At 35.5% G+C, this 52,996-nt stretch overlaps 3 protein-coding genes and 1 long non-coding RNA gene across 4 annotated transcripts; 1 reads left to right on the top strand and 3 right to left on the bottom strand.

Moving 5' to 3' along the window:
- Positions 1 to 979: 979 nt before the first annotated feature.
- LOC112416255 (uncharacterized) lies at positions 980 to 1,877 on the bottom strand. Its single transcript, XR_003006566.2, has 3 exons — positions 1,578 to 1,877; positions 1,397 to 1,493; positions 980 to 1,295 (listed from the first exon to the last, which is right to left on the bottom strand). It is a non-coding gene; the product is annotated as an uncharacterized lncRNA (long non-coding RNA).
- A 6,759-nt stretch (positions 1,878 to 8,636) lies between these two features.
- Positions 8,637 to 15,091, top strand: LOC112416443 (5'-3' exoribonuclease 3). The gene is made up of 23 exons (XM_024770254.2): positions 8,637 to 8,933; positions 9,025 to 9,127; positions 9,852 to 9,928; positions 10,017 to 10,208; positions 10,318 to 10,437; positions 10,522 to 10,584; positions 10,679 to 10,825; positions 10,916 to 11,080; positions 11,232 to 11,309; positions 11,411 to 11,497; positions 12,042 to 12,299; positions 12,411 to 12,506; positions 12,753 to 12,848; positions 12,925 to 12,995; positions 13,100 to 13,228; positions 13,318 to 13,394; positions 13,504 to 13,544; positions 13,627 to 13,701; positions 13,822 to 13,979; positions 14,147 to 14,251; positions 14,344 to 14,419; positions 14,515 to 14,594; positions 14,716 to 15,091. The coding sequence occupies exons 1-23, from the start codon at positions 8,730 to 8,732 to the stop codon at positions 14,852 to 14,854; spliced, it is 2,637 nt and encodes an 878-aa protein (XP_024626022.1). The 5' UTR covers positions 8,637 to 8,729; the 3' UTR covers positions 14,855 to 15,091.
- Positions 15,092 to 20,520: 5,429 nt separating this feature from the next.
- Positions 20,521 to 21,673, bottom strand: LOC25479776 (acidic endochitinase). The gene has a single exon (XM_013587804.3). It carries the CDS (start codon positions 21,548 to 21,550, stop codon positions 20,654 to 20,656), a length of 897 nt encoding a protein of 298 aa, XP_013443258.1. The 5' UTR covers positions 21,551 to 21,673; the 3' UTR covers positions 20,521 to 20,653.
- Positions 21,674 to 22,244: 571 nt separating this feature from the next.
- Positions 22,245 to 24,581, bottom strand: LOC25479775 (50S ribosomal protein L20). Its single transcript, XM_013587803.3, has 2 exons — positions 24,059 to 24,581; positions 22,245 to 22,718 (listed from the first exon to the last, which is right to left on the bottom strand). The coding sequence occupies exons 1-2, from the start codon at positions 24,242 to 24,244 to the stop codon at positions 22,539 to 22,541; spliced, it is 366 nt and encodes a 121-aa protein (XP_013443257.1). The 5' UTR covers positions 24,245 to 24,581; the 3' UTR covers positions 22,245 to 22,538.
- Positions 24,582 to 52,996: the final 28,415 nt, after the last annotated feature.

Genomic DNA, 52,996 nt, shown 5'->3' with positions numbered 1-52,996 from the left:
TCCAAACCTCTACCCATCATTTATGAACCTTGCATTTCTCCATCAACCTTGCATTTCTTCCATCAACCTTGCATCTCTGCCCCTATCCTTTGGCTTCTCCATCAACCTTGCATTTCTTCCACCCATCATTTATGAACACCAAATCTTCAACAATGACCACTGATTTTTGAATTTCGAATTGAATAAAAAATATTAGGGTTTTAAGTTTTTTGAATTGGGGAAGAACATTGACATCAATTCATGGAAGAAATTTGGGGGATTTTGAACTCTAGTTGACAAATTATAACATTAGGGTTCCAAATTTATATATTTGGGGGAAGAAAGAGTCGTTAATAAGGAAGAGGAGAAAGAGTCGTTAATGAGAAAGAGGAGAAAGAGCCGTTGACAATTTTCTGAAAATTCATCAATTTGGTCCTTGAAATTTTCTATAAATCAATCAATTTGGTCCCTGCTTGCGTGACATCTGACGTGGTAAACCTTGTAAGAGGAGCCTTGTAAGAGGTTAACGTTACACGTCACCTTCCTTAACGGACTAACTTAATGGAGGGACTGATTTGATTGACATTTTGTAAATTCATGGACTAAATAGCTATTTTGCAAAATTCAGAGACGAATTTGACCGATTTTTTAAAATTCAAGGACGAATTTGAGGTATTAGTCCGGATGTATAGTCAATGAGAGTGGACTTTATTAGAGTGGTTTCATCAAACATGGGATCGAAATTATCGTTTTCATCTATAACCGTTCGATATCAGATGAACGGTCAGGATAAAAAAAGCGTAAATCTGAGTATAGTTATTACAACAACAATTCCAACATTATCCTGCTTCCAAAGATCAAAGCTTTTCATGAAACACTTCCTGGGTCGCTTATTATTCTGTAAATGGTGTTGGATTGTTTTGTTGCTGCTGATGTTGCTCTTTGTGCTGTTTTCAAGTTTGTGTTAGTTCAGTTCACAGGAGCTTGATTTGGTTTTGATTTAAGGTACATTTAATTTTAAGCTTTTGAATTCGTAATCATTAATAGTGAATTTAAGAATGCTGTTAGAAATATTGGGTTTATTCTGGAATTGTCTAATTAGAATGGTTGTGTGATTGGGAATGACGGTGTAGGAGTGTTGAGAAGATTGAGTCAAAATCAGTTCTACTAAAAAAAACAACAGTGAAACATGTCAAAAATCAACTATACAGTGTTTCTAAAAAACAATAGTACGAAGAGAGATCCAAGATGACTGTATCATATAGAATCTGGATGAGAATCATCCGAGAAATCGTAGTCGTCAGCTCCAAGAATCCCTATATGAGTGAAGAGAAAAAGAGAGAGAAAGCAATGAAAATATGTATTAAAATTTTAAAAGAATTGAAAATAGATGAGTGGAGAGAGAAATTGAGCATACTCTCAATCTCAGTGTCTGAAGATTGAGCTGCTGGTGGTGGTGGTGGTGGTGGTGACGTGCCGTAACGCCATCTGTAAGAGTGAGGAAACACCTCATGCTGAACAAAAAAACATGCAATGCTTTAATTCTCTTAAATATAGAAAATAACTAAATTAAAAAGCAAGAGATAAGGTGTGTGTACCCTATAGAAACAACGGTGTCTGTGAGGACACAGGCCGTCTCCACGTGCAAAGTATCTGCAATGGATCAATCTGTAATGACATTAAATAAATATATAAGCTCAAATGAATGAGATATTTAGCAAAGTTAAAAAGATAGAAAGTAGTAATGATGGTTCATTGCAAGTAAAGGGATTTAAGAAAAAAGAAGGCAAAAAGGGTACAAAACGGTGGAAAAAGAAGGCAAAAAGGGAAAAACAGTGGAAAGGTTGCGTAGAGGTCAATCTGCTAACAAACAGAAAGAAACATGGTGGCTCTAGTGCTTCACAAATTCAAGAACATATGGTATTAACTTATTGATTTTTATTTTTAGCTTTAGTCAGCTACATTAATTCACCTTTTACATTATTTTCATTAAAGGTAAACTGGGTTCCAAATGTATAAAGGTACCGAATACAAGTGTTTCACAAAAACAAAAAAAAAAACTTGTGGTGTCTAATACAAGTGCAAAGACACAGCTTAGTAAAGGTACCGAATACAAGTGTTTCCTAACTTTTACTTTTATGGAGAAATAGCCTCTGTTTTGAGTTGTAATGTGAAGAAGAAGAAAGGGAGAAGTGTAACAATAGAAAATAGGAAAAGAGATGGAGGGGCGAATGAACTGGAATTGGTTCTCACTTTAAATCCAAAATAAAATTCAACAAAACTTTTATATATTGTTGAATTGAATCTTTAACTATACGTTTTTAATAATCAAATTGTTGAGATGTGAAGGAAAAATCAGAATTTGGAATGGGGAGAAGAAAGAGAAAGAATAATTGCATATACTGAGAAAGGAGATACCATTTAAAAATTTGAACCGTTAAAATTGATCCAAAGGTTATGGTTTAATCCTCTCATCTCTCACAATAAAACACCTCTTATTTGAGATAGGATCCGTCGGATTCGTTGACACTAAATCTCAACCGTCTATCTATTTAATCAAAAGGCACAGATTGTTGGTGTATTGAACTAGCTTGAGTTTTTCCTCTACCTAACGTTCTGCCGTTGAGTGTGTTATGACTTATGAGAAACAAGGGAAACAAAGTAGCCATAGCATGCGTTGTCCTTTGTAAATTCAGTTTTAGATCTATGCCAAAAAAAAAGTGCATCGTGTATCAGGATTATAGCTATGTAAATTCATCACGGGATGAATGAGGTTGCAATGAAGCCATGTTGTGAATCTAGGAAAGCTTCTGTTTTACTGTCATCCTCTTCCATGGTTTTTCAATTTTATGATTCTCCATATTCAGAAGAACACTGACGAATTTCAAAATCACGTTTCCATAAAATTGCTCATAGAGATTTTCCATATCGATCGGAGAACAAGAGGTTATTGATAAAATTGATATCCAATCTATAAATTAATGATTTTAAAAGGATAAAATTGATACCCATAAAATTAATATCCAATCGATTGGAGAAAGAATGAGAACAAGGAGGTTATTGCTCATAGAAATTTCCAATCTGTAAAATAATGGTTACGGTGAGAGAAAGGATGAGAAAAAAAAAATACAAGAGGCACTAAGGTGTATAAAATAAATTTAATTTTAATGGTTGAGATTTGGTGTCAACGAATCCGTTGACATATATGAGTCAGGATCCGTTGGCACCTGACACCAAATTTTATCCGTTGATTTTATTTGATCCAAAAGCTAATATTTGTTGACTTAAGACTATCATATACCATATCCTCTTGTGATTTTCATTTCCTAATTTGTTCTACAGGTTTCTCTCTCTAGTTACTCGTGATTTCAATTCCATTAAATAATTTTGTTTTGAATGTGCAGCAAACATTTTTCAAAACAAAATTACTTATTTTCCCTTTTGTTCTACTGCCGATGTCATTGCTAACCTTTCTATTCGTTTTTCATAACAAGGATCTAAAACTAACAACTCATTTTGGTCAACAAAAAAAAAAGACTAACAACTCATTTTTTATTTAAAATATGCACTTCTTCTTCTTCTTCTTCTTCTTCTTCTTCAAATGTGTTCCAGAATTGCAAAACCATATTAATAAGAAGAATATGAGGTTGAACGTACCAACAAACTCTACTGGCTGGCTCTGTTATATGAATAATTTTCTTGTGATCAAAACCCATATTGATTCACACAGTTTATTTGAGAATTCAGAATGCATATGTTGCAATTTTTATTAATTACTTTAGCTAGAAAAGTTAAATTGATACGGGGCTTCTCAAAAATACACAAATTAAAAAAAGATAGAACCAAAAACAATTTAAAAATTAATATGACACAGATCATGCCAGTTGCAACTTCAAATATTCAGGAAAATGGCAACGAAGTATCCCCTGATTTTGAGAAGAGAGAGAAACAATTAGGAAATGAAGATCACAATAGGATATGAGACATGATAGTCTTAAGTGAACAAATATTAACCTTTAGATCAAATAAAATCAACTGATAAAATTTGGTGTCAACGAATCTGTTAACACCTGGTGTCAACGGATCCTGACTATATATGAGATAGGATCCATTGACACCAGGTGTCAACGAATTCGTTGACACCAAATCTTAAACGTTCATTTCTTTTAATCTAAAGGTCAATAATTATTTAGCAAAATCTTAATGTGGGCATTCAATATTTTATATCTCACTTTTAAGACTATTTATTATATTATCTCTCATCAATCTCATTCACATTCTTCCCTAAAATCTCATGTTTCCAACCTTTTATTGTTTTTTTTTTTCTTTTCGTTTCTTCCATTTATCATCCATGATGTTTCCATCATTTGCCATTGTTGGAGGTAAAAAATTCATGATTCTTGAAATTTTAGTTTGTAGAACTAGAAAATATTATCATTGAAATAGTTAGGTTCCCAAATTGTGGCATACGATTTGTCAAACTTAGATTTAAGGTTTATGTTGAAAAAATTTAAATGCTAACTAATGCTTGATTCATGTGGATAAACATAAAACAATTAAACAACCATGAATCGATTCTTTAGTTAGGTTACTAAATTGTGGCATACGATGTGTCAAACGCAGATTCAAGGTTTATGTTTAAAAAATTTAAATGCCAACTAATGCTTGATTCATGTCACAGATAAACATAAAACAATTAAATAACCATGAACCAATTCTTTTGTAAGATAATATGATGTTGTACAAAATGTATCATTGAGAAGAAGACAAGTCCCATTTAGGAAACAAGAGGATTTTTAGTAAAGGAAACATGAAATACTTAATATCCACATTAAGATTTTGATGAATAATTATTGACCTTTAGATTAAATGAAATGAACGTTTAGGATTTGGAGTCATCGAATCCGTTGACATGGATCCTATCTCATATATCCCCCGTAAAACATACATTATTATAAAAATTAAATTTAATAGATATATATTGTTAATTTCATTATATCTATACTTCTATACTTTTTTTTTTTTTTTTTTTAAGAAATCTATACTTCTATACTATGTATAAAGAAAATAATCTCTTTTGCTTTTTTAGGGTTGTCTTTCTTTACAAAATTACCCTAAATTTTTTATTGTAGGTTGGATAATTCAACAGATTTGAACTAGGGTGTAAGAAAATAATTTAACTGGATTGAACTAAGGGATAAAAAGTTAGAAATTTATAATCAAACACGACAAATGTGTAAATATTTGTGTAACAACTAATCTCTTTGCCGAATACCAGGCAACCCAAGAAATTTCCTATGATCTCAAAATGGTTACTTATAATAATGGTTTCTTAAATAGTTAAAATTCTACGAACAACAAAGGTTTTCCTGAGAGAGGAAGAGTAACTGGAAATTGTTTGTTATTGACGAAAATAACACATCAAAATTGTTGAAAACAAAGATTGTGTGGAAAAAAAAATTCATTGGATTAAAATGAGGGAATAATATAAAGTAAAAACTCAAAAATTGTTGTTTATTAATGTGAGTGTGTTATTCTAAAATGATACTTTAAAAAAAACCATTTATAATTTAAGTTTGTATAATAATTTTAGACCCTGTAATCTCCAATTTGGGGGTATTCGCGGATTGGAATGGTTCGATTTTTGGAGGAAAAATCAACTGATCCTATTTCTTCGATTTTATTATTTGTTCATCTAATTGGTTTAGTTTTAAAATCAATGCCAATCTGATACAAATTTTTTCGGTTTGGATTGCGTGAAGGGGACCCTCTTTCTCCTTTCCTTTTCTTGTTAGCAACTGAGGGATTATGCGTTATGAAGAAGTCATTGTCTGAAAATAAGTTGTTAGGCTTCGGGGTTGGAATTTCCAATCAAGTGGTGGTGTCCCATCTTCAGTTTGCGGATGATACATTGTTATCAGGTGAACAGAGTTGGGCAAATGTACGGGCTTTGCGTGCAATTTTGTCTTTGTTTGCGGGTATGTCTGGTTTGAAAGTAAACTTCCATAAAAGCCTTCTGGTTGGTATTAATATTGCGGAATCTTGGTTGAATAAGGCGGCTTCTATTTTGAATTTTAAGGTGGGTAAGGTTCCGTTTGTGTATCTGGGCCATCCGATTGGAGGAGATCCTCAGATGTTATTGTTCTGGGATCCGGTTTTGAATACTATCAAGTCTAGATTGTCGAGATGGCAAAGCTGGTTTCTATCTTTTGGGGGCCGATTGATTCTTCTCAAGTCTGTCCTGACCTCTCTGCCGGATCGCTTGGAGCACAGTTTGTTCTTGAAATGAGTTTGGAGGGTTGGGGGTCAGACAGTTGAGGGAGTTTAATATAGCTTTGTTAGGAAAATGGTGTTGGAGGATGCTGGTAGACAGAGGTGAGTTCTGGTATAGGGTTTTGGCGGCGAGGTACGGTGAGGAGGCAGGAGGTTGGAGGTTGGGGGGCGGAGTGTTTCTTCTTGGTGGAGGGAGATAGCGAAGATTAGGGATGGGGTAGGAGAAGTAGATGGGGGATGGTTTACAGATAGGGTGTCGAGAAGGGTAGGGGATGGATCAAATACTTTATTTTGGCATGACAGGTGGTTAGGAGAGGTTCCTTTGTGCAAACGCTTTACTCGTTTATTTGATTTGGCGTCAAATAAATTGAGTACGGTGGCTGAGATGCACACCCTTGGTTGGGAGGAAGGGGGAGTGGCGTGGAGGTGGAGGAGAAGACTGTGGGTGTGGGAGGAAGAGATGTTAGCGGAGTGTAGGAATTTTATTAATGGTTTTATTGTGCAGCCTGATATTTATGACATGAAGCAGTGGGATCCTGACATTGTCGATGGTTACACTGTGCGTGGTGTTTATCAGATTCTGACTATGTAGACACATCCCGTTGGTAATGGCATGTTGGATCTATTATGGCACAAACAGGTACCTCTAAAGATCTCAATCTTCGTGTGGAGACTGTTGCAAGATAGGTTGCCGACAAAGACCAATCTTTTTTGGCGCGAGATTATTCACCATGAGGCTGCGAGATGTGTGGTAGGGTGCGACGCCGACGAATCAGCGGTTCATTTGTTCCTTCATTTTGATGTTTTCGGGTCCTTGTATTGGCATCACAGGAGTCGACCCCAATAATATTAGTGATCACTTTTTTCAGTTTATTCATTGTACAGGTCACTCGAAGAAGCGTCGATCGTTTCTACGGCTTTTATGGCTTTTGTGTGTTTGGCAAGTTTGGAATGAGCGTAATAACATGATTTTTAATAACATCCAAACCCCCATTATGCAACTTTTAGATAGAGTTAAATACCACTCATTTTGATGGCTGAAGATTAATAATGTCACTTTCATGTACGGTTCTTATAGATGGTAGTCGGACCCTTTGATTTGTTTAGGTATCGGCTGACCGTGTTTTTGTAATTATTATACTTGACTGATTGTTTCTTGGGATGGCTTCCTTGGTATACCTTGTGCTAGGGAGGTATCATCGCCTTAGTTAATATATTCCGTTTTTTATTCTTCATAAAAAAAAAAAAAACTTACTCTTGGAGCCAAAATATATATATATATATATATATATATATATATATATATATATATGTATGTATATATGTATGTATTTTACCATTCTTGTTCCCTTTTCGCACGAAAAATCATATATATATATTTAACTTCACACCTTCTAGTGTGCAGACTACAAGTTCAATTTTTTTTTTTTTTTTTTTTTATGAAGCGAGTTTGATTTCATTGTAATTGTCTCTTTTCATTTGTATATATTTTCTTTATCTATAATCTTTAATAGATTTTAACCCATGATCCTCATCATTACATTATCACATATAGCACTATATTATATGCAAAAGGAAGTCAATGTTGACTTCATTTTGATTCCATCTCATTCCATTGAGATCTTTCATTCATGACATAATTGATGACATGTCATCTTACATTATTCTTAACATGTTTTTCAGTCAATTTTAGTATGTTTTACCAGCAAAACAGAGGAGTATTATATCAATTGCCTATGATTTCAGGACATTTGTAATATTTTTTATATTTTAGTCTGTAATTCTATTCTTTCCGAAACATAACAGTTTTAGGGTATTCTTGAAGTAATTTAGAAAGAAATCAAACAAATAAGGCAAAGAAAGACATCCGAAGATTTATGTAGACTTCAAGAGGCCTCAAAAGACTTTATAAAGGGAGGAATTCTGTTCCCAAGTTCCAAAATATCTTACATTGAAGAAAACACCTCAACAACATAGAAAACAAGGCAAAACAACACAGAAAACGCATTGAAGCGCCGAGGCGGACCACATGGGACGCGAGGCACCCGAAAGAAGATGGGCACTCACGTCTCCGTTTTTCCGCTCTTTTTATTGTGATAATGTTTGAAAATTATGAACGGCGTTTTTTGTATGACATTTTGATTTTGATTAAAACTAAAAATATAAATGTTTGTTGCTTTCAAGTTATAACAAACCAAAATAATCATGGTTATCTATTTCAATGACACCAGCAATATAACAAAAAATATATATAATCTAAATTCTTTTGTTTTTTAATGACATCAACAAAAATCTTTATTATGGAAAAATATTATTGTTTAACAAAAAATATATATAATCTAAATTCTTATGTTTTTTGTTAACCCTACTTCAAACTCATATATATACTTGATGATTCATAACAAAGCACTAAAATACTCCCGCTAATATCCGCAAAAAGTCTCGTGTTCGTTTTTTGAATAGCGTGCGATTGGAAGATGGGAATCCCAGCCTTCTACAGATTTCTGGCTGAGAAATATCCGAGGGTGGTTGTGGACGCCGTGGAGGAAGAACCTGTGGTTATCGATGGCATTCAAATCCCTGTCAACACAAGTATGAAAAACCCTAACAACAATGAATACGACAACCTTTACCTTGACATGAACGGCGTCATTCACCCTTGCTTCCACCCCGAGAATAGGGTAAAATCTTTTTCTTTCGATTATTATCATTACTATTGCTATTATTGGACACGTAAAAACTTACTTGAACCATTTATTTGATTGCTTGCAGCCATCTCCTACCTCTTTCGATCAAGTGTTTGAGTCCATATTTGCTTACATTGATAGGCTGTTTGTCATAGTGAGGCCTAGGAAGCTGCTCTTTATGGCTATTGGTTTGTGTTTTTTCTTTCTTTCTTTCTTTGCTTTTTAATTGCAAATTTTGGTCACTATTTTCACAATTTTGTGGATTTGGTTTTTCGTCCCTTTATCGTATTTTTGAGGATTTGACCAACATGTTATGGCTAAATAAGTTAATTATTTATAACATGTTGGTATTTAAGTAATACTTAGGTTAGGTCTTCAAGTAATTTAATTTCAACTTTAAGGCCTCAAATAACTTATATTTTTTAGATTCCTAATTGGTACAGAAAAACTTATTAGAGGACCAATTTGTTATCTTTAGTTAACTAAAAGGACTTTAGTAGTAAAGGATCTCTAGTAGAAAAACTACTCTTAAGATCTATTTATGAGAAGCTACTCTTAACATCTATTTTTTAAGAAGCTATTCTTAACAGCTTCTCATTTGAAGTTGTTTTTAGATTGTGATTTTTTAAAAAAGATTTATATCAAACAGATGCAATACTCTTAAAAGTGATTATTTATTTTAAAAAACTGATTTTTTACTTAAAAAGTTGTGACAGGCGGGCACTTAAAACACCTATATAACCATATTTTAGACAAAATATTTGACAGAGGGTGTAAATTTTAAAATAGGCGGACCAATTGCGTAAAATTGTGAAAATACTAGGGCAAAAACTGTAATCAAACCTATGGATTGTTTTTTGGTGATTGATTTTTTTTTTTCCTTTCTTTCTGAATGGTTTTTAAATTGCATAGATGGTGTTGCTCCAAGGGCTAAGATGAACCAACAACGATCTAGGCGGTTTAGGGCGGCTAAAGACGGATCTGATGCAGTATGTATTTCGTGATGCCAATCAGTGTTTTCATACTTTGGATTTGGTTTATTACAGACTTTAATTTTTAATGTTACCTAATGTGTAGGCTGCTGAAGAATCAAGGTTAAGGGATGAATTTGAGAGGGAGGGCAGAAAGCTTCCTCCTAAACAAGAGTCACAGATTTTCGATTCAAATGTAATCACACCTGGAACTGAATTCATGGCTGTTCTGTCAGTTGCACTTCAATACTATATTCATCTTAGGTTGAACAATGATCCTGGTTGGAAAAATATCAAGGTAACAACAAGTTCATGCAACTGTATCTAAATTTTATTGTATGGCTGCAGCACGTGTGTCTCAGTGGAGCTCAGGTTTTTAATACTGTGATTTATGTATATTTCTGAAGGTTATTCTTTCTGATGCAAATGTTCCCGGCGAAGGGGAGCATAAGATTATGTCCTACGTTCGCCTTCAAAGAAATCTTGAAGGATATGATCCCAATACACGGCATTGCATGTATGGTTTGGTATGTATCTTCCTATATTTTCTATGCATTATTCAATCATCGACTTGATCAACTTGTTCATATCATTTTGGTGTCTTATGGCAGGATGCTGATTTGATCATGTTGGGTCTGGCTACCCATGAAATCCATTTTTCAATTCTTAGAGAGGTTTGTGCGTACTGAAATTTTCTTTTGGTCTCTGAATATATGCATATTAATTACATAATGTTCATTATAAAAGAATGATCGTTTGTTATTGCAGGTTGTGTTTACTCCTGGACAACAAGACAAATGCTTCCTGTGTGGTCAGATGGGTCATATGGCTGCGGAGTGTGAAGGAAAGGCAAAAAGGAAGATGGGGAAATTTGATGAAAAAGGAGATGCTATTGTTGCTAAATTGCCCTTCCAGGTCAGGGTTTGAGACAGATTTTGAACTTCACAATGAAACCGTGTTTGCGATTCAGGATTTAATTCTCACTTCTACGTATTTCTTTTGTAGTTTCTGAACATTTGGACTCTGAGGGAATATCTGGAGTATGAGATGAGAATACCTAATTCTCCTTTTGAGATTGATTTTGAATGCATATTGGATGATTTTATCTTCATATGCTTTTTTGTTGGGAATGATTTCCTACCACATATGCCTACCCTAGAGATTCGTGAGGTACGGCATTCTAGATCTCTTGTTCTTTATAGTCTTTGTCTTTTTCTATTTTGCATCTAATTTCCAATTCATGTTTTGTGACTGGTGTTGTATTTTACAAGCATTAATTTGCGGATTTTGACTGAAATTTCTTTAATTTTTATTTTTATAGGGTGCAATTAACTCGCTGATGACAATATACAAGAACGAATTTACGAAATTGGGTGGTTATTTGACAAATGGTAGTAAGGTACTTACTTGATAGTAACAAGGGTGATGATTGACATATGTGCCGTTTTTCATCTAAATTATGCTTGTTCATAATATCTCTTTTTCCATTGCTTTTCTCAGCCAAACCTGAGCAGGGTGGAGCATTTTATTCAGGCTGTTGGATCACATGAAGATGAAATATTCCAAAAAAGAGCTCGATTGCATCAGGTCTGTTGAACTGGAAACACTATATCTTATTCATTTTATATCTTATTCATTTACCACATGCCATGTCCGATTAGAGGAAAACTCCCTAAGTATTTGGTATGCCGACATATAATTGCTAAGTTGATATGATTTATGATTATGAAAGTTTAAATTATTCAGATATTTTTCATCCAATTTTTTGTAATGTAACACTAATCATGATTCACATTGGATTCGTTATTCATTATTTCCTCTTACCATTATGTCTAGTTGCGTCTTACCCCTAATAAAAACAAGGTAGAGAGAGATCATCGGTATATGCTCAATGTCTGTGCTGTATTTATGTGTCATGCCTTTGTCCAGGAAAATGGGTGTTGCTTGTTTTATTTTTCTCAATTTCTATCCATGTATTTTAGTATGTGAACTGAAGGGAGCATTTTTGAAACAGGGTTGTCAACTACTAGTTCATATAACTGTATATAAATTCTCATGTTCATAGTAGTAATAGATGTTTGACTGCTTGCTCTGAAGTTTTTATTGCTTTCTGTTTTTACTGTTATTTTAGCGACAAGTTGAAACAATAAAGCGTCGGAAGAGACAAGCAAGAGGAGATGATGTTGGGCCTCAAGTTCAACCGAAATCTCTAGCTGCAATTTCTCAATTCCACGGTTCTCGTCTTGCTTCAGCTCCAATGCCTTCTCCATTTCAACAATCTGGGCATAATAAAGAGGTCCTTGAGAAACCGAGTAAAGTTTCTAGGTTATCTTCAGGAGCAGCTGTTTCTGTGGCTATTGTTGAAGCTGAGAATAGTCTTGAAATAGATGTAAGTTTTCCTGCTTCATGTTAAATAATTGTTTTTCTAGACAGTTCTATATTTTGAGCTGGTGATTCCTTGTACTATTGTCTTGAAGTTTCTTATTCTCGTGCTTTTCAGGTTCAAGATAACGAGGACGAGTTGAAAGCAAAACTGAAGAAGATACTTCTTGAAAAATCTGATGTATTCAACTCAAAAGGTGGTAATGAAGACAAGGTAAATTTTAATCTTTTGGTAACTTATATGGTAGTTTGCAGAATGCAATTATTCTTTTGGTTACATTAAGAAAGTTACATGAAGTTATCTATCATTCTTAAAGCATGTGAAATTAATTATTATATTTGAGTTACATTACCTTTTAATGCATTTTTTGATCATGACGATAGCTTGTGATTATGGGAAGCATCATGTGTTAAACTGTATCAATAGCTATTCTACATTATTTTTTATTTTATTTAACAGATAAAGTTAGGAGAACCAGGCTGGAAAGAGAGGTATTATGAGGAAAAATTTTCTGCTAAAACTCCTGAAGAACTTGATGCTATACGGAAAGATGTTGTAAGTTAAGAAATTGAAGTTTGATTGATTTTGACTCATAAGGATCTGTGTTTTCTTACTGTGATTTATTGTTTAGGTCTTGAGATACGTTGAAGGTTTATGTTGGGTGATGCATTATTATTATGAAGGTGTTTGTTCTTGGCAATGGTGAGTACTTTTCTAAGTTTTCTCCGGAGTGCTATATGAATCTTTAGTTTTGTTAACTTTTCTCTTTAGTTTTTCTTATTTTCTTATTCCTTTTCATATAACAGGTTTTATCCTTATCATTATGCCCCTTTTGCGTCTGATCTCAAGGGCCTTAGCGAGCTTAATATTAATTTTGAGTTGGGTGCTCCGTTCAAACCATTTGACCAGCTTATTGGAGTTTTTCCTGCTGCAAGGTATACCTGCTATCCCATTTTTTTCTCATTAAAGTTGTAACTTGCTAAGCTTGAATTGCTGTAACATGGAAATTATGATATATCTGCAGCTCCCATGCTCTTCCTGAGCCGTACAGGAAACTTATGACCGATCCAAGCTCGCCAATTATTGATTTTTATCCAACTGGTATGTCTATAATACAAGCATACACCCAATATTTATAAGTTTCACTGCTTTATCTTTATTGCACTATTGCTCCCCTATTTAACATTTTTATCCTATTTGATGTTGTTAGATTTTGAAGTGGACATGAATGGAAAACGCTTTGCTTGGCAGGTTTGCCTCATTAAATTTGGTTTTTTCTTAACAGGACAACACCATATATACTGTGTTTGTAATACAATCCTTCTTTTTGCAGGGTATTGCAAAGTTGCCTTTTATTGATGAAACGCGACTTCTTGAAGCAGTTCAGAAAATAGAAAACTTTTTAACAGTATAGCTCTCTCCTTTATTAATCTTCATTTTCAGTTCGTTCTCTACCCATTCCCACGCTTCTTATCATATACTGATGTTAATTATGTTTTGTTGGTATCCTGTCTATTAAAAAAAACAGCCAGAGGAAAAGCGACGAAATGCAATAATGTTCGACATGCTTTTTGTGAACTCATGCCATCCTCTCTCTGCGTGCATTAGTACACTCGACAACAAATGTAGAAACACGTCTAACTGTGAGCGTGCCAATGTCAAGGAAAAAATCAATCCCATAGAAAGGTAGGTTCCTAACGCTTTGAATTTTTTGAACTACTTTTGGAAGAGGAAGATTGGTGCATAATGCATTATTTATGATAATGAGCTGGATACATCATATATCCTATTTATAATGACAAAATTAAGATCTTGCTCGACTATTTTCTGATGATATTTATGGATACATGCAGTGGTGGAATGAATGGTTACATATCCTTCTGTGATGGAGAACCTTGCCGTCCTTTCTTCAGGTCACCTGTTGCAGGCATGGAAGACATCATCGATAATCATGTGATGTAAGTTTTTCAATGCGGAGTATAATATAATAAGAACTTAAAATCAAGTGATGTAATTTTTAATTTTTTTTATGTACTATACTTGACCTCAGATGTGCAATATATAGACTTCCTGATGCGCATGAACATATTAACCGACCACTACATGGAGTTAAATTTCCAAAAAAGGTATTAAACTCTCTACCGACCTCTTATTTATAGTGCTCTAACTCTCCCATGTTTCTCTTTTCGGGTTTAAAACCATTTGTGCACCATTTATGCAGACTGTGGCGATAGAGGATTTAAAACCCGAACCTGTTCTGTGGCATGAAGATTCTGGTAGGAGATATGTAGAAAGTCAAAGGTAAGGCTTTGGTTTAAAAGTCTTATAAGTTCGATTGGTTACTTACTGTTGAATAGCATGCAATATCTTGTCATCTAGCTGACTAAATTTGTTTACTGAAACTCTGTTCTTTTTATTTTAGGAAAAACCATTCGGGAACTTATTCTTGTCGGCAGCTTAAGGAGGCAGCACACAGACTTGTTGTCAATTCCTTGCATGTCAAGATGGATGCAAATATATACCATCATCCCATGAATGGATCAAGAATTTACTCCGATTAGTCTTTTTAGATGGTAAAATTAATTATCGTAAATACAACATTTATAGATCTAGGACACACGAAAATGTTATATGTATGATCCTTTGAACTCTATGTAAGAGGTCAACAACCTCTGGTGCTAGGAAGCAAAAAAAAATCAAAAGTAAATGATGTAAAGGAATGTCGTTTGTCAGAACATGTTTTATCATGTTTAGCTACTTTATTTGACGTGGCTACAAGTGTTGAAACCTTAAACAAATTCACACATGCATGTTTTCCTCTTATCCACTCGTACACCATAATATTTGTTGGCCTATGTGTCAATCTTTGTTTGCCTCCCATAAAATTAATATCCAATCGATTGGAGAAAGAATGAGAACAAGGAGGTTATTGCTCATAGAAATTTCCAATATGTAAAATAATGGTTACGGTGAGAGAAAGGATGAGAAAAAAAAAATACAAGAGGCACTAAGGTGTATAAAATAAATTTAATTTTAATGGTTGAGATTTGGTGTCAACGAATCCGTTGACATATATGAGTCAAGATCCGTTGGCACCTGGTGTCAACGAATTCGTTGACACCAAATTTTATCTGTTGATTTTATTTGATCCAAAAGCTAATATTTGTTGACTTAAGACTATCATATACCATATCCTTTTGTGATTTTCATTTCCTAATTTGTTCTAAAGGTTTCTCTCTCTAGTTACTCGTGATTTCAATTCCATTAAATAATTTTGTTTTGAATGTGCAGCAAACATTTTTCAAAACAAAATTACTTATTTTCCCTTTTGTTCTACTGCCGATGTCATTGCCAACCTTTCTATTCGTTTTTCATAACAAGGATCTAAAACTAACAACTCATTTTGGTCAACAAAAAATAAAAGACTAACAACTCATTTTTTATTTAAAATATGCACTTCTTCTTCTTCTTCTTCTTCTTCTTCTTCTTCTTCTTCTTCTTCAAATGTGTTCCAGAATTGCAAAACCATATTAATAAGAAGAATATGAGGTTGAACGTACCAACAAACTCTACTGGCTGGCTCTGTTATATGAATAATTTTCTTGTGATCAAAACCCATATTGATTCACACAGTTTATTTGAGAATTCAGAATGCATATGTTGCAATTTTTATTAATTACTTTGGCTAGAAAAGTTAAATTGATACGGGGCTTCTCAAAAATACACAAATTAAAAAAAGATAGAACCAAAAACAATTTAAAAATTAATATGACACAGATCATGCCAGTTGCAACTTCAAATATTCAGGAAAATGGCAACGAAGTATCCCCTGATTTTGAGAAGAGAGAGAAACAATTAGGAAATGAAGATCACAATAGGATATGAGACATGATAGTCTTAAGTGAACAAATATTAACCTTTAGATCAAATAAAATCAACGGATAAAATTTGGTGTCAACGAATCTGTTAACCCCTGGTGTCAACGGATCTTGACTATATATGAGATAGGATCCATTGACACCAGGTGTCAACGAATTCGTTGACACTAAATCTTAAATGTTCATTTCTTTTAATCTAAAGGTCAATAATTATTTAGCAAAATCTTAATGTGGACATTCAATATTTTATATCTCACTTTTAAGACTATTTATTATATTATCTCTCATCAATCTCATTCACATTCTTCTCTAAAATCTCATGTTTCCAATCTTTTATTGTTTTTTTTTTCTTTTCGTTTCTTCCATTTATCATCCATGATGTTTCCATCATTTGCCATTGTTGGAGGTAAAAAATTCATGATTCTTGAAATTTTAGTTTGTAGAACTAGAAAATATTATCATTGAAATAGTTAGGTTCCCAAATTGTGGCATACGATTTGTCAAACTTAGATTTAAGGTTTATGTTGAAAAAATTTAAATGCTAACTAATGCTTGATTCATGTGGATAAACATAAAACAATTAAACAACCATGAATCGATTCTTTAGTTAGGTTACTAAATTGTGGCATACGATGTGTCAAACGCAGATTCAAGGTTTATGTTTAAAAAATTTAGATGCCAACTAATGCTTGATTCATGTCACAGATAAACATAAAACAATTAAACAACCATGAACCAATTCTTTTGTAAGATAATTTGATGCTGTACAAGATGTATCATTGAGAAGAAGACAAGTCCCATTTAGGAAACAAGAGGATTTTTAGTAAAGGAGATATGAAATATTTAATATCCACATTAAGATTTTGATGAATAATTATTGACCTTTAGATTAAATGAAATGAACGTTTAGGATTTGGAGTCAACGAATCCGTTGACATGGATCCTATCTCATATATCCCCCGTAAAACATACATTATTATAAAAATTAAATTTAATAGATATATGTTGTTAATTTCATTATATCTATACTTCTATACTTTTTTTTTTTTTTAAGAAATCTATACCTATATACTATATATAAAGAAAATAATCTCTTTTGCTTTTTTAGGGTTGTCTTTCTTTATAAAATTACCCTAAAATTTTTATTGTAGGTTGGATAATTCAACAGATTTGAACTAAGGTTGGATAATTCAACCTTAAACAAATGATTTAACTGGATTGAACTAAGGGATAAAAAGTTAGAAATTTATAATCAAACACGACAAATGTGTAAATATTTGTATAACAACTAGTCTCTTTGCCGAATACCAGGCAACCCAAGAAATTTCCTATGATCTCAAAATGGTTACTTATAATAATGGTTTCTTAAATAGTTAAAATTCTACGAACAACAAATATTTTCCTGAGAGAGGAAGAGTAACTGGAAATTGTTTGTTATTGACGAAAATAACACATCAAAATTGTTGAAAACAAAGATTGTGTGGAAAAAAATTCATTGGATTAAAATGAGGGAATAATATAAAGTAAAAACTCAAAAATTGTTGTCTATTAATGTGAGTGTGTTATTCTAAAATGATACTTTAAAAAAACCATTTATAATTTAAGTTTGTATAATAATTTTAGACCCTGTAATCTCCAATTTGGGGGTATTCGCGGATTGGAATGGTTCGATTTTTGGAAGAAAAATCAACTGATCCTATTTCTTCGATTTTATTATTTGTTCATCTAATTGGTTTAGTTTTAAAATCAATGCCAATCTGATACAAATTTTTTCGGTTTGGATTGCGTGAAGGGGATCCTCTTTCTCCTTTCCTTTTCTTGTTAGCAACTGAGGGATTATGCGTTATGAAGAAGTCATTGTCTGAAAATAAGTTATTAGGCTTCGGGGTTGGAATTTCCAATCAAGTGGTGGTTTCCCATCTTCAGTTTGCGGATGATACATTGTTATTAGGTGAACAGAGTTGGGCAAATGTACGGGCTTTGCGTGCAATTTTGTCTTTGTTTGCGGGTATGTTTGGTTTGAAAGTAAACTTCCATAAAAGCCTTCTGGTTGGTTTTAATATTGCGGAATCTTGGTTGAATAAGGCGGCTTCTATTTTGAATTGTAAGGTGGGTAAGGTTCCGTTTGTGTATCTGGGCCATCCGATTGGAGGAGATCCTCGGATGTTATCGTTCTGGGATCCGGTTTTGAATACTATCAAGTCTAGATTGTCGAGATGGCAAAGCCGGTTTCTATCTTTTGGGGGCTGATTGATTCTTCTCAAGTCTGTCCTGACCTCTCTGCCGGATCGCTTGGAGCACGGTTTGTTCTTGAAAGGAGTTTGGAGGGTTGGGGGTCAGACAGTTGAGGGAGTTTAATATAGCTTTGTTAGGAAAATGGTGTTGGAGGATGCTGGTAGACAGAGGTGAGTTCTGGTATAGGGTTTTGGCGGTGAGGTACGGTGAGGAGGCAGGAGGTTGGAGGTTGGGGGCCGGAGTGTTTCTTCTTGGTGGAGGGAGATAGCGAAGATTAGGGATGGGATAGGAGAAGTAGATGGGGGATGGTTTACAGATAGGGTGTCGAGAAGGGTAGGGGATGGATCAAATACTTTATTTTGGCATGACAGGTGGTTAGGAGAGGTTCCTTTGTGCAAACGCTTTACTCGTTTATTTGATTTGGCGTCAAATAAATTGAGTACGGTGGCTGAGATGCACACCCTTGGTTGGGAGGAAGGGGGAGTGGCGTGGAGGTGGAGGAGAAGACTGTGGGTGTGGGAGGAAGAGATGTTAGCGGAGTGTAGGAATTTTATTAATGGTTTTATTGTGCAGCCTGATATTTATGACATGAAGCAGTGGGATCCTGACATTGTCGATGGTTACACTGTGCGTGGTGTTTATCAGATTCTGACTATGTAGACACATCCCGTTGGTGATGGCATGTTGGATCTTGTATGGCACAAACAGGTACCTCTAAAGATCTCAATCTTCGTGTGGAGACTGTTGCAAGATAGGTTGCCGACAAAGACCAATCTTTTGAGGCGCGAGATTATTCACCATGAGGCTGCGAGATGTGTGGTAGGGTGCGACGCCGACGAATCAGCGGTTCATTTGTTCCTTCATTCTGATGTTTTCGGGTCCTTGGATTGGCATCACAGGAGTCGACCCCAATAATATTAGTGATCACTTTTTTCAATTTATTCATTGTACAGGTCACTCGAAGAAGCGTTGATCGTTTCTACCGCTTTTATGGCTTTTGTGTGTTTGGCAGGTTTTGAATGAGCGTAATAACAGGATTTTTAATAACATCCAAACCCCCATTATGCAACTTTTAGATAGAGTTAAATACCACTCATTTTGGTGGCTGAAGATTAATAAGTGGTGATTCACCCAAAAAAATAATAATAAGTGGTGCTTTTAATATCACAAATAGTAGTGGACTGAAATTATTTGAGGTATACATACAAACAATAATACACAGGTTAGCTCAGAAGGGTAGCTTTTGCAACAAAGGAAAAGGATAAGCTGGATAGCAGGATGGATTCTCTCATGTTGGAGCTTCATGCAATATTGTCATGCTTAACTTCTGTTGTATAATTTTTTCTATATATATGAAGCATCTTTGGCCAATATTTTATAGATATTATGTGAGGTATTATTGTTCACAAGGTGTAAATTAAGTGATAAGAGTTTTGCTATTATTATTCATTAATACAATTGTTAAAGTGAGGTCCATCTCTTCTGAATGGTCTGATGTCATATATGTTTTATTATAGGCAATATATGTTCAAAGGAAATGCGTAAAAAAATGTTCAAAAAGAAACAGCTCAGTGTGAATTTGGTTTAAACTATTAATTCTTGTGTGGTGCAATTGAATTCATTTAGTTTCAACAATCCAGTTTAGTTGATTGAAGTTTTTTGGCCATGCTTTCCGTTTCCAAAGGAGTTTTGATATATAGTTATGCAGGAGAAACTGAGCTTCTTGGATAATAATAACTATTTGATTAGATAAATAATGAATTTAGATTTCTTAAAGTTGAAATCTCTTGAGTAACCCTCATTTGTAAGAGAAGACATAGTTCAAGAAGAAAAACACAGAGAGCCAACTTAATGTGTAGACAAAAGAAAAGGCTAACTCTAGTGAATCATGACTCATAGATAACATGTTTGCCTATGCAATGAATGTCTCGAGAAACTCTAGAAAAAATATGTCACTATCAATCCTTCAAAATAACTGTTGTTGAAATGTTGATGAATGTTTATCGTCTGTTTATTAGTCTAAGTAGCAAAGAATTTGTTTTTTTTCAAAGTCTTAGAGTTCAGGTCTTGTTAATGAAAAAAAATGTCTGAAGGTTAATACAGTGTCATCAACATTCAATCCACAATAACAACATATGAATGATTATAGGACTTACGATATTTGAACAACGATATTTGAACATACAACAATCAGTACAAAAATAAATATCACATTACGTATACAATACTACTAGATGAATTTTGATATCACACATGGCTCTTGATGGAGGAGCTATAACCACTCTGAACATCATCATACCTAGACCACAGCATAACACCGCCATATTTAGCAGAACCTTTAATAGCTGGAAGCACAGTGGAAGTAAGATCAGTAGCAGGAATGAAGCCACTGCCTGCAGCCTCTGGAGAAGCAGGTAACCCCAAGAATATCTTGTTTGCAGGGATACCTGATGTCCACTGCTTCCATGCATCTTCAAGGTTGCTAATTTCACCAGGATTGTATTGACAAGGAGGGTTATTGTAGAACTGTACCCAAACATAATCAAAGAGGCCTGTTGTAAGTGCATTTCCTATCCAAGCATCAGGAAATGGACACTGAGGAGCTGCAGTTATGTAAACTTTCTTCCCGTTATACCCTTTAAGGTACTTGGCAAGATCACCCCAATGTTGGTTTGACCCTCCTTCAATATCGAAGTCGATGCCGTCAAGAACAGCAGGACCAAGAGGGCGAGACGAAGATTGTCCACCCAAGAAGTTATTCCAAAGGTAAGTTGCTACACTTTTTGCATCTTGTGTGGATGCAATTGAGTAGCTTCCAGCACCTCCTCCTAATGACAACAATACTTTGATGCCTTTGGCTTGACATGATTTGATGTCTGAGCTTAAGCCAGTGCACTCGTTGCTGTATGGATCGCAATGACCAGCTAGATTGATCATTGGAGTTTGGCCATCACCGAAGGTTGGTAAGAAGGCTATGATCACATATTCGTAGTTCCCTGTGGCACAAGCCTCGGCTAACGTGCCCTCGTTTCCATTCTGGCCCCAATAAATTGAAATTTTGCCAGCATTAGAATCATTTGCCAGTGCTAAAATGACTAAGGAGAAGAAAGTGAATGAGATAGTTGATTTCAACGCCATTTTCATGTGTTGGTGTTGCCTATATTTACTCTCCACAAAATATATGTCTTGATCGGTGTATGTTGCAAACCATACTGGTAGGGGTGGTTTTTATAAGGGTGACATTACTAGTAATGTTCCAAAAATGTAGTCCTTTCCTTCATAAGAGCGTTGCTTGGCAGTTACTTTGATTGAAATTCCATGTTTTAAACAAAGTCACTAATGCTTACCCCATTTGACATCCCTCTTGTCTGTTTCTTTTTGTTGCTACTCTTTTGTTGTACTATGCTTTTGTTAAAAATAAAAAATCAGCTACTTATAGTCAAAATTGAAATAATAGTCGCAGCTACTTTAAAATAACTTATTACATTTATTTGGTTGTTTAACTAAAGTCTGGAGTTACATGAGTGTTCAGTCTTATCTTACCAATTTTATTTAACATGTAAATATTTGAACTCTCCATAACTATGACATTTAGCTCTGCAGTGGATACCCCAAGAGTATATCCACCAGATTAAGTATTTCGGACTCACAATGAGACTAACCTAGTTGTTTGAATCGGGTCATCCAAATATTCGATTACAGAAATAAAACTTGGATTTCCCCCCCTATGTACAGAAATAAAACTTAGATTTCCCCCCCTAAGGAAAGTCATAATATAAACTCTCCTAACGCTATCAACATGTAATTTTTGGTTTAGAAGGGACTAAAGAGTAGAAAATTTGTAAATGAAGAATTTTCTATTTTAAGATGGAGCCTGATGGCAGCAAATATTCTACATAGCCGATCACAACTAAGCTTCATTTTTATAATTGTACAACATTACAGACATCGAAGCAAATGAAAGGAAAACTAGAGGAGGGGAATTATGTGGTTAAGAAGAACCACCGAAGAGTATGAATCATAGGCATACAAAACTGACATCTTTTGTAGTGTACTAAACCCGAAATCCTGAAACATACATAACCATTCTGACATAAACTACATCTAAATGTTTGCTGAAGTGCCAAATGCTCTAAAAGGACACCTTTCTTGGAGGGACAACCACATTCTTGTTTCCAGGAAATGCATTTCGTGATATGTCTACCAATGACTTGAAACTATAGGGTTCATGCATAGATATCTCTGACAAAACCTTTCTGTTAAGTTGAATATTCTCCTTCAACAGCCCATGCATGAAGTTCCCATAATTGACCTGCAAATAAAAGCAAAAACAATTTGACAAAAGGAAATTTCAGAAGATTGCACACATCCAAACTGCATGCAGTTTAAAAGTTATGCAGAAGAATAGGTCCATGCTTAAAACATAAAAGGAGCCATGCTTACACATTCCAGACGCAGCATCACTTAATTAGTATGTTTGAGTCGAGGATAGAAAGTATCATTCACACACATGGTGTTAGATTTGTGAACTCAACTATGGAGATTCATAGATCTCTTAAAACAACCTTTACATGTACCAAGTGAATCCAAAAAAAAAATATTTCCCTGTCGAAATTTCGTTTGAAGACAATTAATTGTTGAGGACAAGGGCAAAGTTAGAATGATGAAAAAATACGCCCACTCTCCCAATTTCTTCACATAAATGGCGAGACGCACATGAATTTAATCGCTCTCTTCAATATCTAGGCTAAACCAAACGGTAGAAGTTCCGTGTTTCTCTACTAATTCTCTGGTTCCCCTCTCTTCTTTCAATTTCACCTCTAACAAACACACTGTAAGTGAAAAGGTATTGACAAGAGAGCAATAGACAGACAAATTTCAAAGACATTCAACTTTTGAAGATCCTGGATATTTTAAGACTAAGGAAAGGAATCACTAATTAAAGTTATTTCACAAATCAAATATGACTAACAGGAGAAAGATATGCATAAACATGAAGGGTAGGAAATCAGTCCAAAGTTTCCAGACAATGCTAAAGCAAAGAATCTCGGGTAACAAACATCATGACAAATCAGAAATTTTCTTTCGAATGGTACTACAATATGACTATATATATATATATTCTGCAAGTAGCTTATTTAAATAAGTAGTAATTTAAACAAATAGAGTGTAGTTTTTACTGCTAGACATCTGAAGTGGATATAGTACTTTAATTGGACATGTAGATATCAGAATGAGAACAAGGTCCATTATCGTAATATTTCCATCACTAAGATGTTAGATCAATAATTTAGGTTTGATGAAAACAGCAGCAGAAATATAAAGGCTTGTTTAACATGACAACAATCTCGGCTTATATTTCCTATTTTCACTAATAATTACATATATACACTCTGAAGCACCAACTCTTCAAATTGAACGTGTGTCTGGTGTCTAACACCAACACATATGGATACATTGAATTAATTTATTTTCTCAAACTATTACCGGTGTTGACATGTCAGTGTCGTGTCCAGCCATGTGCTTCATATGACACATTGTTTTCACTGTCTTTTTGTGCTTTCAAATATTTGTGCAGGAAATAGTATTTTCATCAAAGTAATGCAAAAGATTATGAATTAGTAAACAGAGAAATGGAGAAAGAAGACATACACCATGAATGCGGGTGCCAGCATTAATCCTTTGAATCCAAAGGGATCGCATGTCCCTCTTTTTGTTCCGGCGATCCCTGTAAGAATACTGCAACGCCTTCTCCACCCTCTCCCTAGCAATCCTAATGCAATTCTTTGCTCTTCCCCTGAACCCCTTTGCCAACTTGAAAATCTTATCCTTATTCATTTTCTTCTCTGCTTCTTTCTACCCTGATAGACTAAAAATGGTAATTCAACTTCAATTAAAAACACCTGGAGATGAGAATCACGAAAACGAAACTGAAATGTGATGGTGGTTGAGATTGAGACGTGAATGAAAGAAAAACACGAAAACAGAGTAGAGAAACAAATATGATGAATGGAGATGAGAGTCACGGTGGGTGTGGTGTTATCTCAGCCATTTTCCGGTTGGTTTGTTGTGTGGCCGGCGGCGAGGGTTTGTTCTTGGGAGAGAGGGTGATAAGCGGCTGCCTGCGGGTTTCTTTCTTTGCAAAATGCGTGAAAGGGAGTGTGTGTTGGTAAAAGTTTAGTTTTTAACCGTTACATAAATATATATTAAAAAAATTGTTAATTAAGTTTTGTTTTTTTCTTTTCTTCACAGTTTTGTTTTTAATCCCTACAAAATAAAATTATATTTTTTAGTTCACGTTTTCCTTAAATATTTTTAGAAACAAAAAATGTTGATAGAAATTTTTGACAGAGACTAAAAATACTGATGGAAATTTTTTACAATGACTAATAATGCTGATGGAAAATTTTATAAGGACTAAAAAGTGTAATTTTATTTTTTAGGAATTAAAAACAAAATTCTGAATATTTATAGAGATCATTTACTTAATTGACCCTTAAAAAAATAAGTAAATATACATTCGGTCGGGTTACGGATTGTGATGGCTCAAATCTCTCCAATCAATAATCACCAAATCATAATTAAGAAATCCATATTCTAGAAGTTCATAAATTACCATTCGAATCAGTTAGAAATAGAGCATCTACTTTGCAAACAGCCATTCGACAACAAGTTTCATAGACAGAATCATCAACATCACATCAAAAAAACGTGTCTTTACTCTAACGGGGGAGAACTGTTCATCCCCGATGCCATTTCAACATAATTTTTTATTATTTATTTAAAAAAAGTTTTTGATAGGGAGTGGCCCAACGAAATTTTATCCTATGTCACTATGCCCTAATTACCTGCTTCCCAATGTATTTATTGTCGTTTTCTGCTGTTAGGAAGTGATGGTTTGATTAGATCTTAATAAAAAATGTACATCTCATAGAAAGATTAATTTAATGTTTTTTTTAAGGAAGAAAGATTAATTTAATGTTGATTTGCTTTCTATTGCCTAGGTAGGATGTACCTTAGATTAGAAATGAGAAATGATAACTGAACACATTTTTTGTGACACAATACAGACACCATAGTATAATTATACTGTATTTTCCTTCTTTTAACACTGTTACTTTATACTCCATTTTTCTTGCTGTTTTTTTAATTATTTTTTATTTTTCATTTCCCTACAACTCTTCTCTTTTCTCTTTCGTACCACCACCACCACCACCAGCTCTGCAACTCGGTGGCTGGCCGCTCATTCTCCTCATATCTGTAACACATATGGAATCAAAGAAATACAGATGAATAGGAGATCTAGAATGAATGAAAGATAGACAGCAGAAGGTTGTGGTGTGAATGTCACCGACAGTGGAGGTCCAGAACGGACGATGATGAACGGCGGATGAACGAATATCCGGCGACGGAGGGAGAAGAGGATGGTGTAGGCGGCTAATATCTAGATCTGAGAGAGAAGAGAGAGATGGTGGTTGGTGTTAGACGGAGGTGAGGAGGATGGTGGAGGAAGACAAGTGAGAAGGTACAATGAAAGAAGATAGTTGATGATAGTGGTAAGTGTTGAGGAAGAAGAAGAGAGGAAGAGAGGAGGATTGAGAATTCTACACACGCAGAGAGAAGAGAGGAAGAAGAGGGGTGAGAAGTATTTACAATAAAGCCCATATTTTAAGGTTGAAAAGTCTAAATTGCCCATGATGTCTATATTGTGTCAAAAAAATGTGTGTTTATTTATCATTTCTCTGAGAAATGATAACTGAACACATTTTTTGTGACACAATACAGACACCATAGTATAATTATACTGTATTTTCCTTCTTTTAACACTGTTACTTTATACTCCATTTTTCTTGCTGTTTTTTTAATTATTTTTTATTTTTCATTTCCCTGCAACTCTTCTCTTTTCTCTTTCGTACCACCACCACCACCACCGGCTCTGCAACTCGGTGGCCGGCCGCTCATTCTTCCTGGTGTGCGTATCGAATGTAGATTTATTTGGCTATCTGATACTTTGTGTGGATATCTCAAGCCCATGTTGATTTATAGGACAATATTTGATCAAAATTTCATTTTCAATTTAATCAAAATTAAGTATTCCTTATATTTGAGCGACTCCATACAAAATTTTCCTTTTTTTATATCATAATTTTTTTAACATATACGTTATTCAACCTGTGCGAAGCACGGGTTTGTAACTAGTTGTATATAGAAAGAGAATGTATATATTTTTTTTATAAATAAGATTAAAACATTTTTTTATAATGTCAAAAAAAGTCCATATTGTCGTGGATTATTTCTCTATTATTGTAGGTTTGTTCATATTTGAATAGGATTTAAATAATTTTTTAATTGATAATTTAAATAATATTATAAAAATGATGATAAAATAGTTAAAATGAAGTGATAAAATTGGAAAGGAAACATACACCAAAAAAAGACAACAAAACTTCAATATTGACAAAATTTTGGATGGTTGAGATATTTGGGATTTTGGTAATTTTTTATGGCAAAAATCTTAACTTTTGAAATAAGGGGATGTTATGATCATTTTTTTATGAAGAAGTTAAACTAACTCATCGAAGTTGATATCAGAAAGAATCAAACCTAAAACCTTAAGAAAAACATACTAGAATTTCCCAATAAAACATCACGAGACCAACCCAAGTGGGTTATGATCATTGTCCATATATAGGCAAGTTTTAGATTATATAATCCAAACCGTGTTTTTCTGGATTTGGATTATATAAAATTTAAAAGACTTAAGGCGTGCAAGAAATGCAGACAACGGAAAAAAAATCACAGAAAGTAAAACCCACTAAAAAATTGCTAAGCTCAACAACAGAAAGAGAGACGATAGACCCAACATGATGAAGGCCGGAAGTGCATAATAATTTGAGTAAAAACCCATAAAATTATATATAATGCGGAAGCATGCCGTATAGTCTGAAATAATAATGGATTTTGCTGGAGAAATCACCGAATACACCATAAGTATCTTCATAATTTGTTTTTTCATAAATTACATTAATAAGTATATGAATAATACATAAAAGCTCATTTATTTGCATAAGCTCAAAATAAGTTCAATCCAAACAACCCTTAGTGTGATATGTTTCTCGGTCCATTAGGACCACCTTTTTTTTAGCATTACTTTTCTCACCCTACATCTTTCCTCGCGCGCCCTATTTTTTTTTCCAAAATTACCCTCGGAGCATTCCAGATTATATAATTCGGAATGATGTTTTCTTTTGTTAAAGGGTGAAAAATGTGTAACAGATTTTTCCAGATTTTGTAATCCGGAAACTTCAAAAAATAGGGCGCGTTACATGATGTTTCCGGATTACATAATCCGGAAACCCCCTAAACACCCTTTTTCAAGGTAAAATTGTTGAGATTATATAATCCGAACTGTATCAGCACAAATTCTAAACATGTTTGTAACATGGATAGTCATTTTAGGGACAATATTAATCTTCCTAACTCCCATCCTTCTGTTTGGGTCATTGTTGCATGTTCTTAGTCAAAAATCGGGTTTTCAGACTACTTGATCGGATTGCTCCGAAACTTCCCCAGAAAATCAGAAAAAATTCTTATGGGACTCTGCCCCTCAAAATCCAAAATTCCATCGTTTAGACCCAATTTTAATTTTTTTTCTTTCTTTTCATATTCTCAGAAAAATCCGAAAAAATTTGCATTAGTTTTATTTGATTTTTAGAATTTTTTGGTGCTATTTTTATGATTTTATTTGACATGTTTTTAGCATTTTTACTTAGTTTTTTTGTTGTTTTAAAAGCAAAACTCAAAACTGCTGAAATATGAGAGAGTCTGATGGCTAATTATACATAAGAATTGTCCGGATTATAAAATCCGAAATAGTAAACATGAATCCGAATTTTAAAATCCGAAATGTACAAAAGCATTTTTGGAAATTTTACAGGGTACGAAAGAAGACCATAGAGTGGGAAAAGTAATAGTCTTTTTTTTTACACAAAGTCCATTAGGACCACTACTATCTTTAATTTTAGGTATTCTATTTTCCATTGAGTAACCTTTTTCAACCCTAAAATTATACAAAAAATTTCAAAATACTTGCCTATAGATTAATAATATTATCACAATAGTGATTTCAAAGGATTCAAGATTTTGTAACTTTCGGGGTTAATTTAAAATTTTGTTGATTTTAGCTGTCAAATTATTCAAAGATTGCGGTTCCAAAAATTAAAGTATGTTGGAGTTGATCCCGCAATGTTTTTGGTTCTACTTCCATCTGCTCCCATTTTCTATAAGAATTTTTTTTTAACAAACATTTTCTATAAGAAATGAAAACTGAATAAAACTTTTTTCTAGTAGTAAAAAAATAATTACTGCATATGATTTCATCAAATTAGAGAAAAACTATGGAGGAAAAAAAGAGAGGATATTTAGGTTCTTTTTACTTTTTTTTTTTACAAGTCTTTTTAAATGTTGTTTGATTGGACTTTATGCTGTATTGGGCTACTATTACAGCCCATACGGAACGAAGGTTAGTTTTTACAGCTCTCGTTTTTACTGTTGACACTCCTTTTTCATTTTAACATATATCACTTCACTTATTATATAATCCTAATTTGTCCTTCCATATTCCTTCCCTCAACCTTAACTTTTCCCTCTAAAACCAAATTAATGGACCCTTAGTTAATTTCATTAGGAAAAAAATGTTAATGATTTACTACATGCATGAATTTGACAAACCATAATTGTGTTAAACCTATTCTATCTCAAATGAATTAGCATTGAATATTCTTCTAATTCCATGTTATGTGTATTAGTGGTTTGCTATGCATATTAAAATTGACCAGCTGTGTATTAATCTAATAATGCATGAATGAAGGTTGTGTTTCAATGTAAAAATTTACTGCTAAATCCCGATTTGGTAGTATCGTTTGTTTCGAGACAAGCAAATAAGACTGCTCATAGTATAGATAGAGCCTTTTATCTCATCCTAGCCCCCATGTCTTTTATGATGTACCCTCTACTTTGTACTATTTAATTACGAATAAATGCAGTGATTTTGCCTTTGCTCAACAAAAAAAAAGCTCAATTTCCTATGCTCGATAACCACTATATTTAGAAAATTGTTGTTCACACATATGTTTAAGCTGAAACACACCAGTAAAATATCGAAATACACCTTCAACAGTTAACTACAACGGAAATTAACCGACGACAGTTGACTACCACAAAAACTTCGACAGTTAACTACTGCGGAGATTCAAACTTCATTTTTTTTCAAACCCTCGTTCAAACTACTTTTAATATTTTCCTTACAATTACTTTTCAAACCACTTTTAAAAATACATGGAACTAAGTAGTTTTAAAAGTACTTAGTTTAAAAAAAAAAGTGTTTTTTTATTAAAAAGAAATTTAAAAAAAAAAAAAATCTGAAACAAACATGCTCACCTAAATTAGCCCATCTAAATTGACACTAGAGAGAATTAAACCTAAGACTTTGAGAAAGAGCACATTCCCAGGTCCCAATCCAACACCACTAGATCAACCCAAATGGGTTTTATTCTAGTATTGTTTTTATTATTCATTGATGTCAATTTAGATATAATTAAGGCTTGCTAAACTAAAGTTTTAGTGTTACCAAAAAAAAACTAAAGTTTTAGTTTGAGCGCCGATCATGTCCCGTTTGGGTCGTGACAAGATAATTCTCTTGATCTTGTTGGTTAAATTTTATTTGAAGAATTAAAGGTATTAGAGATGTACTTGTTAAATCAAAAATCAAGTTATATGAATTTAGTTTTTTAAAGACTTTTAATTTTTTTTTGAAGAAATCAAAATGAAATATATTAACAACGGCCGTGTAACACTCCTAGGTACAAGGTGTACCAAAGAAGCCACCCCGAGATCAAACAGTCATACAAAAATTACCAATAGTCAGTCGATACCCAAACACTGTAAAGGATCCGACCACCAATTATGAGAGCCATATACAAACATAGTATTATGAGCCTTTAGTCACCATAAAGAATGATATTTTGCCTTTTCTAATAAGTTATCAATAGACATTTATGTATTATTAAATAACTTGTTGTTACGTTCCGTCCACAGAAGCCAAATGCAAAGAAACCAAATCAATTGAAGAAACGACCTTCGAGCCTTTGAATACTATTCTTATTATCGTTTCACATGTTGAAAAAAAGCTTTCTAAATTAAAATTGTTAAAGTCTTTTTTAAGATCTACAATGTCACACTATAAATTATATAGTCTTACTTTGATTTCAATTGAAAATATTTTCTTAAAGAACTTCGATCATCAATGTACTATTGATGATATTTACACAACTTTAAAAGTCTTTTCATTTGTTTAGGGATACTGTTCTCTTGATTCGCAGAGTATCTAAATTCAAAGGATCAATGCTGAAGACCACTAACTATTTTTTTCAGGTATCGTTTTACCTGACTTTTTTTTTTCTTTCAGCTTTTCTACATTTTTAAGGAGAAAATAGATCAAACATAATATCAATAAAGTATCTTCGAATAAAAGTACTTTTTTAGAATGCATAAAATTGAATGGAATGAGCTTTAACCAAAAGTTGTTGAATACTACTTCAAAAAACTACTTCTCTGTAATTTATTTCACAAGCACTTCTCTTCAACTCACGCAAGCAGCCTTATCTTTTATTTTTTAATATTATATTTCAATTTGTTTTTTCTTCCATTTAATTTTTTTTTTGAACCGGTCCATATAATTTTTTTAAAGGAGGATCAATTTAATTTTATCATCTATTTTGAAGGAATTTTATTATCTTTTTATCATCACTTGTATATTTAATTTTAATATCTTTTAATTATCACAACCTCACAAATATTTTTATTCATGCTGTCATTGAATGACACCAAATATTTTTATTCCCTTTCTTCAACCACACAAATATACACACACACATTAGCGTTTTGATTAATATTTTATGTCTATATGTCTGTTTTTTTTTTGTTACGCTAATGCGTATAATTTTTTCAGTGTTGCATAATGCATACAATTATTATTTTTATAAAATTTTGATTTTAATTAAAAGTATTAGTATAGATGCCTAAAAATATTATACTTATATATATTTTACACATTTTTATTGTAACAAACTATGCATATCTTTTTCTTATTAAAAAAACTAAACATATCTTTTTCAATGACACCAACAATGTAACAAATATAATATCATATAATTGGAAAAGGAAAAATAAACTATTCTCTAGCTTAGCTCAGTTGATATAGACAATGTATAAATATATGCAAGGTCGCGGGTTCGAACCCCGGACACCACAAAAAAAAAAAAAAATTCAAAGTCTTGTGCAATATTTTGCTAAACAACTTTTAACTTAAAAATAACTTTAGAATTAAAAAAATAATAATAAACCAAATAGCTTTAACTTTTTCCTTAAAGAGCTTTATTTTAACTTTGTTTTAAAGTAATTTTTAGACCGAAAAAAAGTCTGACCAAACGGTACCTCAAACTAACCAAACATCATTTCCAATAAAAAAAAAAAAATCAAATTTATTCTTTTTGTTGATAAGTAACGATCTAAAAAGCAAAAAACTTGTATAGTGTTAAGAAACTAGTCATTTAACAAAAAGAAAAATTTTAAAAATCTACCATAACTTGGTGAATGCACATGTTGTTAATTTAAGAAAAGATAAAAACTTAATTCATGTATCATTAATTTTAAATTAAAAAATTAACTTTGAAAATATTAGATAAATAATACATAATGAAGTTTCTCTCATTCTTGTGAATTAATCGTGACTCTTAGATTCATGTATTTTAATCACAAACAACACGACCAATTAGATGCGCAAACCACAAATGCAACTACATAAATAAACTACATATGACTTTGGAAGTCATGCATTTCAATCACAAATACCACCACCAACTACATAAATAAACTACCAATATATTTTACAATGAATACACATCTCCCTCATTTTTTTTATGTAAGTATGACTATTTGAATATGAATGTCTTGCGAGAGTAAATATTATATATATTAGAAATATAAAGTGATTGTAAATTTTAACCCCTACTATGTTTATGTTATCAGTATACGCACTTTTAATTTATCAAATATACGAGTTTTTGTTATAAATAAGGAAAAATTACTCAAAAAATACTTTATCTTATTTATTTGTAGTAGTTAGGTCCTTTATATTTTTTTCTTGTTTAAATCCTTTTTTTTTATTTTTAAAAAGGCACAAATTTATCATTTTTTTTCCATTTTTTGTTCAAAAACGTTGATGTGGCCGCAACATGTCAATAGTTTAATTTATTTATCATTTATTTATTCGATACATAATTACTTTTAAATAAATTTTGAAGTTTAAAAATAAAAAATAAAAAAAACAAATTCATAACTTCTTCATCTTCTTTCATCCTTCTTATAAAAAGTAAGAAAAAAAAAATCATAATTTCAGAATATTGTATTACTTATATTTGACTAGGCTAGTAGTATATATCCCCTACTAGATTTTGTTTTCTCTTTTCTGTTATACTATAACTTCCTCCACTACTATTCAAATAAAATTCCACTTAGTTTATTCTCAGTCTCCTTTGATTCAATCGTCATCATACAATCTATTAACTATAAGTAATACAATATTCTCCTTAAAAAAAAGTAATACAATATTCTGAAATTTTATTATATAAGTTGTTTAATTTCATTCATATAACTCTCTAATTTAATTCTTCAATCTGAATTGTGAAAAATAACATTGACCAATAACAACGGATAATAATATAATTAAGATATGAATACTCTTTCAGTACTCATATCACAAAACACTGAATATGGAACACAAAAACCTTCATCCAGGTTAGTTCCTAACATTTAATGGCTTTAAGTCAAATTTAAGAAAAGAGCCCCTTCATTATATGTTTTCTTTTTAAAGAATTCTCATTATGATTTAACTCAATTGATTTCCTACCTCTAAATTTTTCAAAGAGTTCATTATCATTCGTCACCATAAATCCATAATAGTATAAAATGCACTTCCCTCAAACCTAATAATATAAAAACCTTTCATCATTTATCAATAGAATATAATACTTATCTTGACAAAAAAAAATGTTACTTATCAAAAATCACACAAGATAAAATTTTGACGTCCCAAACATGAAATTTCATGATGAAAATCATAATATATTATATTATAAAATATAAATACAAATTCAGATTAACTTCAATCAATCAGAAACAACAAAAAACATCCGCAAAATAGAAAACAAATTTGGTCTCTAGGAAGGAGTAGATATTTCACACTTTACCTGTGATTTACGTTTTACTTCTATGTTTTTCATTTCGGCTAATGTAATGTGGGGCGAAAATGAAAGCGCTGAGTTAGGGGTGTGAAAATGAGATGCCGCTGGATTGTAAAAAAAGTGAATATGTTGAAGACTAGTAAAGGGTCGGGCCCTCTTTGCGCTTATTACTACATATACCCCTTTCAACCAAGTATTTTTATATACGCCCCTTCCATAAAAAAATAATGGCCTATACGGGCATGGTCGTAGGCCACCACACCTCAACCGATGCTTATAGCTGGGTCTGCTTCGACCTAGATATTTTTCAATTAGTTTTTTCTTTGGTTCAAGTAATTTTGTAACACATTGGACATGTTTTCCTATTTTACCATGTTTTACATCTGAATCTCCTCCTCCAATTACATATGCACATATATCAAACGGATGATCACACTATGGAAGTAATCTAATCTGCAAACATTCATGTATTTTACTCTAATCATTGATCATATAATAAGATTTAAATGTTGTTCAAATGTGTTCTCTGTTTTGTTAATTTTGTTTTGCTATTTATTATATTTATTATTCTCATAAACACGATCATACCATTGTATTTGATCAAGGACTAAACTCTAATCTCGAAAGATGGTAAATCCAACTTTGGATTCTCTAGCTTTAAAAGATCTACAAATCGCTACATTGGAACTTGACGGAAGTCTTATTCTACAATCATATGAGTGGAAAACATAAATCAACCATTTGATGATTCGAATGAGATTGTCACAATATTTGAAGATGGAAATATTATGGTAATAATTGGACAGAAGCGAAGCATTGGGTCATCAAATATTTCGAACATAGCATCCGATACAAATTCTTACGTTTCAGACCTTGTTGTTAACCATTTCCTTTTGGAAAGACCAATTGGAAACATATTATGGCAGAGTATTGAACAACCTTTGGATACATTACTGCCTAGCACATCACATTTCATGCATGCTACACATTTTTATTATGCACACATACACATTTCATAATCAAATTAAAAATGACACTGATTTGCATATATTTCATATTGCATTCTCATGCAGTATATAACACACTTACACTACTACACATGTACACACTAAACTTCACACTCACTCACAAACTTCTCGTTATCCACCTTGACTAAATAGTAGGAAATGTTGGTTCTCCTTTTTCCTTGCAGATTTAATAAAGTACCATGGTTTATTAATGAACTACAACTTGCAAATACTCCACATATACCATAAAATACACCCTAATTCTCAACTTGTCCATGTCACTTTCGTTTCTTTCTTCTCATCATCCCACTTGTGAAAGTTGGATTAATTATTTAATTAATCAATTATGGATTGATAATAATAATTTATTATAAGTTAATCTTATAATATAAATTATGGTATATTCTGTTAAACACTGATTAGTTGATGAATACGAGTGATTGGACTATTGTTACTAAATGGACCGTGATGGGTTGAACCATTTAGATAAGCCCAATGAGAGGTCCCTAGCCTCAGTCGTTTAGCTATTTAAACGTCATTCCATCAGACGGTTAATCATTCTGAACATACTCTGAAAACCTAACGCTAAACGGAATGACGGTAGTTATTCCTCTCATAACTTGATGGCATGAACCTAAATTTGTATCTAATGATAAACTTTTATCAGTGAAGTCATGTGATAAATCAAAAACTCCTCATCATTTTGTGTTTTCTACGTGAGTATTCACTTAAAAAAAAAAAAAAATGGTCAAAGCCCTTTGTTCACGAATCCAAAGTTGTTTTAGCAGGGCTGTAATTAAAGTAAATTTATTTTGTAGGGACTAAAAAAGCTATTGAAATTAAGTAAAGACTAATCTTAAAGCTTCCATAATTTATAGGGATCAAAACCATATTTAACTCTTTAAAATTGTCTCATTAACATAAGAAATGTGTTATTTTAGCAACCATTTGTTTAACAACTTATGGAACAACCATAGATTTATAAAGAAAAGTATGTATTGACTCGAAAATCAAAGTAACAGAGAAATAAAGTAGAAACAAAATGTGAGTATGAGAGGAAAAGTTATCGTAAAAGTTGTCATATAATGGTTGTACAAATATCATTTCCTTTAACATATATCCTCATTAACATAATCATAACATATATCCTTATTAATGAATATCATTTCCCTTAACATACATCCTCATTAATATAATCATAACATATATCCCTCACTATATATTTTAGGACCCAAATCTCTTACCACTTTGACCAACCCGATGTTGGTGTGGTCTTTCTATTCTATGCAGGTTTTGTTTGATTGGAGGGGTTCTTACACATTTTCTAGAAATCTGTTTGATACTTAATTTAGTGTCGTACGTGAATGGTTGAGGTTAGGAATGATGGTGTAGGGAGTTGAGTAAAAGACTATACTGCATGATGAAACTATGAATGAGCTCTAAAGGCATTACATATAGTCCTGTTAATGGTCATTTCAAATTTCATCCATTGATTGTTATAAATATTTGTTTGCAACAGATTAAAAAAGTTAATGATGTCGAATCTTATTGATATATTGGGAGATCATGATACTATTCCATAGGAAATGGGGATACGGATATTAAGATTCTTTGGAATAACTTTGGAGGATTGATTCTTGCTTTGCTTATGTCGATGATATGAGTGTTGTCGTAGTATCACTTCTAAAGTGTTTTCTTGAACAATTGTGTGTCGAGCATTGTTATCAAAAACCCGACTTAAGTCTTAAAATCCTGGTTTTTACGACTTTGCGTAGCTTCAACGACTCAAATCAAATCCACATCAAAGTCTCAAAAACAGGCAAAATCCTATCAAAATCGTGAAATCCATTCAAAATCGCAGGATTTTGAAAGGTCAATTTTTGGCTCGGTTAGTAAATTGACCCGTTCTATAAATACCCAAAAGGCCAAATTTTTTCATTCCTTCACTTCCCCCACATTTATGTATATGTATTTTGTGGACTTTGAACTTTGGTCATTTATGACTATATGCAATTTATAACATATATTTAACATTAATTTTGTTTTAGTAGAATCCTTGATTTTGATTGCGATTTTACGAGTCCCGACTTTGCTATCCTACATCGATTCTACAAAAGTCCTTGAGGAAAATCCTTCGATTTTGATTGCGATTTTACGAGTCCTTGAGGTATTAATTTGTTTGGAAATCATCTTCATAGTCGTTCTCCTTACTTGCATTGACTTATGATTTGAAAGTGTCAAATTTTGAAGTTTTAAATTTAATTACCCCAATAAAAAATACTTGAGAAAGCTATGTTTGTTTAGACATCAAGGTGGCCTAGTTGTATTATTTGCATCTATAATGTTTGCATACCTTGTACTTTTTAGTACCTATATATGTTTCTTCAATAACTAAACTCATTGGCTTACTTATGTCAGCTGGTGTGAATGTGAGGTTTCCATCTTTTTTCTCACCATGGTGGCAATGAATGGGAAAAGTTTTAATGTTTAGTTTGATTAGTTTTATATGATCCCATTAGTTTATTCTTAACAATGAAATTAAAAAAAAAAAAAATAGCTAAAGGTTATGAACCTGTCTCTTCAATTATTGCACCTATGCTACGCACATGTTAATACTTGTGCTTAAATACAGTAGTTTTGGTTTAGAGTTATGGACTCTCCTAGAAATTTATTCAAATTCATATATTTGGTGATGCTAACTGGATTTTAGGTGATGCTAACAAGTGCAAGTTTTTTTTATTGAAATGAACATTAATTTTTTTTTTTTGTATACTTTTAAGAGGTTCATTATACAAGTTTTAAGATAATTTGAGTATATTTGATTTCTTAACAAATGTTCTCCATACTTGTTTGCATTTTTAAATATATTTGAGTTTCTACGAAATTCACAATTTCGAAATTTAGTCATACAAAATCTTTGTTCTATTTTAGTTTTTATTTTTCAAATTTTTATTTTACTCCCTTGAATGTGTCAAAATTACTAGTACATTCCCATGTGTCAATTTGGTTAATCGTTTTAGTATTTAAATGTGTCTTTTGTTAGTCATTAGTCATTTTAACCTTCAAATGTGATTTTTGTTGACGATTTAATCCATATCCATAATATTATTAACAAAAGAAAATTTCGAGGACTTGTTTGTAACGTGTAACACATTCAAAAGTTAAACAAATAAAATTGATACACATGCTTAAAAAAAATTCTAAGGCAATCTGTTATACCCTGTTTTTGGACCTAAAAATACTGGGCCCAATTTCATTTCAAACTTTGTCAATTATCAAATTTCAACTGCACGGTTCAATTTGTCTCTGCCTCGCAGTATTTTTAATCACAATTTTACCTATGTTTTTCTTGCATAAAACCTTTCAAAATGTCTTTACTTGTCTTATAAGTCATTCAAAAGTGTCTCTGAATCATTACATTGCTTTTTCTACAGTTTATTTCAAAATTTGCAAAAGTCATACAGAAGGGTATTTTGGTCATTTCCTGCAGTGGGACCCATTTTCATCCTTGTGACTGTCTCTGAGTCTTTTCAGATTATTTTTAAACATGTCATCAGTAAACTTTGTTAAAATTCATTTCAAATTTGCGTCTGAGTCAGCGTCAAGTCAATTTGAATCTGTTTAGGTCATTTTTAGCCCTAGGGGCATTTTGGTCATTTCACACGAAATTTTGGCATGGGGAGGTTACTTTGAAGTACCTCATTTAGGCCATTGGTTCGTTTTAGTCCGTTTTGTCAATTTTATTTGTGTTTCGCTTTACGTTTGGTCAAATTACCAATTTTATTTTAATTTTTAGTGTTTTTATTATTTTTGCATTTTTGTCCTCAAAGAGTTCCAAAATTGCAGTTCAGTCCACCTTTTTTTTAATTTTCATTTCAGTCTTTTTTGTCAAATTGCAGTTTAGTCCTTGAAGTTTTATTTTTTGCAGAAAAGTCCAAAGTTCATTTTTCAGGTCCAGGCCGTGCCATTTCCATACAAATCCAGGTGTCACATTTTCATTGGCTCAAGTGTACACATGTCAACTATATAAGCATTGAGTCAGAATCAAAGCCGGGGATTACACGCCACTTCACCAAAACAGATTCAATTTTTCTCTTTCTTGTCAGTTAGATCAAACCAAGAAAATCACAGAGAAATCACCAAGAACACAAGAACCCTAAGATTTCCAGAACCAAATTCATACACAAATTCATTGATTTTCACATCAATCCTCAGAGATTCGTGTGAATCTTCATCACCGGATTGAAGATTTCCCCTACAATTCAAAGTGCGAGCTCACATTGAAGCAAGCTCAAGCACTGATCATAGGGATTTTTCACGCAGATTCAAAAAACGTTGAAGCAAGCTCAAGCACGTAATCACAGAGAAGCAGAGAAAGAATCAGAGAAGATGAAGATGAACCGGTAAACCGATTTATTTTCGGTCCAAAAGCAAGCAAAATCATCAAAACCGTCAAGAACATTCAAGTTTTTCCCAAAGGTTTTCCTCCATTAAAGGTTTCAACCAAAACCTTAGGTAAAACTCATACTCTTTTTCAAAAGCAATATCACTGTTAAACCTAAAAATCACGCAAGCAAAACAGATCCAAAGGTTCCAGAATTCAAAGAAAACCATAACCGTAAACATCAAAATCTAGATCCGTAAGGATCAACGTTTTGAAAGCGAAAACAGGCGTCAAAAAGTAATCAAACGACGAAACGATGTAGATCTTTAAAGATCTAAATGATCTCATTCAAAAAAATCAAAAATCATTTCAAAACCGTAAAAGCTTTTTCAAGATCTACGTCGTTCCAAGCCGTTTTCAAAAAAACAAATGCCGGATTCGTGTTTAGGGTAAGAAGGCGAATCGTTTGATGTAGAAACTTTGAAGTTCTGGAAAATTAGGTCACCGGAGTGGTTTAGGCGCGCCGGAGAAGATGAAGCTTCCGGCGGACCTTCAAGGTCTCCGCCGTGGCTTCATCCTCACCGGCGGTGAGGGTTTAGAGAGAGATGAGAGAAGAGAGAAGAGTTAGAGAGAGAAAGGTGTGTGACAAATGAAAAAACCGGCGCGTTAGGGTTTTATATAGGGCGCTAGACCGGACCGGTTCAAGACCGGTCCAATCCCCTGCGTTGTGAGCCCTTAGATCTAGGGTTTGGGACCTTGGATCAATCCAACGGTCCCTGAGTATCCCTGTGAGATCCGTTTCCTCTGGTTTTGGGCTGGGCCTTCTGTTGTACGTTTTTTTGCTTCTTTTGCTGCTTGCACCATTTTCTTTGCTATTTGCACCTGTGGCCTGCTCATTCTTGTTTACAAAATTTCTAAAAAAAAATCCTAGTTGTTTCTTGGTACATTTTTGGCATTTTTATGGTGTTTTCCTGCATGTAAAAAATATCAAAATGGCATGAACAAATTTCCATGTGTTTTTACACTTTTGGTATACTTTTTGCTATGTTTTTGTTCTTGATACTTTGATATGTGTTATGAATAAATGATACCATATCTTATGATGAATATGCCTCTGGACATGTGCTTCTTTTTGCTGTTTTGAATATGATTTTATGGATTTCTTGTTTTACAAGCAACAAATGTTTGTTTTAGAGAATAAAGTGTCAAATTTCTCTATGAATTTGGTGTGATACCTTGCTTGCATATGTTTCCATTAATTTCATGTCATGGCTTGAAACCAAATTTCTTGCAAAATTGCCATGATGTGATGATTATGGGTTGCAAGCACCTTTAGGTATCACATCAAAGTTTTTAGGTTCATTGCCACTTTATTACCTTTTCTTTGCCATTTTTATGCATTTCCTTTTGATTACTTCCAACTATTGTGTGCTTTATGATTACTAACCATTTCATCTCATGTGCCATACCTTTCATAGCATTCCACCACTCTCTCCACTTTCTTTAGCTTAGCATTTATTTTTTTTACAAGTTTTAATTCATTTGGTAATGTAATTTGTTATCATTGGTTTGTAGCTTGGCAAAGGGGCCATAGAATGTATTTAGGCAATTTTTGTAATATGGACTATGGACACTATGGCGCACCGACACGCACACACTCACCTTAGATGTATGCATAGGATTGTATGGTTAGACAAGCGTTTAGGTTTTAAACCCTTAGAGAAAATCCATCCTTTTTCCAAAAAAAAACAATTGAACTTCACTTCAAAAATTTTCATAATAAATATGAAGTCAACACTTCATTTTTTTTCCTTTCTTTTTTTCTTAAGAAAAATTCAATCCATCTTAATCATTTAGACTTCCTTTCTAATCACTAATCAAACCTCGCTTTTTTTGCTAAATCTAATGCTCATGAAGCCTCCCAATCTCCTTCTTCAAAACCTTTTTTTTCAAAACTTAAAATCAAACAATTAAAACAAAAACAAGTCTTTTTAGCAAGAACTACGAACGGTTTTGATCCCTTAAAAGGGTACGTAGGCAATGAGTCAAAACTCATCCAAGCCGAAATAAAATCCAATTCTACTTCTTCTCTCCCCCATTCTTAACTAAATAAGCCTCCCATTTTCAAAAAGTAAGTAAAAATAAGCGTAGAAATCAACTTAGGAAAACGGCTCCTATAGAGGACTATAGTTACTCCGGGTGCCTAACACCTTCCCGTAGTAAAACCGACCCCCGAACTTAGAATCTAAAGGTTTTTTTCTCAATTTTTCCTTCCCAAGAAAAAAGAGAGATATCAACGGTCAAAAGGTTCAAGTCCAATTAATGGCTTGGCACCCAAAAACCATGATAACAGAAATGGCGACTTCACTGGGGATATCTTTAGCGGGTCACGCCTAGTTTTCCTTAGCTTATTTACGCTTTGTTTTATTGCTTACATATGTGAATACTTGTTTATTTTCATTTGACGTGTGGGGTGAGAATATCAAAAGTCCTATACCCGGGCTGAGTGAACTTATGTTTAGGTAGAGATATAATCGACAATTCGATCCGGGGGTTGCCTCGTGTATTGGATTATGCGATCAATCTCACATAGCTGAGGCATTTTGGAGGTGATATTGTCGGCATGTGTTGTCATGCTTAGGCACTTCACTTTCAATTGTTCGACGAAGCTATGAACCGTAGTTACCAAACCCATCCAAGCCTTTTTAGGGCGTAGTGCGGTGGCTAAATTGAGTGTTGTCTCAAACTTTAGTCGTCACGCGATACTACACTCAAACTAGACCTTCTCACAAATAATCATGGAACGGGTGTCGTCCTGTACTACCATGATATATGTGAGAGAGGTTGCAGTTTGGGAACTGTGTTAGAACCTTGGTTACTACTATCCAAAGCCTTAGTTCACCGGACGCCGTGTCCATCCGTGGCCCCGTTACTTTGAACCTCAACCCACATTGTAATTAAACAACACAATCATGCATACATGCATTCATGCATAAACATTTTTCATGCATTCATCGAAGGGTTTAAACAAATGGAAATTTTTGTAAATAATCACAGGTATGAAGAAGACTAAGTGCTACAAGTTCAAGGAAGTGGATTTGGTTAGTTTGAGAGAGTTGGCACTCAAGGTCAAGAGTCAAACAGGGTTCCGACTCCGGTATGGGGGATTGCTTACTTTGCTCCGAACCGATGTGGACGAGAAGCTAGTGCACACTCTGGTGCAATTTTATGATCCGAGCTTCCGCTGCTTCACTTTCCCGGACTTCCAGTTGGTTCCTACTCTCGAGGCTTACTCCAATCTAGTGGGTTTACCTATAGCCGAAAAGACGCCTTTCACCGGTCCCGGGACTTCTCTTACTCCTCTGGTTATCGCTAAGGATCTCTACCTCAAGACTTCCGACGTCTCCAACCATCTTATTACCAAGTCTCACATCCGGGGGTTCACTTCAAAGTATCTTCTTGATCAGGCTAATCTCAGTACTACTCGTCAGGATACACTCGAGGCTATTCTTGCTTTGCTTATCTACGGGCTCATCCTCTTTCCGAACCTCGACAACTTTGTGGACATGAATGCTATCGAGATCTTTCATTCCAAGAACCCGGTCCCTACTTTGCTAGCAGATACCTACCACGCCATTCATGACAGGACTCTCAAGGGCCGTGGGTATATTCTTTGCTGCACATCTCTTCTGTATAGGTGGTTTATTTCGCACCTTCCGAGTTCCTTCCATGATAACTCGGAAAACTGGTCCTACTCGCAGCGGATTATGGCTCTCACTCCTAATGAGGTGGTCTGGATCACTCCCGCCGCTCAAGCCAAGGAAATCATCATGGGTTGTGGAGACTTTCTCAATGTACCTCTTCTTGGTACCCGTGGAGGAATCAACTACAACCCCGAGCTTGCTATGAGACAGTTCGGTTTCCCTATGAAATCGAAGCCCATTAATCTTGCTACATCTCCAGAGTTCTTCTTCTACGCGAATGCTCCTACCGGACAAAGGAAAGCTTTCATGGATGCTTGGTCTAAGGTCCGAAGGAAGAGTGTGAAGCATCTAGGTGTGAGATCCGGTGTCGCTCATGAGGCTTATACTCAGTGGGTGATAGATCGAGCTGAGGAGATTGGTATGCCTTATCCAGCTATGAGATACGTGTCTTCGTCTACTCCATCTATGCCTCTACCTCTACTCCCCGCGACTCAGGATATGTATCAGGAGCATCTAGCTATGGAGAGTCGTGAGAAGCAAGTGTGGAAAGCTCGGTACAATCAAGCCGAGAATCTAATCATGACTTTGGATGGTAGAGATGAGCAGAAGACTCATGAGAATCTGATGTTGAAGAAAGAGCTAGCTAAGGCCCGGAGGGAACTAGAAGAGAAAGACGAGCTGCTTATGAGGGATTCCAAGAGAGCCCGAGGACGACGAGACTTCTTTGACAGATACTGTGATTCAGATTCCGAGTCCGATGATCTTCCGACTACTTCCTATGCTTGAGAGCTCTATTTGTTTACCTTGTTGAAAATGTTGTGTAATTTTGTTTATTTGCAAGATTTCTAATTTGTTTTAAAATCCTTCGATAAAAAAATAAGTCTTTTGCATTCGCATTTGCATATCATGCATCATATGCATCATGCATTGGTCACAAAGGCTTCCAAGTGCTCACTATCTCCTGGTTCCTCTGCCGCAGTGTGAAAAGTGGCTCGTGCTCAGAGAGTTTACGAACCAGATAGAACTGATCGAACCAGAGAATACAGAAGAAAGAAAAGGGCTATGGAAGAAGAGAACGCTCAGCTTCGCACCGAGGTAGCCTCTCTAAAGGAGGAATTGGCTAAAGCTAATGACGTCATGACTGCTCTACTAGCTGCTCAAGAGCAATCAGCTACAGCTATCCCTACAACCACAGCTGCACCAGTAACTACAAGCGTGCTCCCTACCACTTCTGCAGACAATCGCTTTACTATGCCAGTGGGGTTTCCGTATGGGCTTCCACCGTTCTTCACTCCCGTTGCTACAGCAAGCACCTCGGGCACTGCTAACAATGTTCTGATCCCTGCAACAAATGCCGCCTCCGTCATTGCTACTTTGCCACAAACAACAATAGCCGTCACTGAGCCTCTGGTCCACACTCTGCCTCAAGGTATTAACACCAACACACAGCACAGAAGCATCCCCGTAACCAAGACTATGGAAGAGATGATGGAGGAACTTGCTAAAGAACTCCGTCACGAAATCCAGGCCAATCGAGGGAGTGCAGACTCTGTCAAAACTCAAGACCTTTGCTTAGTGTCAAAAGTGGATGTCCCTAAAAAGTTCAAGATTCCGGACTTCGACCGGTACAACGGGCTAACTTGTCCTCAAAATCACATCATCAAATACGTCCGGAAGATGGGCAATTACAAAGACAATGATTCCCTTATGATCCACTGTTTTCAGGATAGTCTGATGGAGGATGCCGCAGAGTGGTATACTAGTTTGAGTAAGAATGACATCCACACCTTTGATGAGTTAGCCACCGCTTTCAAGAGCCATTATGGGTTTAACACTCGACTGAGGCCAAATAGGGAGTTTCTCAGGTCCCTATCTCAGAAGAAGGAGGAAAGTTTCCGTGAATATGCGCAAAGGTGGAGAGGGGCGGCTGCCCGTATCACTCCTGCTTTAGATGAGGAAGAAATGACCCAGACGTTCTTAAAGACGTTGAAGAAAGATTATGTTGAGAGGATGATCATCGCTGCCCCGAACAACTTTTCGGAGATGGTCACTATGGGAACCCGTCTTGAGGAAGCAGTCAGGGATGGAATCATTGTGTTTGAGAAAGCTGAATCTTCTACGAGTGCATCGAAGAGGTATGGTAATGGACACCACAAGAAGAAAGAAACTGAAGTGGGGATGGTGTCAGCTGGAGCCGGTCAATCCATGGCTACCGTTGCTCCCATCAATGCAGCTCAAATGCCTCCGTCATACCCATATATGCCATATTCTCAGCATCCGTTCTTCCCACCGTTTTATCATCAGTACCCTTTGCCACCGGGCCAGCCTCAAGTGCCCGTCAATGCAATTGCCCAACAGATGAAACAACAGTTGCCGGTTCAACAACAACAACAAAATCAGCAAGCTAGGCCTACTTTTCCTCCTATACCAATGTTGTATGCAGAACTTCTTCCAACCTTACTCCAGAGAGGTCATTGTACAACTAGACAGGGCAAGCCACCACCTGATCCGTTGCCTCCAAGGTTCAGGTCTGATCTTAAATGTGACTTTCATCAAGGTGCCTTAGGTCATGATGTCGAGGGGTGTTATGCTTTGAAGTATATCGTGAAGAAGCTCATTGATCAGGGAAAGCTGACTTTTGAGAATAATGTCCCACACGTCCTCGACAATCCTCTTCCAAATCATGCCGCTGTGAATATGATCGAGGTGTGTGAAGAAGCTCCGAGACTTGATGTCCGCAACGTCGCAACTCCTCTGGTACCTCTACACATCAAGCTGTGCAAAGCTTCTCTGTTCAATCATGATCATGCCAAGTGTCTGGGATGTCTCCGTGATCCTTTGGGTTGTTATACTGTTCAAGAAGACATCCAAAGCTTGATGAATGATAATCTTCTGACTGTCAGTGATGTTTGCGTGATTGTGCCGGTTTTTCACGATCCGCCTGTCAAGAGTACACCTTTGAAGAAGAATGCTGAGCCTTTGGTGATAAGGTTGCCAGGACCAATTCCTTATGTTTCGGATAAGGCTGTTCCATACAAATACAATGCTACTATGATAGAAAATGGAGTAGAGGTGCCTCTAGCCTCCTTTGCCACAGTAAGCAACATTGCCGAAGGGACTTCTGCAGCGCTAAGAAGCGGGAAAGTCCGTCCGCCGTTATTTCAGAAGAAGGTAGCTACGCCAATTGCTCCACAAGTTGAAGAAGCAACTCCAACCGTTGTTTCACCCATTGCTACAGATATGAATCAGCCAGGCAAATCTATAGAGGATTCGAATTTAGATGAGATTCTGAGAATAATAAAGAGGAGCGACTACAAGATCGTTGATCAATTGCTGCAGACTCCTTCAAAGATATCTGTATTGTCATTGCTCTTGAGCTCCGAGGCTCACAGGAATACCTTGTTGAAAGTGCTGGAGCAGGCATATGTTGACCACGAAGTTACGGTAGATCGTTTCGGTGGCATAGTGGGAAATATTACTGCTTACAACAACCTCTGGTTTAGTGAAGAAGAGTTGCCGGAAGTGGGAAAGAGTCACAATCTGGCTTTACACATCTCGGTGAATTGTAAATCAGACATGATATCAAATGTGTTGGTGGATACCGGTTCCTCTCTCAATGTAATGCCCAAGACGACTCTAGATCAGTTGAGCTACCGTGGGACCCCGTTGAGGAGAAGTACTTTCTTGGTCAAAGCTTTTGATGGATCTCGAAAGAATGTGCTGGGAGAGATAGACTTGCCGATAACCATTGGCCCTGAGAATTTCTTGGTTACTTTCCAAGTGATGGACATTAATGCATCCTACAGTTGCCTGCTGGGAAGACCGTGGATACACGATGCAGGTGCGGTAACCTCTACCTTACATCAGAAGTTGAAATTCATAAGGAATGGAAAGCTTGTTACCATTCATGGTGAAGAGGCATACTTAGTTAGCCAGCTATCTTCCTTTTCTTGTATTGAAGCAGGGTCTGCTGAAGGGACTGCTTTCCAAGGATTGACCATTGAAGGTGCGGAGCCTAAGAAAGCTGGGACTGCTATGGCTTCATTGAAAGATGCTCAGAAGGTTATTCAGGACGGTCAGACTGCTGGTTGGGGCAAGGTGATACAGCTCTGTGAGAACAAGCGTAAAGAAGGTCTCGGGTTCTCCCCGTCATCAAGGGTTTCCTCGGGAGTCTTCCACAGTGCAGGGTTTGTTAATGCTATCTCTGAAGAAGCCACTGGATCTGGTCTCAGGCCTGTATTTGTTACACCAGGAGGCATTGCGACAAATTGGGATGCCATTGACATTCCTTCAATCATGCATGTTTCTAAGTAATGTGTCTTGTTGCTTTAATGCTTTGTTTTCAAAATAACAATCCTCTCGCTCTGCCCAAAGCGAGAGTGATATTTTCTGTAAGGGCATGTTTGTTTCGGCATTGCCGTTGATTAATAAAATTTTGTCGTTTCTTCCACGACTACTTTTTTTTAGTGCTTTTTTTTTCCCTTGGAAACAATGGTAATGCCAGAAAAAACCAAAACGTCTGTATTTTCTTATTAATTTCAAAAATCTGCATGAAAAAAAAAAAAAAAAAAACCATTTTCTAAAATCATCCAATCATTATATGCAGGTTGAACCATAATAAACCCGTTGAACACAGTAGTCCTACGGTTCCTCCAAGTTTTGAATTCCCTGTGTATGAAGCCGAAGATGAGGAAGGTGATGACATACCATATGAGATTACTCGGTTACTTGAGCAAGAAAAGAAAGCCATTCAACCTCATCAGGAAGAGATTGAGCTTATTAACATAGGTACCGAGGAAAACAAGCGAGAAATCAAGATTGGTGCTACTCTAGAGGAAGGGGTTAAACAGAAGATCATCCGACTCCTCCGGGAATATCCGGATATTTTTGCATGGTCCTATGAAGATATGCCAGGTCTAGACCCTATGATTGTGGAGCATCGGATCCCTACCAAGCCTGAATGTCCTCCCGTCAGGCAGAAATTGAGAAGGACTCATCCTGATATGGCTCTCAAGATCAAGAATGAAGTTCAAAAGCAGATTGATGCGGGTTTCCTCATGACAGTTGAGTATCCCGAATGGGTTGCCAATATTGTGCCTGTGCCAAAGAAGGATGGTAAGGTCCGGATGTGTGTTGACTTCAGGGACTTGAACAAAGCCAGTCCGAAAGACAACTTTCCATTACCTCATATTGATGTGCTTGTTGATAATACTGCTCAATCTAAGGTGTTCTCCTTCATGGACGGTTTTTCCGGTTATAATCAAATCAAGATGTCTCCTGAAGATAGAGAAAAGACATCTTTTATCACTCCATGGGGTACCTTCTGCTACAAAGTGATGCCGTTCGGCCTAATCAATGCTGGTGCTACCTACCAAAGGGGAATGACTACTTTGTTTCATGACATGATTCACAAAGAAGTTGAGGTATATGTGGATGACATGATTGTGAAGTCAGCAGATGAGGAGCAGCATGTTGAATATTTAACAAAGATGTTTGAAAGGTTGAGAAAATACAAGCTGCGATTGAATCCCAACAAATGTACATTCGGTGTCAGGTCCGGAAAGTTATTAGGCTTCATTGTCAGCCAAAAGGGCATTGAAGTCGATCCTGATAAAGTCCGGGCCATCCGAGAAATGCCAGCTCCACAGACAGAGAAGCAAGTCAGAGGTTTCTTGGGACGTTTGAATTACATCTCCCGATTCATAACTCATATGACTGCAACCTGCGGGCCGATCTTCAAGCTACTTAGAAAGAACCAGCCTGTTGTATGGAATGATGAATGCCAAGAAGCTTTTGATAGCATCAAGAATTACCTGCTGGAACCACCTATCCTTGTCCCACCCGTGGAAGGAAGGCCTTTGATTATGTATTTGGCAGTGTTTGATGAATCCATGGGATGCGTGCTTGGTCAACAAGATGAAACTGGAAAGAAAGAGCACGCTATCTACTATCTAAGCAAGAAGTTCACCGATTGTGAAACTCGGTATACAATGCTTGAGAAGACTTGTTGTGCTCTAGCTTGGGCTGCCAAACGCCTGCGTCATTATTTGGTGAATCATACAACTTGGTTGATATCCAGAATGGATCCGATCAAGTATATCTTTGAGAAAGCTGCTGTTACTGGAAAGATTGCACGCTGGCAGATGCTTTTGTCTGAATATGATATTGTGTTCAAAACTCAAAAGGCAATCAAAGGTAGCATTCTCGCCGATCACCTTGCTTATCAACCTCTTGATGACTATCAACCAATTGAATTCGACTTCCCTGATGAAGAGATCATGTATTTGAAATCCAAAGACTGTGAAGAACCGTTGATTAATGAAGGTCCAGATCCCAATAGCAAGTGGGGTTTAGTCTTTGATGGTGCTGTCAATGCTTATGGTAAGGGAATTGGGGCAGTCATTGTATCCCCGCAGGGGCATCACATTCCTTTCACCGCTCGAATTCTGTTCGAATGTACCAACAACATGGCTGAGTATGAAGCATGCATCTTCGGGATCGAGGAAGCAATTGACATGAGAATCAAGCACCTCGACATCTATGGAGATTCTGCGCTCGTCATCAATCAGATAAAGGGTGAATGGGAGACACACCATGCTAATTTGATTCCTTATCGTGATTATGCGAGACGTCTTCTGACATATTTTACAAAGGTTGAGCTGCACCATATTCCTCGTGATGAGAACCAAATGGCTGATGCTCTTGCTACTCTATCTTCCATGTTTCGAGTAAACCATTGGAATGATGTGCCATTAATCAAAGTGCAACGCCTTGAAAGACCTTCGCATGTGTTTGCTATTGGGGATGTGATCGATCAGGCTGGTGAAAATGGGGTTGACTATAGACCTTGGTACTATGACATCAAGCAGTTCTTGCTGAGCCGTGAGTATCCGCCGGGTGCTTCCAAACAAGATAAGAAGACCCTGAGAAGATTGGCCGGTAGATTCCTGTTAGATGGAGATATTCTGTACAAGAGGAACTATGACATGGTATTGCTAAGATGTGTTGATGAACACGAAGCAGAGCAGTTAATGCATGATGTACATGACGGTACCTTCGGGACCCATGCTACAGGGCATACTATGTCAAGAAAGTTGCTACGGGCAGGTTACTACTGGATGGCCATGGAGCATGATTGCTACCAATACGCCAGGAAATGCCACAAATGTCAAATCTATGCTGATAAGATTCATGTGCCTCCGCACGCTCTCAACGTTATGTCATCCCCATGGCCGTTCTCAATGTGGGGTATCGACATGATTGGAAGAATTGAACCAAAGGCTTCCAATGGTCATCGTTTCATCTTAGTGGCAATTGACTACTTCACCAAGTGGGTTGAAGCAGCATCTTATACCAATGTGACCAAGCAAGTGGTAGCTAAGTTCATCAAGAACAACATCATCTGTCGATATGGTGTTCCCAGCAAGATTATTACTGACAATGGTACCAACCTGAACAACAATGTGGTGCAAGCTCTTTGTGAAGAATTCAAAATTGAGCACCATAACTCTTCTCCCTATAGACCTCAGATGAATGGTGCAGTTGAGGCCGCCAACAAGAATATCAAGAGAATTGTCCAGAAGATGGTAACCACTTACAAGGACTGGCATGAGATGTTACCCTATGCTCTGCATGGATACCGTACTACCGTGCGCAGTTCAACCGGGGCAACCCCTTTCTCTCTTGTATATGGTATGGAAGCAGTTCTTCCTTTGGAAGTGGAGATCCCATCTCTCCGTGTGATCATGGAAGCAAAGTTATCAGAGGCTGAATGGTGCCAGAGCCGGTATGATCAGTTGAATTTGATTGAGGAAAAACGTATGGATGCCATGGCTCGTGGACAGTCATATCAAGTAAGAATGAAGACTGCTTTTGATAAGAAAGTCCATCCCCGAGAATTCAAGGTAGGGGAACTTGTATTGAAAAGGAGGATAAGCCAGCAACCCGACCCAAGGGGCAAGTGGACGCCTAACTATGAAGGTCCTTATGTTGTCAAGAAGGCCTTCTCCGGTGGTGCTTTAATCCTTACACACATGGATGGTGTAGAGCTTCCAAATCCAGTAAATGCCGATATAGTCAAGAAATACTTTGCCTAGAAATATGAAAAGAACAGCGTGGTAGGTCGAAAACCCGAAAGGGCGGCCTAGGCAAAAATGCGCTTCCCGGTGGATCGAAAACCCGAAAGGGCGGTCCAGGCAAAAATAAGGGACAAAAAAATATATATGAAAAGCTCGCTGAGATTGTAAACAACTCAGGCAAGAATGAGCGTCTCGATGAGCCGAAAACCCGGAAGGGCGGTTCATGCAAAAATGAGATTGAAACAAAAGGCAAGTAACTATATCTGGCTAACCACCGTCCCCCTTGGGGGGCATCTGCAGCTGTTAATGACCGTCTTCATCAAAAAGCTTCTGTACTTGTGGATTCGAAGTTCCCAGGAAATGTAATGATTGCTGTGTTCAATGTACCACCAACCAATAAAATTACCATTTTCCAAGCTTTGTGAATCCGTGGAGTCATGCCTTCGGCTGACCACCACTCTTATACATCAATTTGAGACTGTGCTTTTGTTTGAAACTCTGTTTTCTTTTTACTTTCAAAGCTATATACAAAAACATTTTCTTTCTATTTTGATAATGACAATGCTTGAAACAAACATTTTGAAAATTGAAAACCTTTTGTCTATTTTGAAAAGCAAACCCGAGCAACAGGGTACAATCAAATGAAACATGCATGAGCGAGGGTATGTGAATGTCTATTTCAATATATGCTACAAGCAGGTTCTCCTCCAGGATAGTCTGTGGTCAATGGCAAGAATGAAAAAACAGAATGAAAATGCATGAAAATGAAAAGGCTCGCTAAGTCGAAAACCCGAAAGGGCGGCTTAGGCAAAAATGAGCACCCCGCTGGATTGACAACCCGAAAGGGCAGTTCAGGCAAAAATGGGGCATTGAAAAGAACTTATTTCCCCGGTGGATCGAAAACCCGAAAGGGCGATCCAGGCAAAAATGGGATGCAAAAAATGATGAATGAAAATGAGAATATAACATGCAAAAGCATTGACCACAGATGCGATGCCCAGCATCCGGCATTATCCCCAGTAAAGTCTTTCAAGATTCTATCTCCAGCAAGTTGCATACCTGCCTGCCCTCAGCCTTGGCTCCGGTACGTCTCCCAACGACGTCATCTCCAAAGAGGATTTCCAAGAATGTGTAATATAGCACGAGCCACTACGTGCCCAATGATCTGATGTCTTGTCTTCCCCGTGAAGTCGTGCCTACAAAATGCCAACAGTCATGCATTACAAGCATTCATACATGCATAATCATGCATATTACGTGCCCATGCATTTAATGAAATTGTTATATCATCCATGCATATTGCATTTCCAATGTCAACATCAGTCTCAATTCAATACTCATGTCAGGTTCTCTGTCAAAACCTTGTGAGCCAATAATATCAGTCAATTTTTACCTTTCAATTCAAATCGACGTCAAGTCAATCTCAATCTATATTTTGTCAACAAACCAATCCCCAGTGAATGTGTTTCTGTTTGGTCAAGTTACTAGTTCGCATCCAAGAACGACTTGTACCCGTTTACTTTTCAATGTTATCGGTCGAGTGCCTAGCTCAATCCAAGAGCAGCTTGTACCTGGCTATCTGTTTCTGTCGGTGGAGTAACCAGTTCGCATCCAAGAACAAGCTCGCACCTGTCTTTTTGCCTTGCTTTCAGTCGAGTAACCAGTTCGAATCCTTAAGAACAACTCGTACTTGCCAATTTTCTTTTTTTCCCAGTCGGGTCACCAGTTCAAATCCATAAGAACAACTCGCACTTTCCAATATACCCAAGTGAGTTACCAGTTCGAATCCATAAGAACAACTCATGTTTGTCCAGTAACCTCTATCCCCTGTGAAGTGACCAGTTCGAATCCATAAGAACAACTCGCAGTTGTCTGTTTGTTTCATTCCCGGTCAAGTGGCTAGTTCGAATCCAAGAACAGCTTGTACCTGTCCAACTTGTTTCTAGTTTCCCGTTACTCTGCTATTCACTATCTTTGTCAATGTCTACCAATCCCGCAATGGATACGACATATTTTGTTAATTCCAATCCCCATGAGGTCTTGCATCCATAATCCAAATGATGCATGGCATGCATATTATTTGAATATGGGTAGGCGTATTTTTACGTCCAAACA

Source organism: Medicago truncatula, chromosome 7 (assembly GCF_003473485.1).
Source record: "Medicago truncatula cultivar Jemalong A17 chromosome 7, MtrunA17r5.0-ANR, whole genome shotgun sequence".
In the NCBI taxonomy this organism is placed as follows: Eukaryota; Viridiplantae; Streptophyta; class Magnoliopsida; order Fabales; family Fabaceae; genus Medicago; species Medicago truncatula.
This window is presented reverse-complemented; position numbering and strand designations above follow the sequence as displayed.

Coding starts and splice junctions, on each gene's coding strand:
- LOC112416443 (XM_024770254.2), top strand. CDS start 8,730: ATGGGAATCCCAGCCTTCTACAGATTTCTGGCTGAGAAATATCCGAGG. Junction 13,395..13,503: donor TATTGATTTTTATCCAACTG/GTATGTCTATAA, acceptor TGATGTTGTTAG/ATTTTGAAGTGGACATGAAT. Junction 13,980..14,146: donor AAAATCAATCCCATAGAAAG/GTAGGTTCCTAA, acceptor GGATACATGCAG/TGGTGGAATGAATGGTTACA.
- LOC25479776 (XM_013587804.3), bottom strand. CDS start 21,550: ATGAAAATGGCGTTGAAATCAACTATCTCATTCACTTTCTTCTCCTTA.
- LOC25479775 (XM_013587803.3), bottom strand. CDS start 24,244: ATGAATAAGGATAAGATTTTCAAGTTGGCAAAGGGGTTCAGGGGAAGA. Junction 22,719..24,058: donor CTGGCACCCGCATTCATGGT/GTATGTCTTCTT, acceptor TTTTATTTGCAG/GTCAATTATGGGAACTTCAT.